We start from the raw sequence: 71782 nt of genomic DNA on the forward strand, positions 1-71782 counted from the left end.
TCCCCTGCCACCACTCAATGCGTACACGCATATACACGCACACGCAGCCAGCCTCTCCCCCACTCCTACACATCCCCGCAGGCCCTTGACCCTTGCTGCTCCTGTGTCCGGACCGTGGCCCCCGCTGGGCTTCCAGATCCACAAAGGGAGCTGAGTCTCTTGGGCGGTGACTTTCAGCCCTAACAGCATCGCTGGCCTCACAGATGTCCTCATGTAGCCCTTTGGTGGCTGAGGGATTGCTGTATCTGTCCCCCTGCCCTAATCATTCCAGGAGCAAGTACCAGATAGCTAGGGACAGCCCCTGTGCCCCAGAGCCTGCTAGAATTATTCAAACAGGCCAGTCCTAAGCCTGCTTACCCTGCCTCACCCATCCTTCCCATGGAAACTGCAATAAAGGCTCTTGCCCAGTTTCCTCTGCTCTCTCTGTCCTGACTGGCCCTGGTGTTACCCAGTGTGGCCCTGCGAGGTGTGGGGTGCCTCCTGTTTCTAGGGATCTGTGAGTATAACACTCTTCTTCCTTTGTGACAGTTGTCTCTATGTCTGCATGTCTTACCTTACCTGACAAAACAAATATCAGGTAGCTTTATCATGGTCAGGCACACACCTAAGCACTCACTGTACATGGATCATCTCATTAAATCTCAGCACAGTCTGTGAGGCGGGTGCTATTATATTTTGCAGATGAGGAAACGGAGACCTGAGTACACGCAATTAAAATAACAGAGGCAGGATTAAGAATTCAGGCATGCCAATCTGAAAGGCTGCACTCCCAACCTCCACTCTGATCTGCCTCAATTATTATTGAGTAGTTGCCTTATTATTTTTATTACATTAGCAGGCAGGGGCAGGGCAGTCTGGTGTCCCCATAAGCTCCCATGTGAGGGCAGAGGTCAGGTGGGAGAGCTGAGCCGTGTCTCTGGTCCTGGTCCTAAGCAGCCCCACTTGAGAGCTATAAAGGGCTCACGGAAGAGCTGGATCCTAGGTGGGAGGCAACCTTCTGGAGCAACCTGTCTTGATGGATTTGAAGGGCCCTGGGGCAACCCCTGTTTAGAACTCTCTGTCCAGTGATCTGTTTACAATCACCCTCTACCCCCACCATCTGTCAGTCAAGGTTTTAGGTTATGAGCAACAGATACCAGCTCTGGGTAACTTAAGCAACACTGATTAGAAGACTACTGGTACATTAACAGAACTGATAGAGAATTTAGAAAGCCAGCGTAAGAATCATTACACACCAAGAGGAAACTAGTGGCTAGGAACACAGCAAATTCACCTTCAGGAACAGTGTGATCAGGATGCAACCTGGCACCCCGTCCCTGGACTCTCACTGTTGATACTCTCACGTTGCTGTGTCTTTCTGACACTGACTCAGTGTCAAAGCCAGTGGGGACTTTTGGGGGTGATGGATATGTTCACTGTCTTCATTGTGGTGACAGTTTCATGGATCTCTACATATGTCAAAGCATATCAAATTGTACATTTGAAATATTTGTAGTTCATTATATGTATTCTTACCTTAATAGCACTATTTAAATAATATAGTCTGGAGAGATCCCTGTGCCTAAAGCTGGGGGGCGGCAGGGAGGGGAGTGGAAGATGAAACAGAGAGTGGGGGGCAAAGGTCAACAGGCCAGCTTCATGTAGAGGCCAGACTGGCCATGAGAGGCGAACCGAGGCTCCTCTCCCCAGCTCTTCTGGAGGGTCCTAGACCTCTTGCTGGGTCGTGGCTTGTCAATAGCAAGTTAAACTTGTAGCTGATGTTAGCTTTGATGGAGAAACTACTTCTTCTTCCTCTTTAGGCCTAGCTCTCTGCTCCTCTAACCATCTTGCTCACTGAGCCTCGGTCTGGGAGGGGCAAACTCCCTTCCTTTAGGAGTGGCATTGAGAAAAGTCTCAATGGCTAGAACTGTTGAGGGATAGCATTGCTCAAATGGGTTGCCCTGAAGCAGATAGAGAGGCATGAATTTGTAGCAAGCCATTTATTAAGCTCTTAGGGGACATAGGTAAGGGGATGGGGAAGCAGGACAAAGCCTGGGGCCCCTCAGACAAAGGCCTATGAGGGCAGCTTCTGCCCATCCCGCAGGGAAGTCTGGAGTGGGAAGAACACCTCAGATGTCCCAAGCTGAGCTGGGCTTGCATGCTGTGGCCCACGACCCGCTGGGAGAGGAGAAGGATGCCTACTTCCAGGCACGCCCTGCATTCTTCACTCCAGCAGCCGAGGGCAGCTCCCCCAGAAGAGGTGGGAGTGCTGCTGTGGGAGGTGAACAGGGGCCCAGAAATGATGAAAGGTGCTCTGGATGCAGCACCAACACTGTCCATGACAAGCCAGTGTCTCCTTCAAGTCCCAGCAAGTCCAGGGCTTGGCCGACAGAGGTAATGGAAAGGCAGCCTTGTTTGGAGGAAGGTGAGCCTTGGCGTCCAGAGACCCCAGACTTAATTATCACATGATTCTTTTACTTGGCTGTGTGCTTTCAGCCTGTAGGACAAACCAGGCTTAGTTACACACATCTGACACATTCTTCCACTGCTCACGTCAGAGGTATGCAGAAAGATCAGTTTTCAAAAAGTGCTGCACCTTCGATTTTAGTTTGACTACTCATTTTGTCACACTGCTATTATATTCTGCTGGAGACGTGGGGTATCCGCCTATGGGGCCTGTGGGTTGGGAGGGAGAGCAGGGAGAGTGTGAGGAGTCAGTGCTCAGAGAGTCAGCTGACTGGTTTCACAGGCAGGACCACATGCCACTGCACAGAACAGAACGTGGGGACTGGAAATGTGAAGACTGTTTAGTCCACAGGCCTCATTGTACAGATGGGGAAACTGAGGCCCAGAAAGGAGAGACTCTCCACTCCTTTAGCTTATATTTACCCAGCACCTCTCTGTGCCAGGGCTTGCACCAGAGCCTGGGAACAGAATACCAGGATGCCACAGACTCCGACCTTTTAGCTTTTCACCTTTAAATAATTATAGATTCACAAGAAGTTGTAAATGTGGTACAGAAAGGTCCCAAGTGCCCTTCACACAGTTTTCCCCAGTGGCAACATCTGGAATAAAATTACAGTGTAATAGTAAAACCAGGAAACTGACACTGGTACAAGCACACAGTGTTTACATGTACTAATTAATGTGTGTACAGGGGTATGTGTGTGTGTGTGTGTGTGTGTGTGTGTGTGTAGTTCTATGTACTGCTATCACAAGTATAGATTTGTGTGCCCATCATACAATCGAGACATGGAGCTTTTCTGTCACTGCAAAGGACCTCCCTCTGTGTCCCCTTCATAGTTGTCCACACCCCACCCCCCCATTCCTCAGCCACTGCTAAACTACTTTCCATCTCAGACCTTGCTTTCAGGGGGCTCACCTCTTCGGAGGGAGAGAGATGCAGATACAAATCTTGGCAATATGAGGAATAGTAAATACCTATGTAAGTATAGGAATGAAATAATACCATGACATTTGGGTGCAGTTAACGTCACACTCCTGAGGGTGTCTAAGTCAGATTGAATCCATTGAAAGGGGACCAGAAATGGGGTGGTTTCAGCCATTAAAAAGAATGAGGTTGCACTGAGGTAGCTGACGTAGAACAACCTTCAAAGCAGATGACGGAAGGCAAAGGACTGAACGGTACATTCTGGCTTGTGTGTGTGTATGTGTGTGTGTGTGTGTGTGTGTGTGTGGCAGCTCTGTAATCAGATGTCATGTGTACATACACAAACAAACACCACTAATGGTATCACCTGTGGAAAGTGAGACCAGCAGCTGAGGAGGGAGGGATACTCGTCTCCTTGTCTACTCTCTTGTGCTATTTCAGTTTTCACTGCGTGCGTGACTTGCTTTTATTAAAAGGAAATGGAATCATTTTGGACGCTCCTTAAGCAAGAAGGAACGTATCCTGTATATTTGTATCCTCATATCGCCATATCCTTGCTTTCTCCTCTCCCTTGGGTTTGCAAAAGGCCCTCTAGGGACTTAGCAGTCTAAAAAGGGGGTTGTGCAGCCTCTAGTTGCCATGGTAGCTGTTGCTCCTGGTGACACAAGATGCAGGCCTGGCCCTCCCAGCCCTGTGAGCAGGGGGCTTGGAACCCGCACACCACCCTGGGTACCAGATGTTAAAAAAGACGTCTCTATCAGTGCTAGCATGGGATGAGTCAGCTGTGTGATTTCAGGAAGACACTGCGTTCAGTGGTCTGCACTGCATGGTGTACGCTTTCTAAAGACAAATGTTCTTTACCTAACAACATCTTAACCTCTACCTCGGAGCACCAAGCCCCATTCTCCTCCCCGCTGGGATAATCTGGTTTAACTGCCTCTACTGGTTTCTAAACACAGAGTCTGGTTTAGCGGTTGTCTTGGGGGCAGCCCATTCTCACACCAGGGTCCCCTCCCAGCCCATTCATCTTCCTCTCTCAGACCCAGAAACAGGGAGAATTGTTTAGTGCTTCTTAAGGGGTGGAGAACCCTTATTGACCACAAGAGGAAAATCGAGCTACCGTCCAGTGTATGGGGCTCATGTCAAGACAGCTTTTGTTCTTTTCTGGTGAGTCAACAAGGGCAATAAATGATATAAATTAATTTCTTAATAAACTATTGTGATACATTAAATTCCCAATAGGTTCTTCTGCTTCAACTCAAGTGTGTGTTGATAGAATAAAAGTAAAATGCAGTGAGAACTAGAGGAGAGAACTAAATTAGCTCTCTTGGGGAGGAGTGGGCTGGGGAAGGGAATTTTTGTGGTGGTCCTTGAAGGTTGGGTAGGAGTTCACCAGGTGAAGAAATGAGAAGGCGAGCTATCCTATGCTTGGTGCTAAAACCAGGGACCTGACTCTGACCAGAGATTTTCCGAACTATTACATGCTGCCATGGCCCCGACCCCTCTCTGTCTCCAGGACTGAAGGCATATGTTCAGGTGAACTTAGAGCCTGGAGAGAGGCGATGCTGTCTTGTCAGCTGGCCAGGACATGTTCAGTCCAGATGGAGCCTGTAATACGCCGATGTGGACCGAATTGCCAGATACTCCACTTCTCTTGTGGAACCAGTGTCCTGGGAACAGGCCGGGACTGCTGCCCTAAAGTAAGGCCTTACCATTCATGCTGTGATTTCTGTGGGTGCAAACTAGACAGGGTTAAAAGACTGGGGAGAAAAGAAAGGCAAGGCACGGTGGAGAAAGCAGGAAAGGCCAGGCAAGTTTGCTTTGGGGAAGGTCTCAGGCCACGACTCACAGTGGGAACATGATTCACAGACATCCTCCGAGGCCTGATTATTCGAGGCTCACGTTTCCTTCCTCTGGGACTCCCAAAGCCTGATGGTTCTTGGCACTTCTCAAAAGCTAAAGGCAAAAATAATATTTTAATTTTCTCCAACAGAAAGTCTGCGTTATAGCTACTAGCCTTATTCCAAGAACCAATTCTTAGGAAATTGGATTAGGACATAAATTTACAGAGTTCCTGGATCGGCCCAGGATTCTTTTTCCACTTACGCCACATGTGCTCCACCCTGCCTTCTTCTTTGCATCTGAGATGCAGAGCCCAGCCTCGGGTTTTGCAGTCACCACCTCAGGATGGAGGCTGGTGGAAAGAGCCGCATTAGGGGACCAGGGCTCTAGTCCCAACTCCACCAACTCCTGAGATACCACCAGGAGACCACATCCACTCCATGGGCCTCAGTTTCCCCATCTAGAAAGGAAGGTTGCACTAGATGTTTCATAGAAAAAAATCTGCATACCCATTTTTTAGGGAGGGGAGTCAGTTAAAATTTTACCCACATAACTGAAAATTAATTTAAAGTGTTTGGAAGCCACTGGAATAAATCATCTTCAAGGCTGTACCCAGACCTAATTTCTGTAAGTCTCTAGACTTCTCCATGCTCAAAAGTGGAGGCAGAGTGGGGAGGAGGGAGGTGGTTTGGCTTCAGCCAGGTGCCCGCAGCAACCCTCCCACCGTTGCCCTCTTTTAATAAAGGAGTGTGTCTCACACATGTCACCTGTCTCCTGGGCTGAATGGTGGTGGCACTGGCAGCTGGCTCTTGCTGCACATGTTTCTGATGGCTGGAGCAGTGAGGGGGTCTCCTGTGCTAAGGATGCAGAAGCAGGTGGGAGGGAAGTGGGGTGGCTGAGGAGGAGAGGTTCTTGCCCAGGCTCCAAGCCCTGCCCCACACTTTCTGGAGAACAGACCACTCCAGGAAGGAGAAGGCAAGGGGCACAAGATCACGTATCCAGTGCGACCCACTGGAGTGTGTACTTGCGGTGTCTCAGTGGAGTCACACAGCCTCATGGGGCTAAGTCTGAGTGTTACTGAGTCCGAGCTCATACTGCTCGCTGCACGACAGGCCAGTCAATTGAGAGGCGAGGTGTTGGGGCAAGGAACAGCGATTTTATTCAGAAAGCCAGCAGACGAGAAGATGGTGGACTCGTGTCCCAAAGAACCATCTGCCCAGGTTTGGACGCTAGTTCCTTTTATAGAACAAAGAGGGGGAGGTGAGGAGGTAAAGTAAAAAGAAGGCGATCAGTTGTTGGAAGTATTTCCTGGTTCCGGCCAGACTCCAGAGGGGATGTGATAATTTCTTCCTTCCTGCAGCCATTCACAGGTGGGCCTGGTGTGTGTGTGTTGGGGGGTTCCTGTGAGCTAAACAAAGGTATTTTAACTTAACAGTCAGGCATGGGAGGCAGGGTTCCTGGAGAATGGGCCATTATGTATACTTTAAGCTCTAGGCAATATCCCTTGAGTGATTAACTTGTAGCAGAAGGAATACAATACAAAGGTTAAAGTGAAGCACCATCCCAACATGGAGTCAGATTTGTTCTTCCCTGTTTCAGGAGCAGTCCCTTTCTACAGGTAAGAAAGGTGGGGAACAGGGAGAGGAAGCACACTGGCCTCAGGCAACAAGTGGTGAGCCCAAGTGCTGATTCTGGGGGCGGTGGGGTGAGCGGGAGTATCGGGACCATGACCCCTGGGTAGGCAGTTGGGGCCACATGAACTCACCTATTTCTGCTTCAAGAAGACTAGTCAGGATTCTTTTTCTGGGACTTGGGAAACAAAGCAGGTGGTTGAGAATAATCAAAACGGCCTTCTGAATGAGTGAAAATGAACTGAGTGTCTCTTCTGGGTCAGGTGCTTCCTTGTGGTGTTTCATTGAATCCTCACAACCATGTGCTTTGGTATTCGGGGAAGACCCCCCTCACCCCCCACAGAGAACTCAGAGAGGGAGAGGGGGCTGCCAGGGAGGGCAGAGCTCCAGCCAAGGCCAGCCCCTCTCACTCACAGGTCTTGTTCCCATCAGGGGGCCCGCTGGCCACACTTGCCAAACAGCTGATTGTCCCACGTGAGTTCCATGAGTACAGTCAGCCCCTCCCTCCTGTCCCTGACCCAGTGCTGGGTACGGAGGAGATGCTCAGAACCAGAGCATGAGTGTCTTCCAGCCTATTTTAAAGTATTTGAAGCCACTGTTGTGAACTGCTCTCCCCCACCCCTCTTTCCACCTGTGTGCTCCTGTGTGCCAGAAAGCCTTCCAACAGCTAAAGGGAAAACAAGTCTTTCCCTTTAGCAGAAAACTATACCTCAGTGGGCTCCTAGGAAAGGAGCGCTGTGCTGGGAGTCTAGTACTGGAGCAAGCACAAGCCCACTGCAAGCTTCAGTTTCCCCATCTATGCCATGAGGGTGCCTTTGGTGAGCCTTAAGCCCTCTTCAGGGCCCATGGCCCCTGACCCTTTATGGGTGGAGCTTCCAATCTCTCCCAGGAGCAGGGCCCAAAAGGAATCCCTTTCTAGGTTTGCCATCCAGAGGCAGCCACACAGAGACCCCACCTCTGTGGTCCTTGCTGCTTTTCTACTTAAAAATAGTCCTCACTCAGCTTTGACTAGATCAAAGGGACACACTGCTGGAACTTGCTGGCCAGAGGCTGTCACTGTTAACTCTTGCCCGCTGGTTACAGGTGGATTATAGCAAGTCCTGTGGGGACATAAGGCATATAAGTTCTGTGAGGGCAGGAACCGTTGGTCATCTATTTATCTCTTGGATGGCATAGAATATTTCTTGAAGGAATGTTTGAATGAAATAGGGAATGAGCAGAGGTGATTCCTACCTAGAGCTGATAGGCTCATTGCGGAGGGAAGAGATATATACACAAAAAGTTAAATAATGATCCAAGGACCAAGTTACCATGCAAAGCAACGGTATGACATGTTGCAAGACAGCATTTGTGGTGCAGGAACACAGTGCAACTAATTCTGGGCTGAGGAGAGCAGGAAGAGCCTCTAGAAGAAGTTGGACTTTGGGCTGGACCTTGAGGGGTGAGTCCGGTTTGAGGGGTGTGGAGCCCCCAGATGCTTGCTCTGAAGAGGCAGTTCCTGCAAAGTTTCCGTGTTGGAAACAAGCAAAACACGCTCAAGCTCGCCAACAGAGGATGTGTCTCTGCTCTGGAGAGAAGGGAGACTGGACATGACTGGCGGGGCTCAGAGTGTTCTGGCCCAGGCTCTGCCCCTCAGTTTGTCTGCCTGACAGATGGAGGTCAGAATGTCTACCCCACTGGGATCTTGTTGGGATTTCCTGGGATGTGTTTGCACAAGCATTTTGCGGTCTGCGAAATGTTTTGCAAATATTCACTGTAATCCCAAGATGAAACCTGTTGCTCAAGGCAGGCACAGTGTTTGTTCTCTCTGTGTTTTCCTCAAGCTGAGGGATGGCGACTCAAGGCCCAGGAAACAAACACTGACCAAATCAGTAATCGTTTATGGAGCTGCTACTGTGGGTGGAGCCCCACAGGGGATACAAGAGGAGGAAGACGGGTCCCAGCCATCCAGGGCTTAAAAAGGAGATAAGAAAAGTGGGTGAAAACTTAATATCCCCTGAGATTTTGTATATCAGCTGAAAATGATAATAGAACTTGCTGGAATGATATTAGGTCAACTTAACTGCCCTGTTTTCCATGAGAAGGTCATTTCAACCCCAAAGGTGTGAGACTGGGGTGGGGTGATAGGCCATATTCCATCTCATTAGCATGAACCCTAGTGACATCAGCAGGAAAATAGAGCCTCTGCTTACTGTTCTTGGCCCCAGGGAACAGTTTCTTGTGAGCCTCTCTCCCAGACACAAGGTGCATAATGTGGGTGAGGTCAACTTTGATGGTTCTAAAAATGTATACCCCTGTGTCTGCTCTTACACTGTGTGCCAAGGCAGGGAGAACAGGAGAAAATCTCCATTGAGCAGAGGAGGGACTGGATCCTGAACAGGGGAGGTGACTTTCCCAGGCCAGACAGTGAGTTAGCCTGGGCATAGAAGCCCCCTCTCCTGATTAATGCCTGGAGCTGTTTCGGTTCCTGCTGACCCTGCTTAGAACTGGAGTTGGGCATCGGGAACGGTTGACTGGAGTGGGGAGATTCCTCTGCAGGTTGCTGATGTGGCTGGTCTACTACAGTCATTCACTAAATATCAATTGAGTAACTATTATAATCCAGGCACTGCTCTAGTGTTGAGATTCATTCGAGAATAAAACAGACTCAAGTCCCCGCCCTTATGGAGCTTACTTTCTAGTGGGGGAGGAGGCAGACAAAAAACAATAAGGAAGCACATTATATAGCACATTAGAAGATGGAACGTGCTGTGGAAAGAAGGGAGTAGAGCAGGATAATGGGGATCAGTAGTTTGGGGTGGGTGAGAACCACCTTTAAGACAGGGTGCTCAGGGTAGACTTCATTAAGAAGGTGTGAGATGAGCAAAAGCTTGAAGGAGGGGAGGGAGTTAGCCAGGTAGATCTCTGGAAGAAGAATGTTCCAGGCAGAGGGAATGGTCAGTGCAAAGGCCCTGGGGCAGAAGTGTGCCTGGTATGTTCAAGAAGTACTGAGGAGGCCAGTGTGGCTGGAGCTGAGTGAGCAAGGGGAGAGCCCAAGATGAGGGCACAGAGGTCATGGGGCCATGTCATGGGGGGAATACGGAGGGCTTTGTGGTTATTCTAAGTGGGATGAGAAACCATCTAAAGGTTTTAAGCTGGGGAGTGGCTCATTAATTTACATTTGAAAAGGATCTCCAGGGCCCTGAATAGAGAACAGACTATAAAGGGATGAGGGTGGAACAGAGGGTGAGTTAGGAGGCTGTCCAGGTGAGCAGTGATGGTCCCTCTGGCTAGGGTGGGACCTAAGGAGGGGCAGTCAGATTCTATATCTATTTGTAATGTAGAAGTAGAAGCAGCAAGATTTGCTTGTGGGTTGGATGTCAGACATGTGGGAAAGAAAGGAATAGATGAGTACTCCATAGTTCTGAGGTGAATGGGGAAGGGGTCGTTTACTGAGATGGGAACAGTGGGTGGCTCAGAGTTAGGGATACCGTGAGTCCAGTTTTGGACGTGTTAAGTTTGAGATGCATATTGACATCCAAGTGGAGATGTTAACTGGCCATTGGAATTACTGGACCACAGTTCAGGGCCAAGGTTGGGAATGGAGACATGCACTTGTTGATGAGCTAGTTGACAAGGAATTTAGTTTAGATAGAAAAGATAGGCTGAGCCCAACTTATAAAGGCCAGATAAAAGAACAGGATCTATCCATAAGTCAGGACACTGAGAAGGAGACAGTGAGTTAGAAGGAAACCAGGAAAGGGTGGGATTCTCGAAGTCAAGAGAAGACAGAGGTTCAAGAAGGAAAAAGAATTCACCTTTGTCAAACTGCTAAGGGCTGAGAATGACCCCTTGGCTTGGCCATGAGGACATTGTTGTTCATCTTATTAAGAAAGGTTTCCTTGGGCAATAGAAATCTGATTGGAGTGGGTTCCAAAAATAAAAGGGAAATGACGAAGTGGAGACTGAATATAAGCAACTCTTTCAGGAGGTTTTGCTATTAAGGAGAAACTGGGCAATAGCTAGAGGAAAACGAAGAGGAAAATGATGCAGAAAGCAAGGAGATAATTGCAGGTCACAATCCTCAAGTGGGTGAGAGGATGAGGACTTCAGGGCACAGGGGGCGAGGCAGCTGCAGAGAGGAGCACATGCAGGTGAGCCATCATTTTCCCTATGGCTTGTCCACATCTCAGCTGCCTTTCTGGACTCATCCTGGCAGAGGAAAGCGGCCGTAGCAGTGTTCCCACCCTACAGCAAGCAGAGCAAATCCATGGGCTACAGACTCAGGTCTTAAAATCAGCCCAAAGAATCAACAAATAATATGTTGTAGGGCTGGAGTGAAGATACCATGCTTTTGACAAAAAAAAATGTAGAAGAAAAGTGTTCTAAGCCAAAAAACAACCAGTTGGGAGTATGTCATGTAACGAAGCTCTGTGTCCCCTCTACAGTAAAATATGTCCTACTTTACCCAAGAAATGAGGAAAAGAGGTTTTCACTATTTTTCCTTCCATGATGATGTTTCACTTTGTTACTAATCAGACTAAGGCAAATAAAAATTGAAAATATTGGGCTTCCCTGGTGGCACAGTGGTTGAGAGTCCGCCTGCCGATGCAGGGGACACGGGTTCATGCCCCGGTCCGGGAAGATCCCATGTGGAGCGGAGTGGCTGCGCCCGTGAGCCATGGTCACTGAGCCTGCGCGTCCGGAGCCTGTGCTCTGCAACGGGAGAGACCACAACAGTGAGAGGCCACAACAATGAGACGCCCGTGTACCACAAAAAAAAAATCGAAAATATCATTTTTGCCAAATGGACAAATATTTTTTTTGTCTTGTTATCTCATTTTTTTTAACATCTTTATTGGAGTATAATTGCTTTACAATGCTATGTTAGTTTCTGCTTTATAACAAAGTGAATCAGTTATACATATACATATGTTCCCATATCTCTTCCCTCTTGCATCTCGGTGCTTTGTGACCACCTAGAGGGGTGGGATAGGGAGGGTGGGAGGGAGGGAAACACAAGTGGACAAATATTTTAAGGGATCATTCTTAGTATTCAAAAATGTTCTGTTAAACAGGCATTTCTTAAAACATGGGTGGGAGTGAAAAATTGGTTCAAGATCTTTGAGAAGCAGTTTGGCTATTGGCTGTAACCAAAAGACTTAGGAAATTTCATACTTCTTGGGCGCAGTAATTCCTCTTTTGGGAATCCAGCCTAGAGAAACCATTGGAAACTTGGACAAAGATTTAATAACAAGATTTCTCAAAAACTTGTTTATGGTAATGGAATAAATATAAGAAAGTTAACTGTCCAAACATAGAAGACTAGTTTACAACATTTTTGACACATTCATATTTAATAATATGGAGAAATGTTTAACATATGTTGGTAAGTGAAAAAAAGTTACAAAATTATTCCAAGTGAATTATTCAATTCCATCTTAGGGATTGTACATCCACTCTTCAATTAGGTCTAGACTAAAAATTATGTATTGAATTATTTAAAATTTTAATAACCATATGTGTCTCCATATTTCTAGTTGCATTTTCTTCATACCAGCTGGGCTGGTTTCATTTCTGCCCATTTTTATTTAAGTTCTTATTCTTTTTTTTATGAATGTTTTTCTTTCCTTTCCTTCTTTGAGAATTCTAAATATGCTTAATGTCTATTATTTTCACTTCTTACAAAATGAATTCCCCCTATTATTGGTTTGATTGGCTGTCTTCTTTGCAGTCATTCTTTTGAGGTCTTTTGGAATACCAGCTTGTTGACTCATCTTGAATGGTGTGTGTGTGTGTGTGTGTGTGTGTGTGTGTGTGTGTGTGTGTTGTGTTGTGTTGTGTTTGTGTTCAGGCCTTCTCTAGAAGTTCTGCATTGCTTCCACCCAGCTTCCTGGTCCCCTCAGTTCAACATTAGCCTTACCTTGGTGGCCTCAGGCTCCCATCCAGGGAGAGCTGAGGATACCATGGGTCCAGTCACCAAGCAGCAGTTGTTGTGGTCCAGCTCTTGGCTAGGAGGCTAAGTACAAAATATAAATCACAGTCCCAGGCAATGGTCAGACACAGCTTTTTCCAGCCCTCTCCCATAAGCAGGGGCATGGCATGTTTCTGCTTCATCTCTGGTCAACAGAGATGTTTATCTTATTTGAGATCAGTTGGTCTTTTAAACTAAAAAAAATTTTTTTATCTATCATTGCTTTGTATGTGGTACAGATGAGGGGGCCTCAAAGAGTGAATGTAATACCATCTTAACCAGAAGTCCCAAGTCTCAGCTTCTTACTTTTCTGACTCTGGCTTGTGGCTATGAAGAAGTGTCATTAGCATTTATGCCCACCTTTTGCTAACTGCTTTGCTTACTCCACTCCCAATTTTCCCCAGGTACTTGGGTGTCTCACATGTGCTCACGAGCCAGCCTGCTCAAATCCCACCAATCTCGTGCTCCTGGAGCTGTCTACTACCTGGCAGCCCTCCTACTGGCTGTACTGTCCTAGCACCTCCCAGTAGAGGGGTGATCTCCTGGACTTCCAAACATTCAAGACCCCCGAGTCCAAACAGTACCGGAGTCTCCTGCAGTCCCTGCAAAGAACTCCCTGCCTTCCCTATCTCTTCAGAGAACTCAGACCAGAGTTCAAGGGCAGAGCTGAAGAACAGACCCGTGCTTCCCTCTCCTTCTTCCCAGGTTTCACCCCCAAGCCCTCCACTTACAGTGTTCTCCTCAGTGGCCCCTTTCACACAGGTGACACTGATTTCTAGGAGACAGCAGTGAGCAGTCCTGAGACAGATCTTAGTTCCCCTGTATAGGAATTGAACCTGGGTAGCCTGGATGAAAACCAGGAATCCAAGCCGTTAGTCCACCAGGGGCTAGAGGCTAGAAGCAAAGTGCCTCTAGCTCTTTCCCCCATTGAAAGCAAGAATGTTTCAAGGAGGCAAAAACTGCAAAATAGGTACAAAGTTTATTACTAGAGACACAACCCAATGTATGGGAGAGCACACAGAGAAAGAGTGTATTTATTTAAGTCAGAAGCAAGGCAGAAATACACACCCAGGGAGAAAGGGTATAGCCATCCTTCCTAATGAGGAGGAGTGCAGGAAAGAGGTGATTTAAATCACTTACATAGGACACTTCTTCCTGGTCTTTGTTTACCTTTGGCCAAATATCTGGTTTCTTTTTCCACACCTGACCTGCCCTAGGACCCTCCCCAACATGCCTGCCAACTTTTTGCTAAGATGGTTCCCACTGCAGAGGCCTGTGGCGGTATGTCCCACACCTATTATGGGATGGCGCCCCCTCCCTTTTTGACCCCCAAGGAGCCTTCCCGCCCATGTGCAGACAGGGAAGTTTTCCTTGACCTCCGGAGCGGTCATCTTATCTCTTTACTTCAGCAGAGCTCATCTTCTGCCACTAGCTTTGTCCTTGGAGCATCTGGGTGAGAGCAAAGCTTCAGTTTTCCTCCACTTGACACGTACCAGCTGTCCAGCCCAGGGGCCCATTTATCTCCTACCTCAAAACCAGTTCATGTGAATGAGTCCATCACACACAACCCCCCTCTGAATCCCAGGCTGGGCTACCTTCTGCATGTGACTAGAAATAGATGCTCAACATTAGCAGTGATTTTATTTGGGTAGGTAGATTATAGTGATTTTTTAAAAAATCTTTTTTAAAGTGTGTGTGTGCTTTTAGGTATTTTTCTAATTCTCTACAGTTAATGTTTATAATTTTGTAATCATGCAACAATATTATTGGGGACATTTCGGTTTCTTCCATGTCCTGGCGATTGTAAATAGTGCTGCAATGAATATTGTGGTATGTGTATCTTTTTGAATTATGGTTTTCTCAGGGTATATGCCCGATAGTGGGATTGCTGGGTCATATGGTAGTTCTATTTTTAGTTTTTTAAGGAATCTCCATATTGTTCTCCATAGTGGCTGTATCAATTTACATTCCCACCAACAGTGCAGGAGGGTTCCCTTTTCTCCACATCCTCTCCAGCAAGTATTGTCTGTAGATTTTTTGATGATGGCCACTCTGACCTGTGTGAGGTGATATCTCATTGTAGTTTTGATTTGCACTTCTCTAATAATTAGTGATGTTGAGCAGCTTTTCATGTGCTTCTTGGCCATCTGTATGTCTTCTATGGAGAAATGTCTATTTAGGTCTTCTGCCCATTTTTGGATTGGGTGGTTTGTTTTTTAAATATTGAGCTGCATGAGCTGTTTATATATTTTGGAGATTAATCCTTTGTCCGATTATTCATTTGCAAATATATTCTCCCATTCTGAGGGTTGTCTTTTCCTCTCGTTTAGGGTTTCCTTTGCTGTGCAAAAGCTTTGAAGTTTCATTAGGTCCCATTTGTTTATTTTTATTTCCATTACTCTAGGAGGTGGATCAAAAAAGATCTTGCTGTGAGTTATGTCAAAGAGTGTTCATCCTATGTTTTCCTCTAAGAGTTTTATAGTGTCCAGTCTTACATTTAGGTCTCTAATCCATTTTGAGTTAATTTTTGTGTATGGTGTTAGCAAGTGTTCTACTTTCATTCTTTTACATGTAGCTGTCCAGTTTTTCCAGCACCACTTATTGAAGAGACTGTCTTTTCTCCATTGTATATCCTTGCCTCCTTTGTCATAGATTAGTTGACCATAAGTGCGTGGGTTTATCTCTGGGCCTTCTATCCTGTTCAATTGATCTATATTTCTGTTTTTGTGCCAGTACCATATTGTCTTGATGACTGTAGCTTTGTAGTATAGTCTGAAGTCAGGGAATCTGATTCCTCCAGCTCAGTTTTTTTCCCTCAAGACTGCTTTGGCTATTCGGGGTCTTTTATGTCTCCATACAAATTTTAAGATTTTTTGTTCTAGTTCTGTAAAAAATGCCATTGGTAATTTGATAGGGATTGCATTGAATCTGTAGATTGCTTTGGGTAGTATAGTCACTTTCACAATATTGATTCTTCCCATCCAAGAACATGGTATATCTCTCCATCTGTTGGTATCATCTTTAATTTCTTTCATCAGTGTCTTATAGTTTAATGCATACAGGTCTTTTGTCTCCCTAGGTAGGTTTATTCCTAGGTATTTTTTTTCTTTTTGTTGCGATGATAAATGGGAGTGTTTCCTTAATTTCTCTTTCAGATTTTTCATCATTAGTGTGTAGGAATGCAAGAGATTTCTGTGCATTAATTTTGTATCCTGCAACTTTACCAAATTCATTGATTAGCTCTAGTAGTTTTCTGGTGGCATCTTTAGGATTTTCTATGTATAGTATCATGTCATCTGTGAACAGTAAGAGTTTTACTTCTTCTTTTCCAATTTGTATTTCTTTTCCTTCTCTGATTGCAATGGCTAGGACTTCCAAAACTATGTTGAATAATAGTGACGAGAGTGGACATCCTTGTCTTGTTCCTGATCTTAGAGAAAATGCTGTCAGTTTTTCACCATGGAGAATGATGTTTGCTGTGGGTTTGTCATATGGCCTTTATTATGTTGAAGTAGGTTCCCTCTATGCCCACTTTCTGGAGAGCTTTTATCATAAATGGGTGTTGAATTTTGTCAAAAGCTTTTTCTGCATCTATTGAGATGATCATATGGTTTTTATTCTTCAATTTGTTAATATGGTGTATCACATTGATTGATTTGTGTATATTGATGAATCCTTGCATCTCTGGGATAAATCCCACTTGATCATGGTGTATGATCCTTTTAATATGTTGTTGGATTCTGTTTGCTAGTATTTTGTTGAGGATTTTTGCATCTATATTCACCAGTGATATTGGTCTGTAATTTCCTTTTTTTGTGGTATCTTTGTCTGGTTTTTGTATCAGGGTGATGGTGGCCTCATAGTATGAGTTTGGGAGTTTTCCTTCCTCAGCAATTTTTGGAAGAGTTTGAGAAGGATGGATGTTAGCTCTTCTCTAAATGTTTGATAGAATTCACCTGTGAAGCCATCTAGTCCTGGACTTTTGTTTGTTGGAAGATTTTTAATCACAGTTTCAATTTCATTACTTGTGATTGGTCTGTTCATATTTTCTATTTCTTCCTGGTTCAGTCTTGGAAGCTTATACCTTTCTTAGAATTTGTCCATTTCTTCCAGGTTGTCCATTTTATTGGCATAGAGTGGCTTGTAGTAGTCTCTTAGGATGCTTTGTATTTCTGCGGTGTCTGTTGTAACTTCTTTTTCATTTCGAATTTTATTGATTTGAGTCCTCTCCCTCTTTTTCTTGATGAGTCTGGCTAATGGTTTATCAATTTTGTTTATCTTCTCAAAGAACCATCTTTTAGTTTTATTGATCTTTGCTATTGTTTTCTTTGTTTCTATTTCATTTATTTCTGCTCTGATCTTTAGATTTCTTTCCTTCTGCTAACTTTGGGGTTTGTTTGTTCTTCTCCTTTAGGTGTAACGTTAGATTGTTTATTTGAGATTTTTCTTCTTTCTTGAGGTAGGCTTGTATAGCTATAAACTTCCCTCTTAGAACTGCTTTTGATGCATCCCATAGGTTTTGGATCATCGTGTTTTTCATTGTCATTTATCTCTAGGTATTTTTTATTTCCTCTTTGATTTCTTTAGTGATCTCTTGGGTATTTAATAACGTATTGTTTAGCCTCCATGTGTTTGTTTTTTCCTTTTTTCCCCTGTAATTGATTTCTAATTTCATAGCGTTGTGGTCAGAAAAGATGCTTGGTATGATTTCAATTTTCTTAAATTTACTGAGGCTTGATTTGTGACCCAAGATGTGATCTATCCTGTAGAATGTTCCGTGCACACTTGAGAAGAAAGTGTAATCTGCTGTTTTTGGATGGAATGTCCTATAAATATCAATTAAATCTATCTGGTCTATTGTGTCATTTAAAGCTTGTGTTTCCTTATTAATTTTCTGTCTGGATGATCTATACATTGGTGTAAGTGAGGTGTTAAAGTCCCCCACTATTACTGTGTTACTGTCAATTTCCTCTTTTAGAGCTGTTAGCAGTTGCCTTATATATTGAGGTGCTCCTATGTTGGGTGCATATATATTTATAATTGTTATATCTTCTTCTCGGATTGATCCCTTGATCATTATGTAGTGTCCTTCCTTGTCTCTTGTAACATTCTTTATTTTTTATTTTTTTTTTTATTTTTTGCGGTATGCAGGCCTTTCACTGTTGTGGTCTCTCCAGTTGCAGAGCACAGTCATCCAGACGCGCAGGCTCAGCGGCCATGGCTCAGGGGCCCAGCCACTCCACGGCATGTGGGATCTTCCCAGACCGGGGCACGAACCCGTGTCCCCTGCGTCAGCAGGCGGACTCCCAACCACTGCGCCACCAGGGAAGCCCTACTGCTGCTTCTCATGTCCGCCTGCTCCAGCTCCTGTGTCCGCAGGAGCGGCCACTTTGAGGCGCCCCAGCCCTTGCCCCTTTGCCTGTCCCATCCTGGGCTCCCAACTTCATTTCATGCTGCGTTCCCTCTAAATTACTCCAGAGCCCAGGAAGCTCCAGGCGGTCTGCGTACTATGGACGTGTGATTTGGGGTTCTGCCATTGGGCAGTAGTTTTATGTCTGCTGAGTGAAAATGTTCTGCTCTAGAAGATTCTTCTGGCTTTTTTGCTGGCTTATCCCCTTGCTCTAATTGGATTAAACTGAGCACAGGGAGGGGAAGGAACACAGGCTTTCAGGATTCTAATCCCCACCCCACTACTTACGGGTCACTCATTGTCGTCATCTGTAAAACGGAGCTATAATTCTCTACCTTTGGAGTTATTAATATTTTAGGAATTAAATGAGATAATACATGTGAAGCCAATAACTACACACACCTGGCACATGGTCAGTCCAAAAGTATTAGGTCTAGTTTTGCTTTCCTCTCTCTAGCCTCCTCGAGATACAAGAGGTCACAGAGGATTTGGTTGGGAGACAGGAACTGTCCCTTGGACTGATCTGGTCACATCAGAAGTAGACATATATATGTATACATATACACAGCACCTACTTGGGGCCAGCAATGATCCTTTGAAGTCAGAATCAGCATCCTCATTTGACCCATGAGGAATCTGACTCTCAGAAAAGTAACTTACCAGGCCAAGGTCCCACAGCTAGTAGCAGAGCAGGTATTAAAACTCAGGGCTGGCTTCCCTGGTGGCGCAGTGGTTGAGAGTCCACCTGCCGATGCAGGGGACGCGGGTTCGTGCCCCGGTCTGGGAAGATCCCACATGCCGCAGAGCAGCTGGGCCTGTGAGCCATGGCCGCTGAGCCTGTGAGTCCGGAGCCTGTGCTCCGCAACGGGAGAGGCCACAACTGTGAGAGGCTCGCGTACTGCAAAAAAAAAAACAACCAAAAAAAACCCTCAGGGCTTTGCTCTTTCTCCTCCACTCCCAGGACACCATTGCTGTCTTTCCTTCCTTCCTGCTGACCCTTTCTCAGCAGGAAGGAAGGAAAGACAGCAATGGTGAGTAACTGGGGCCATTTTTGGAGAAAGGGAAGGCAGTTCTGGGTGGGTTTGACTCTGGACAGCTTGAGAGTGAGGACACAGAAGTTGACTAAGAGGCTGAGGTTTCTGTCTAGACCCTGGCATCAGACAGAGTGGTTGGATTCAAATCCCGTGGTTTCTTAGCTGGTGGCCTTGAGCAAGTCATTTAACCTCTCTGAGCCTCAGCCTCTCCTGCGTAAAGTGGAGAAAGAATGACATTCATCTCAGAGAGTCGCTCTGAGGACTAGAGATAGCACTAGAAGAGCTCCACACAGCTCTGGCACCCAGTAAGTGCTCAATAAACGGAAGCTACTAGCCGGGAGGCAGTTGTATCCTGGGGAGATGCCCGTTCAGGTGCCACAGAAGTTCCAAGAAAGGGGATGGAGCAGTCAGGGGCTTCACAGAGTGGGAGGGCCACTGAGAAGCAGTATTTACACCACAAGAAGTGGGATCACACCATGAGCCCCACTTCAGACACAGCCTGACTTCCCTTCTCTGATCACTGCCCACCCCCTGGTTGGCAGATGTGCTGCAGGGGCGAGACCCCACTCACAGGCACAGAAGAGTCTCATGTCTGGGGCCGGCCTGGCTTATGGTGGAGAAAGACGGCCCAGCCTCCATCCTCTGGCCTTGGGGCCCCTGGCAGCTCTGGGCCTGCACAGATGACCCTGGTCTCTTTCTTCTCTCCCCAGGTCACTCATCTCGTCATCAAGAAGCCCCCTCCTTTACACTACAGGCCTGGCGACTACTTGTAACTGAACATCCCCACCATCGCACACCACAAGTGGCACCCCTTCACCATCCGCAGCGCTCCCGAGCAGAAAGGTAGGCCTGCGCCAGCCCCACTGGCCACTCAGCAGGTATTACTGAGTCCTTGCCGTGTGCCAAGCAAGGCTGGGAACCAGGAACACAGAGGTGAACAAGACCACACACACAAAGTCGACCTCCCAAAGCTCCCTCTGGAACACAGAGGCAGCCGTGCAGATGCTGACCGAATGGGGTGTTTGGCGCTGTACTGGCTGCCGTGAGGGTCACAGGGGAGGGCCTGGCCTGGTGGGGGAAGTGGGCAGGGTGGCATTTCAGCTGAACTTTGAAAGGTTCGTAGGAGTTTCCTAGGTAGGGAAGGACGAGGGGGTGGAGGCGGAGGGAGAAGCATGAAAACATGGAAACGTAGGAGGGTCTGATGTAGTTTGGGCTGAGAGTTGGGTGGAGTAGGGAGGAAGGAAGTAGGGGCAGTGGGGGCGGGAAAGAGGGTCAGAGAAGGGACCAAAGGCAGACAAGAGTGGCTGGCAAAGTCGATGAGAACCAGGGTGGGACTGTGAAAGACTTCGAACGCAGAGTGGAACGCAGGATGGCACAGGCGGTTGGGAGCCCGCAGGGGTCTTAAGCGGAGGAACAGCGGCTCAGAGGAGAGGGGACCATGTCGTTTCCAAAGGGGCTGTGACAGGAAGCCAGGCTTCCGCACTCCATGTGGGCATGAGCCCTGTGGGGCGTCAAGGCAGCAGAAGCCCTCGCACCCTTCTCCCCCATCCCTGGACCACCCCTATTCCCTCTGGATACCCAGCGCCCATAGAACCGCTCAGCGGACCCTCCCTTTGCCCAGCTGTCCTCTGACTCGCAGCCATGCGTGGGCCTGCCTTCTGGTCCTGAGCTGTTGGTCGGGCCACAAGCTGGACCTCTGACCTCCTGGCCAGGCATTGGCCCTCCCACCTCAAGCGGTGCTTCTGACAGAGGAGGCCTTGCGTGGCCTGTTACAGCGAGACCCTTGCTCGGCTTCATGAGGAGTAAAGGCTTCTGGTTGCCAGGGTTCTCTGACCCACCCCCATTAAAAGCTGTAGCTTCACTCAGGATGCCTCCCACCCCCTGGCCCAGCTCCCTCAGCTCAGGGCGCAGACCCAAGTCCAGGGTTCCCCACCCGGAGCTGCACAACACCCACCCTGGAATCATGTGAGTGGTGGCCTGGAGGTACAATGGGGTGAGGGTGTGGGTTAGAGAGGGTGGGTTACCTTCTTCCTATTTTTCTTTCCTTTGCTGTTTTGTAAAGAACAGATATGCTTCCAGAAAATTCAGACAGTATAGAAACATGTCCTGAAGAAAATTAAAATCCCTCAAGTAATTCCACCCAAAGAAATCCATTGTCCGAAGCGGGAAAGGGACGATGGGATGAATTGGGAGATTGGGATTGACATATATACACTCTTGATACTATGTATAAAATAGATTCCATAATGAGAACCTACTGTATAGCACAGGGAACTCAATGCTCTGTGGTGACCTAAATGGGAAGGAAATCCAAAAAAGAGGGGATATATGTATACATATAGTGATTCACTTTGCTGTACGGTAGAAGCTAACACAGCATTGTAAAGCAACTATACTCCAATAAAATTTTTAAAAGAAAAAAAAATAAAACCATTGCCTTCCAGATCTCGATACATCTCCATGGATAATCAGAAGCAGAGATAATTCTGCATGCAAGGGATCACTGTTCACACTGTGAAGCCCACTTTTTCTCCATGAATAGTATGTCATGAAAGTCTTTGCATGTCAGTTCTTTTAAAAGAAGAACTTTTCCTTTTTATGGCTGCATACTATTCCAGTGCATCAATACTAATATGATTATAATGACCATGTTTATTTTATGGATGTATTATTTATTTGACCAATTCTTGAAGGGGTTTCTTAGGGTCTCAGCTTGGAATCTGCCCATATCTTGGGCCCGAGTCCCCTGCAGTGAGCTGAGTGAGTCTATATGGGGACTGGTAAATCCTCCAACTTTGTTTGCAGAGGTGGCTTACAGAATCAGGAGTGGAACTCAGGCTGGCAGGTGCGGCTGATTGAATTCAGCTGACATTTAAGAGTCCTTCTCCGTATGAGTCACTGTGTGAGGCAGTTCAGGGTGCATCTGTGCGACAGGGCATAGCCCAGCCCTCCTGCCTCTTTGCACCCTGCAGGGTGAGGAAGCGCCAGGAAGGCGCATGGGAGTAGGGATCCAAGCACGTGACTTTTCAGTCCCCTCCTCACAAAGCTGTGAGAGCATGCCTCACCTCTCTGTAAACACAGGGTCCAACCAGTCCATTCAGGAACTTAGGTGGACAAAAAAGTGTGACATCTTGGTTTCACTAACAGCTAACTAAAATTTAGCATTTTCTTCAGGTATGAATGCAGGTAACAATGCATAGTAGCATTACCAACCCGTGTGCCTTTTTCGAAATGAAAACCATGGGTTCTTCTTCATATCACATTACGGTTGCTGTCCATACTTTCGGATATCATTCATGCTTATTGCTAATTCACGTTTCCAGTGGCCATGTGACTCCTGCTGCATCTCAGTATTTCATGTATTAACAAAAATGCACATGTATTCTTAAATCAAAATTTTAAAAAATATATTTTGATAACTGTCTCATTATAATTGGTTTCATTTCTACATATGTTATTCAATGTATTTAAAAACATTCTGAGAAGGAGTCTATCCATTTCCTTCATACGACTGCTAAAAAGAGTCCGTGGTTTAAAATAAAAGAAAAAGGATGAGAACCCTAGACCAGGAGATCTCTTAGGGGCCTCCTTACTCTCATGTGGGTTCTTTCTGGTACCCCTCAACAGAGGGATAGCCCCCCCAGGCTTTTCCATCAGTCATCCACTCAACAAGGAACCTTAGTAAGCAACCCCTGCATCCCAGACACTGGGGGCAGTGCAAGCTGTGGTTCCCACCATTGACTGAGCACCTACTGTGTGCAGAGCCGTTGTCAGGCACCCGGTTGAATGTGGGAGGGAGAGGGTCCCCACCTTAGTGAGACCCTGGCTTGATGGAGGAGGCCTGGCCCCCACCCCTAGGGAGCTCCCAGTGTGCTTAGGGGCACTCTGACCCCTGCCTTGGCAAAGGAGACTGAACCCTTAGGTTGACCTCACCGAGCAAGATTGCCAGATCTGCACAGAGAGCTCGGCTCTCCAAGTCCCATGACTGTGGCTGCTAGTTTGGGCCTGAGGAAGGACATTCAAAGGAGGACTTAAGGACATTCAAAGGAGGACTTAAGGACAAAGGAGGACTCCCAATCCCTCCAAGTGAGACGGGCCTGTCCCTGCTGGAGAACAGTGCTGAACCCTTTCCTCCCTCCCTGTCTCTTGCTCAGACACCATCTGGCTACACACCCGGTCCCAGGGCCAGTGGATAAACAGGCTGTATGAGTCCTTCAAGAAATCAGACCCAGTGGGCTATGGTTCCGAGAGGCTCTCAAGGAGTTTGAAGATGAGAAGGAGTCAGAGGAAGCCGCAGAGAAGTGACTGCAGGGAAGTAAGGCTCCACCATGGTGACAAACCCATGGGGACCAAGTTGCCTTCTTAGCTGGCAACCACTGAGCAGCTGTCGTGTACACCGGCTGGACGGTGGCACACAGGGCGAGGCAACTACAGACTGTGGGGTCCAAGAGCCTCCTCGAAGCCTGACCACGCCAGATCCTCCCCGCTCCAGTGTGCTCCATTAGAAAGAAGGGGACAATGCAAAGAGGGGGAAATTGAGTTGAGAAAAACCCACCCCCACCTCTCTGCTCTAACGCTTTCTAACTGTATGGCCTTGGGCACATCTTTTAGCCTTGCTGAGCCTCAAAGTTGTTCATCTACAAACTGGACGTGCTTCCCACCGTTGGCTTTCCTTTTACACATGATTCTTTTAAGGACCAATGGAATGAATGCATGTCAAGTATTGAGTGAACTGAGCAACATGGTCCAGAGGGATCATTCATTATCACCATCACCATCATCACTGCCACCATCACCATCACCATCAGCATTGTTATCTTTTGAGCCCTGATGAACTGCACAAGATTGACAATCTGCCAGTGCCTGGAGTGAATACAGGTTCTGGGAGGTTTGTGAGGAATACAGAGAGATCAGAGCAGCACCTGAGGAAGCAGGGATAGATGTAGGAGGCTGAGGGTGCCTGAACACTTAGTAGGCTGTACCACTGAGCCGGGAGACAGGTTAATATGTGGAAACCCTGTTGAAGGTCAAAGGAAGAAAGCCCCCAGGCCTGGCCCAGCCCTGCCTTGCCCCTGTGGAATTTAAAGTCCAGGGGAGAAAACCATGTGGAATCCTGCCTGGTCAGACCAGAGGGACCTTCTAGGACAGTGCCAAGAGCAAAGCTCCGGGAAAGGGAGAGGTAGGTAGAAACAAGCAGAATGTTCTCTCCTGTTAATCAGGGGAAACCTCCCGAAGGAGAAAGCTGATTTTCAAACCCGGGCGAGTCTTGGCACACTGAGATTGGTGGCTAGATACACTAAAAGCAGTGTTTCCTTGGGGTCTTAAGCACCGCTGCCAAAGAATAAACTGGCACAATCTTTCTGGTGGGCAGTCTGGCTATATGTGTCAGCGTTTTAATATCTATACCCAATGGCCCAGCAATGCCATTTTTAGGGATTTAGCCTAACAAGCTGATTGGACACATACACAAGAAGTACATTAACCACCTTGTTCATTCATTCATTTAGCAAATATTTATTGAGCACAGGATCTACTGTTTTCCAGGTACTGTTTTAGATGCTGGAGATATGTCAATAAGCAAAATAGCCATTGGCACTGCTTCCCTTCCGGAGGGGAAGATAGACAGTAAATGCCCAAATAGATATAAAATGTGTCACGTGGTAATAAATGCTATGAAGAAAATCAGTTAGGGTAAAGGGAAAGAGCTAATTTATATAATATACCATGGTTGTTAACAAGAATGAGAAAATGAGATCAACCAAAATGCCCAACGGTAGGGAAGCAGTTAAAGAAATTACTGATTGCCCGTCTAATAGAATAGTAAGTTGCCTAAAAAAGACTATGTGAATGTATATGCATTAGCATGTAAGCTGGTCAAGATGTAGTAAGTGAAAAAGGCAAATTACAAAACAGTACGTTCCATTTATGTGAAACTGTGTGTGTGTGTGAAAAAGATCTGGAAGGACAGAGAAAATGTTTAGAGAAGTTGTGTCTTCCAATTCAGGGTACTTTTTTACATTATTCTTTAAAGTTCTGTAGTTTCTGAATCTTTTAAAAAAAACTAACACGTACTGATCTTGAGGTTTAAATCATAAAGCACTGGGTTTTTTGAAACCAAACAGGGTTTGCAGCCCCAGCCCATCCACTCTGGAGCCTCGGCACAAGGTGCAATGGACTCCAAAAAGGATGTCTCTGTGGAGGTGATGCCCTACAGACCCAAGGGAACTCCACAGCAGGGGGATGAAGGCCTGGTGTACGTGGGGACAAAGGACGGGGTTCAGGCACAGTGGGAAGCTGCAGCTGAAGACCTGGGCCAGGTAGGGCTGAGGAAGCTGGGGCTGGAGCATGGAGAGCCAATGATTTTTCTTCCCAGGAACGGTGGGTGGGTCCTTGGAACTTGGAAGAGAAGGCCTCAAGGGCAGGCCACATTCAGGAAGGACCACACGCCATGTGGTGTTTCTGTAGCCAGTCACCTGCATGGCACCTTCATAACTTTTGCCGTATTTACTTCCCACAGGTGATATTTCCTACTGAATCTTTCTCCTTACATCCCAACATTACTTTCAACTTAATCGTATTTTAAAAGGACTCTTTAGATTGCCATGTTTAATGAAGAACCAGTTATCACGTGCCGTAAACAGAAGATAACTCTGAAAGCAAAAACGATGTAATTAAATGCTTGCCAGATGTTGCTGCCTGCTAAGTGAGGCTCTGAGCCTGAGCTGCATCCACTGCTTGTTCCCTCTCTCCCTCTCTCTCTCTGTCATGCTCTCCATCTCTTTCTTTCTCAGATTGTTAAAAGAAAAAAAAAGGAGGAGGGATTAGTAAGTGTTAGAGAGATGTGAAAGATATAATAACCATGGTGTAAGGCTTTCTCCTTGCAATCAGAAGGATTTTAAAACATTGTAAGAGAAGTATCCCTCTCACAGTGTACTTCCTAAAATAATCCTCACAAGTAGTTCACATCCAGCACTGTGGAGGACACAGAATTCGGTTGCCGCCAAAGAAGCAACGTGGTGTGGCGTGGTGAGTGCAGGATGGGCAGCTGGAGACCCAGGCTCCACCCCGAGCTCTGTGGGAACTTGGGCGAGTCATTTCCACACTCTCGGGTTCGGCTTCTCTCTGTGAAATAAGGGATTTGCTTGGATGATTGTGAAGGTCACTCCTCACCAGAGAGAAACTGTCACAGGCCCCTGCAGCCCTTTGAGTGGGGGGAGGTTCTGTTTCCTTCATCTTCAGGAAGGAAGCACTTTGACCTCAGGGAATCTGGTCTGCCTGTCCTCGGGGCTGGAGGAGTTAGGCAGAGCAGAGGAGGCCTTTTCCCTGCCCTCAGACAGCTCCCTGTCAGCAAGCCCAGAGCAGGGTCCCAAGGGCAGGGGCGAACTCTGAACCAGGCCCATTCGTGGCTTTTCTGCCTGGAGCAGCTGGGCAAAGCTTCCAGGAGGAGCAGCCACTCCAAGTGAGCTGCACACTGAAGGATGCACAGGAATTTGCCAGCTGGGCAAGAGGAGAGCGTGCTCTAGGCACAGGGAAAGAACGTTCAAGGCCGGGGCTGTGTCTAGAAACATGAAAGCTATCGGGGAGTGGCTGAGCCCAAGAGGCGGCTGGGGTGAGTCTTCTCCCATCACACCCTGAAGCTGACTTGTGTTGGACCTCTAGAGCGATTGTTACATTTTCAGGAATTTTGAGAGCCAGTTATTAAGCACAGTCATTGGTGGGAGCCGTGATGGCAGTGTTTACACCGGAAATCTAGACACTAAAAATCAGGAGTTTGTCGTTGCCGGTGGTGGTGCTTTCTTTTTCTGAGGAGTCCGTGTACCAGCACACCACTGATGTTCTCCCTCAAAAGTGCCCCATGCTCCCTGGAATGGTTGGGGCAGAAAAGGCAATTCCCTTTCTGTAAGGTTGCTCAGACTGGCAAGGGTGAGGAAGCCTCTGAGAAATGCCTGGCCCGCCCACTCCCAGAGACCCACCTTCTCTGCTCTACTCCCTGCAGGTCTCCGAGGTGTCCTCTGAGAACCACCAGTTCTGTAACATCAAGGTGAGAGGCTCAAGGGGGTGACCCCAAGCAGAGGAATCGAAGCCTCTGCCCACGGGGAGGGCTTGCTGTGGCTCTTGGTACCCGGGTTCCACAGTCCCCACGGTCTGACTCCCAGGTCTCCAGATAACGGAACCAAACCCCTGCCCTCCCAGGGCACACGGGGAGTGCTGGCTGGGCCCTGCTCTCACCAGCTCTGCATGTGAACATTCTAGGGCTCTCCCAGACTCTGGCTCAGACCACAGCGTGTAGAATGTGCTCTGAGTGGGAGCCACTTACTCCTGGGTTCCAGCCCAGGAGATGACTGCCTGTATGTAAAGGGAGGTCCTGAAGCGTCGGGGTCCGCTTCTCCCTCACCCACCCATCCTGTCTTTCCTCTAACCCCTCCTGCATGCAGTGCTACATCGATGGCCCTTACAGGACCCCCAACCGCAGGATATTCGCCTCCGAGCATGCTGTGCTCATCGGGGCAGGCGTCGGCATCACCCCCTTTGCTTCCATCCTGCAGAGCATCTTGTACAGGTGGGTGGACAGGCTGTGGCCCTGCCTGCATCCCAGGGCAGAGTCCTGAGAGACGGCCTCCCCTCCCCGCCCTGCCTTCTCCCTCCTTTCACCTGGCTCCCTCTCCCCTTTTCTCTCTTTCCTCTCCTGCTCTTTTTCGGGTCTCACCCCTCCCCCTCCTCATGGGGTGGGCCCTGCCACTCCACCTCCCTCCCTGTGCCCTGCACTGTTCTCTGGGGTCCTGAGAAATCTCATACTCACCCCAAACTCAAGAGCCCCTCCTCTCTTCTCCCCTCAGGCACCAGAAGAGAACGCACATCTGCCCCCACTGCCAGCACTCCGGGAGGGAGGGTGTGTGTGCAGGATGCTGACGTGAAGCTCCACAAGGTGAGTGAGCACCGCCTCCTGCAGGAAGGACTGGGGAGCTCCCCAGACACCAGAGCTACATGCCCCCTGTGCAGAGGCAGGGGAGGGAGAGATGACCCCTCCCCGGCTTGGATCCATTGGTCTCTGTGTTCAGGGCTCCCCCAGAGAGACATTCTGGGCCCTAAAGGCAGGCATCTCGTTAAAGAACACGGAGCCTGAAAGTCAGGCAGCCGGGATTCAGTTACAGCCACGATGCTTGCTAGCCGTGACCTGACGGTGGTTTTAAAAATGAAAACGTTTGCCGTTTGAAAATTTATTATTCTGTGTAGGCCACTTCAAAGAGTTTCTAAAAAAAAAACAATGAAGTAATGTTTTTCTGGCTGTCCTAAACTTAAGATCTCAGAATACTGCTTGCTGTAAACAATAGATTATTAGAGAAAATCCTGACCTGGTTGTCAGGACCCCGAGTTCTGATCCCATGCTGCTCTGTGGCCTGGGCAATGTTCCTCACCTCTGCGAGCCTCGGTCTCCCCCTCCCTTAAATGGGGGCGATACTGTGTGCCCTGCTCACAGCAGGGTGGTTACACCAGGGCCCTGGGGATCACAGATATGAGTGAATGAGGTAGGCCCCCTCTGAACTGGACCCTTCTCCGTAGGTGGACTCCATCTGGATCAACCGAGACTAGCGGTCTTTCGAGTGGTTTGTGAGTCTGACCAGAATGGAGATGGACCAGGCCGAGGAGACTCAGGAGGGTAGGAGAGGGGCGGGGCCTGAGGATGATGGAGGTGGGGCAGCGGGTTTCGGGGTCTTTTTAAGAAAGTGTTTAGATTATTCTATCAAAAATGTGGGGGAGGGGATTCCCTGGTGGCGCAGTGGTTGAGAGTCCACCTGCCGATGCAGGGGACACGGGTTCGTGCCCCGGTCTGGGAAGATCCCACATGCCGCGGAGCGGCTAGGCCCGTGAGCCATTGGCCGCTGAGCCTGCGCGTCCGGAGCCTGTGCTCCACAACGAGAGAGGCCACAACAGTGAGAGGCCCACGTACCGAAAAAAAAAAAAAATGTGGGGGAGAGGGGCCTGCTTTTTTCCCCCAATAAAATGTAATATTTTGTGAAACTTAAAAGAGAGAAGAGAAAAAAAATTCATAATCCCATCTAGGTATCCAGGCATTTTAAAGGATTTCCTTCTGATATTTTTTCTTATTCACATTTTATAAAAATGTATAGCCTCCCCCACCCCATTTCTCTTTTTTATGGCATTTCTTTTTATTCAAAATGAGCACTTATTAAAAAGTTAGATAACCAGGCCTCATTCCAGACCTTCCAAGTCGGATTGTCTGGGAATAGGGCCCGGGAAGGTACATTTTAACACGATTCTCAGACGATTTGTATTCACACTTTTTTTTTTTAAAGTTTCCTTGAGGGATAATTTGCATACAATAAAATTCGTCAATTTAAGTGTCCAGTAAAGACAATGGGATTTTGACAAGTGTGTCCAGTTTTATAACCATCACCATAATCAAAACATGGGACATTTCTATTACCCCCGAAAGCTCCCTCATCTCACTTTGCATCAATGCCCTCTCTCCACTTGCAGCTCCTGGCAACCTCTGATCTGCTTTCGATCACTATCGTTTTTCCTTTTCTAGAATTTCATAAAAATGGAATCATATAATATGTATGTAGTCTTTTCTAACATCTTTCACTAAACATAATACCTTTGAGATTTATCCATGCTGTTGCATGTTAAATTAAAGTAAGTAGTTAATTCCTTTTTGTAGCTGAGAAGTGTTCCATTTTCTGGATATACCACAATCTTTTTCCACTCAGTTGCTGATGGATGTTAGAGTTATTTCCACTTTTTAGCCATTTTTGACTATGAAAGTCTCTGTGTGGGCATATGTTTCCTCTTCTCTTGGGTAAATACTTAGAATTGGGATTGCTGGGTAGTATGGTATGTGCTAAGTTTTATAAACTGCCAAATTATTTTTCCCAAATGACTGTACCACTTTGTATTTCCATCAGCAGTGGAGTTCCAGTTGCTCCACAACCTCATCAACATTTTTTTCTTTACATCTTTATTGGAGTATAATTGCTTTACAATGTTGTATTAGTTTCTGCTATACAACAAAGTGAATCAGCTATACATATACATATATCCCCATATTCCCTCCCTCTTGAGCCTCCCTCCCATCCTCCCTATCCCACCCCTCTAGGTGGTCACAAAGCACCAAGTCATCAACACTTGATGTTGGCAGTCTTTTTAATTTTAACTATTCTAGCGGTGTATAGGGATATCTCAATATGCTCTTAATTTGCAGTTCCCTAATTAATTATGATGCTGAAGATATTTTTATGGTCTTATTTGCTGTTTGTATGCCTTCTTTGTAAAGTGTCTGTTCAAATATTTTGTCTGCTCTTTAAATCCAGATATTTTTCTTCTTTTTATTAAATTGTAAGAGTTCTTCATATATTATGGAAACAGGTCCATTACCAGGTGTACATTTTATAAATATATTCTCCCAGTCTGTGGTTTGTCTTTTCATTTACTTAAACTGTCTTTTGAAGAACAAAATTTTGAAATTTTAATGATGTCCCATTTATCAGATTTCTTTCCCTTATTCTTCATGCTTTTTGTGTCCTAACTAAAACCTTTGCCTCACTCAAAGTCATGAGTATTTACTCTTAGGTTTTCTCCCAGAAGTTTTATAGTTTTAGCTCTTTATTTAGATCAGTCTCATAGTGAGTTCAACAAGGTCCAGGTTATAAGGTGAATATGCAAAAGTCAATTCTATTTCTATTTACAAACAACAAATAATTAGTATTTGAAAATCTTTAAATAGAATTTTAAGAACCATGAAATACTTAAGGATAAATTTAGCAAAATATGGGCAAGATCTGTATACTAAAAACTACAAAACATTTCTGAGAAACAGTTTCTTTGTATTTCTTGTACTTGAAGTTCATTGAACTTCTTGGACATCTGGGCTTATAGTTTCCATCAAATTTGGATAAATTTCAGCCATTCTTTCTTTACATGTTTTTTTTCTGTCTCCCCTTCTCCTTCCTGTCACTTCAATTACACAGATCTTAGACTGTTTGATATCTCACAGGTTATTGTGAGTATGGTTGTTGTTGTTTTTTCCTCTCAATCTGTGCCTCATATCAGATAGTTTCTATTGCTATGTCTTCAAGTTCACTCATCTTTTCTTCTGCAGCAACTTATCTATCCTTCCCATCCTAATAAATGTCCCAGCAGGTTTTGAAAAATAGATATCAAGAAGCTTATTCTAAAATTTATAGGGAAAAACCAAAGCACCTAGAATAGCTATTAATCCTATCCATTGTATTTTTCATTTCTCTTATTGTGTTGTTCTTCTCTAGAAGTTCCATTTGGGTATCTTTTATGTCTTCCATTCCTCTTCTCATCGTAGCTGCTTTGTTTTGTTTTTACATTCTCAAGGACATTTATAATATTTGCTCTAACATCTTTGTCTAAGTCCATCATCTCTGTCATTTCTGGGTCTGTTTCTAATGACTAATTTTCTCCTAGTTACGAATCATATGTTCCTGTTTCTTTACATGCTTGGTAATTGTTTACTGGATGGCAGGTACTGTGAATTGCATGTTGTGTTCTGGATTTTGTGGTATTTCTTTAAATAGCACTGTACTTTGCTCTGTTGCACAGTGACATTGTTTAGGATGGTTTGGATACTTTCAAGACTTGCTTTTAACTTTTGTTAGGGAGAGTCCAGAGCAGGCCTTATTGTGGGGCTAATTCAGCCTCAGGGCTAAGGTGCTGCACCTCTGAGGACTCATCCTACTGCCTTATATATTAGAAGGTCTCTGCACTCTTGATGGTGGAAGACAAACTATTGCCAGCTCTGTTTGAGCTCCAGGTACTGTGAAGCCTCATGTTTTCTGGTAATTTTCTTTCACAAGTGTACAGATTAACACTGAGCCAAAGACTGAGGGGGAACTTTATGCAGATTTCCAGAGCTAGTGAGCCCTCATCCTCCCTTCCTCTTTCTCTTCTTCCTTCGGTCTCTCTTCCTCTTTGCAGTTGCCCTTATTCTAGTTTTGTGCCTGGCACGTTCTAGCTGTCCTGGCTCCCTGATCTCCAATTTCTGTCTCCTCAATTCAGTGAGGCCAACACCAGGTAATTGTAAGGCTCACTTCAGTGTTTCCTCCCTCAGTAATGACAGTCCTACATGACCTGTTGACCAATGTCTGGAAACCACTGTTTTATATATCTTGCTTATTTTTCTAGTTGTTCAAGGTGAGAGAGTAATATGGTTCCTTTTACTCAAGCATAAATTTTTAATAGACGTAATCTGTAAGTAGAAATGAACATGTGAACAAACATATATATTTATTGGGGGTGTGTGCTCAATGTTTCCTGATGAGGTAGCAATCAAAAAGTTTAGAAAATGGTCTAAGATAAAAATTATACAGCTTGGCATGTACGAATTCTTTTGCTGATTTGTATGAATTCTTTTGGTCCCTTCTTTTATGCGTTCATTAAATTGGAATGTTTAAATGTCCTCTCCCCAGTCCCTGCAGTCTCCCCTCCCCGCCCAGCAAGTGTTGTATCCTACATTTTTTACTAAGCATTGCATGATAACATGTTTCTCTGGGTTATTTAATAGTCCTCATGGGACATCTTTGTGGAATACTGAGGTTTTGTACTATGTTTAAAGTTAATCTGTTAGTCATTATTTTGTTTTGTTATGTTTTACTTACGGAAGATCTTAGATAAGGAGGAATATCTCTAGATATGTTTCTAACTTCAAGAGAATTGGTGAGGTTTTTTTTACAGTGTTGAGTCCACTGGAACTAGATCTTATTTGGCTGGTTAATTATCACAAGGTTGCCATGAATAAATTCAAATTCCTATGCTAAACATAGTTTATAAGTTCAAGTAATCAGACACAGTTTTCTACAAAAAACATTCAAACACATATAGTTTACTGTAAGAAACATCCAAAGCCTTAAAGCACCAGTCAACAGTCTTTGGAAGAGAACAAATAAACCCTAGAATATTGTAGTAAAGCTTCTTGCCCTTTCTTGTAAATAACAATTAAAGCAAATATTTATATAGCATTGACTTTGTTCTAAATGCTTTTAAGTATATTAATTCATAAGAAACTTGCTTTTATGATGACAGCCTAAGGGAGAAGTTTAGATTTAATTAAAATTTTCTAGTTACTGGTGTATAAATATTTGCTGTTTGCTTCTTCCTAATCTGTGTAAGCAAAGGGTAACAGCTAACCCACTGCTTTGCATTCTCAAAGCCACGTGAGTCAACAACTTTGTTACCTCAAATTTCTTCCAAGGTTTCTCATTGCAGCTGAAGCACATGGCCTCTGATTTCAACTTTAATCATATACCGAGGTCTGAGTCAAAGAATTTGTGGTTTATAATTTTTAATTTCTATAGCTTAAGCTTCAATTGTGCTGTTTGAGTTGAGTCTTTTACTCTATCCCATAATAGCTATAGAACCTTGGGCACATTGCTTTGCCTCTATCTCCTCATCTGAAAAATATGGATACTACTAAGTACCTACCTCATGGGATTGTAGTGAGGATTGGGTGAGAGATCATCTGTACAGCACTTAGAATAAGGGCTGGAGTTTAATAACTGCTCAGTCAATTTACCATTAGTAGAAGTCCTAATAGTAGTAGAGGTGGTAGTAATGGTAGTAGTAGTAATTGCTCCATAAATTTAGTAGTAATAGTAGTACCAGTACTCGTAGTATTTAATGGCTATGTAATGAAGGATACGGTGGTTTGCCGTATATTATTTAACCATGCCCCTACTACTGGACATTTTATTTATTCCTAATTCTCCGCTATCATAAATAAAGCTGCAATTAATATGCATGAGCACATAGTTTTGTTTTCCCCTTCCTTTGGATGATTTCCTTAAGAGAGTGTCCCAGAAATGGGAGGACTGTCTGGAACACGCTGTCTTGGAGAGAGCGAAAACCTCCACAGCGCCTCCTTCTCCCTCCCGCTCTGATGTCTCATTCTCTCCTTTCTTACCCCTGTGTGGGGGAATGGGGGGGGGCAGTGACTCTGAGGAAGAAGGGCCAGGGCTGTCTCAGGTGGGCATCCCTTACGGTACGTCTTCTTCCCTCCTGCACCACCACACTACTCAAGTTCAGTGATGTGTGAAATGAAATGTGGTGTCCCTCCTAGGGCCATTTGCATTTTAACAATGGCTGAGATCTTGAGCCAAAGGAAAAGTGGGCTAATCGTGGCGTGGCGTATGAAACAATAGAGAACAAGCTGGGCTGGCCTGAATCCTTTAGGGAGAGAGAATCCTTTAAGGATAAAGGATTGTCAGCTCGTGAATCCAACGTGGTAGATCAGGCCCCGCCGTTTCTGGCCTGCATTGTGGCAGGGGTGTGGGGCAGCCCTGGCCAGTCTTCTCCCCATCATGGCACACTGGGAAAATGACAACATGTGTTTGCCACCTCTGGGAGAATGGAGGAAACTGCCTGAGCACAGAGGTGCCCACCTGGATGTACCGATTGCCCTAGAGCTGGCGGGATCAGTATCTCACAAACCTGTCCCATTGCAGACACAGAGCTGTGGACGCTCAGGCCTAATGGGTCTCCTAGATGCCAGTCTCTGCCCTGTCCCTTCAGTCCTCTGACTTCCTTCCCTGAAATGCTCTTTTCATCTCATCATGCCCTGCTCCAGTACCCTCTCCCTGCCCCCATTCCCTAGCTGGGTATTCCAGATTCTTCACATTCTGGCCTCACTGTGTATCCAGTCCTACCCGCTGTTGCACCCATTCAAGGATGCTCTGCTCCAGCCGGGCAGTCACATCATGCCCCACAAACTCCAGCCTCCCACCTTTGTCTCATGCTACTCCCTTCTTAGGGTGCTTCCTTCACCTCCCCTTTGAGTCTCAGCCCTCTTCCAAGACCTCGCCCAGTCCCCACCGTCCCAGGAAGCGGCTGCGTGTGCTTCAGCCTGCCCTGTATGTCAGTAGCATTTGCCATCTGATCCACTCACTCAACCCCTGACTCTCTGGTCTCAGCGGTCTTTCCATGTGTGCATAGCTTGTGTCCCCAGCTAGGCTGAGCAGACACCATGAGGCACAGAAGGGCATGAGTTCAGAGACCAAGGACAGCCACGCTGCCCTGGGATTCATTTACCTTCTGCAAATATAAGGTCCAGCTCCTGGGGTGGTTGTGAGACTTACATTAGACAATGGCTATATGATAACTCATCTGTGCCATGCACAGGGCCTACCCAGCTCGAGCAGCTCAAGAGAGCCATCTTTCCTCTCTACAGCACTGGTCAAATGGAGGTACTGGGTGAATATGGTTGGCCGACAGTGTGAGTCCTCCTTCAAGCCCCAGGACAAGGTGGCTGGCATCCTGCCCTGTCCCCATCATGGGTGCTGGCCCCTCAATCCTGCCCTCTCCTCCCCCACGTAGGCCGTTTCCTGGAGCTGCGCATGTATATGACCTCCGCGCTGGGCAAGAATGACATGAAGGCCATTGGTTTGCAGATGGTCCTCGATCTCCAGGCCAAGAAGGAGAAGAAGGATTCTATCACGGGCCTCCAGACACGCAGCCAGCCTGGGCGGCCAGATTGGAACGAGGTAAAGGCCACCTGGAGCCCTGAAGCCTGCAGGGACTAGTGGGTCTGAGAGTCTGAGGCAGTGCCTGGGGAGATTAGGGCCAAGCAAGCAGGGGCAAAGATTGAGGCCAGCATCCGAGTCCAGCCAGGATCTCAGGGCTGGAACGGGAGGCAGGGGACCTACATCCTGGCTCCATCACTAGCACCGTTTGTTCCACCCCTAGCCTCCGTTTCCCCATCTGATCACAGAGGAAGTTAGCCCATATAACCTCCAAGGTCTCTCCCAGCCCTGACCCTCTGCAAACCAGAGTCTGAAGGCCCCAGTGGACAGAGTCCCGGGGAGGCGTCGTCTTATCCCTTCCTGGTACAAAGAGGGAAACTGAGGCCCAGAGCCACAGAATAGTTTGCAGTCTTTCTATTTTATTCCTCAGATTGGTTTTATTATTATTTTTCCTCCCTGAGCACTTACCAGTTGGGGTGCAGAGTTTGCCTGAAGTGACTAGAAGGTATTTCTTTTCAAACTGCTATAGATGATCCATGTTTAGATAGTGAGAGCCTGGGGAGAACGGGATGCCGGCGGGGCTTCAGCACCAAGAGAACTTTAGGCAAAGGCAATTCTTAAGCAGAACTTGGGGTGGAAAAGGGTCCTCGCCGGAGGAGAAAGCCTGACTTCAAGAAAGCGGCATTTTGATGGAGGCCCGTGGGCTAGCATGAGGTTGGGGCTTTGGAGGTCAGTGTACCCTCTGGGCTCTGCCATCGGCCTACAGCACTGCAGCTGGTTTAGTGCACGTCTCCCCCATGGATGCAGCTCCTTGAACTGAGCTGGATCTTATTTCTTTCTGGTCCAGCCCCTCCCTGGGGTCGGAGTCAGGTTACTCACTGAGCAAATGGCTCCTAAACTAATGGCTGAAGCCAAGCAGCTGTGCCCTGGGGCTCCTCATGGGGAGGACAGCCATCCTGGCCCATTACGTCTTCGGCTCCACTGGGTGTGTCACTGGGCGGGTCCACGGTCCCCCCTCTTCTCCCTCTGCTCTCCCCCAGCCCTGTGCAGTCCAGGTGTTCCAGAAGTTAGCCACTGAGAAGAAGGGCAAGGTGCAGGTCTTCTTCTGTGGCTTCCCAGCTCTGGCCAAGGTGCTCAAGGACCGTTGTAAGCAGTTCGGCTTCAAGTTTTTCCAAGGGAACTTCTAGCCCTGCCTCTCCAAGCTCTGCCCAAACCCGCACTGCCCGCCAGCCGGATCGGATTGCTACCAGGGCCCTGCAGAGACCAGCCTCAGACGACTCAGAAAATCCTGCTCACCGTGCAGAACAGGAGGCCCTAGGGGACCGATGGACTTCCTTCAGAGCCCAGGGAGAAGGGCAGGGCCTTGTGCGGTGCTGCTGTGAGTTCCGGGATTGCTGTGGGACTGGTCAGACTGGGGGCGGGGGATGGAGGTGACATGGCTGGGGAGTGCAGGGGGCCTTCTCAGGGCAACAGCTTCTCTAGAAGTCCTCTGAGGATGCCTTCCCTCCTGCTACAGTGGTCCTAGACCTGCCTAATCATCAGGGTCATTCAGGAACTTCCACACACTCAGCATGTTCTTATGAAAGTTTTCAAACATACAGAAAGTTAAAACAATTGTGCAGTGGACAGTGTTACCCACTTTCTAGATTCCTCGGTTAACATTTTGCTGTATTTGCTTTACTGGGAATTTTCCATCTATCCCTCCCTCTAGCCGTCCACAAATCTATCCCATTTATCTGATGCATTTCAAAGCACACTTTGCTACTCCGAGGAGCTTTCTTTAAATGTAGATTCCTGGGTCCCACTCCCAGAAATTCTGATTCTGAAGATCAGGGGGTGAGACGCGGAATGTGTATTTTATCCCAAATCCATTCCCATAGGGAGAGAGAAGCAGCTACTTTTCCCTTCTCCTTATGTCATTGTCTTCCCGTCTCCCTATTTATCTGTGTCCCTTTTCTCTTTCTCCCTGTGTCTCCCCACTGTGTGTGTCCCTCCCTTGCTCTGCATGACGGTTTTCCCTCCTCTGCACACACTGAGTCATTAGAGAAGCAGTATGGAGACAGCGTCTCTGTGTGTGTCTCTCCATGGTGGTCACAGAAAGGCCTTGTGCCCAGGAATCTAGCAGGTTGTGACTTGACGCTCAGTGCAGCCATGCCCCAGTGACGTGGCCCTGGCAACCTCTCTGAGCCTGTTTCTTCATCTGGAGTATAGGCCCGGTGCCCCGTCCTCCCTGATCACAGTTGCTGAGGGTGAGATGATATACCACCATTCGTGCCCAGGACGTTCATCCTCCGTCCCTGGGTGGCTCTTTATTGCTCCAGGTATCTGAGTCTCTGCATCTTCTCTCTGCACCCTAGCTCCCTCTGGTCTGTGTTCCAGCCTCTGTCTGCATCTGTCACTGTCCGGGTAGGAGTGGATGGCAAGGACAGAAAATACAAAAGCCCCCCTAGGAGACTCTTGGGGGAGGAGAGGTCCTAGGTGGCAGGCAGGCGCAGGAGGGCTAGCCTCACCTGTCGGATCCGAGCTGGGCATCTTCTCTCTGCCCCAAACTGCAAGCCCCTGGTGACCCCACTGTTCCCGGGCATCCTCTGCCTTGCAGCTGGTTTAGGCCTTGCAGCCTAAACTCTCCTCCCCAAAGCTGCCTTCAGCGGGTTGGAATCAGGCACTTTTCAATGGGATTGTAGATTGTACCTTTCTTTTCTGTGGGTAGGAAGTACTTGGCGTAGAACAGGTAAAGAAGCTGGTGACAACCATGATGGTGACACCCGTTATAAAGTGCTGGGCATCAAAGGGGGAGGGCGGCTGGATGCAGCCGGTGAGGGGAGTGCAGAGGACGAGCAGAGAGGACCCTTGGAGTCATCTTGCGGATGACAATGAAACGAAGTCGGTGGGAGAAGTTCTTTTCAAAAAGCAGCAGCAAGAAAAGGGGATGGTGGATGAGGACGTTGATGTGCATCTTGGGGCAGAGGGTGCAACGCAGAGTGAGGACTGAGACAGAGAAAAGACGGGACACAGGACATCATATTCAAGATGTGGGAGGAGCTGGAGGAAGAATACAAGAGGAAGAGTGGGACCCAGCCGTCAGCTCTGTGGTGAAGGAGGCAACCACGTGCCGTATGGAGGGCAGGAAGACGGGGGACTGGGCTCAAGGAGCCTCTCCTGGGGCTGGGAGCCAGCATATCTGGGAGGCCTCGTGTTGGGGCACTTGTGCATGATCGTGTTTAATTTCCAACAAGCCTGGGATAGGCGCCCAACTCACGTGGAGAAACTCAGACCAAGAGAAGTTGTTACCAGCTTAACTGGCAACACTCTTGGAACCCATTTCCTCCTGCTGAGTCTGTGTTTTCCCCTTGTAATCAGACTTGGGAAGGCTTGGAAAAGCAAAAACAAAAACAAGAACAAGAACAAAAAACAACTGTCGGGCTTCCCTGGTGGCGCAGTGGTTGAGAGCCTGCCTGCTGATGTAGGGGACACGGGTTCGTGCCCCAGTCCGGGAAGATCCCACATGCCGCGGAGCGGCTGGGCCCGTGAGCCATGGCCGCTGAGCCTGCGCGTCCGGAGCCTGTGCTCCGCAACGGGAGAGGCCACAACAGTGAGAGGCCCGCGTACCGCAAAAAAAAACAAAAACAAGAAACAACTGTCACTCTACGGAGGGTAGAGAGAGGTAAGCTAGGAGGTCCTGATGCGCTGGGGTATCTAAAGAGGATATAGCAAGTCACGGGGGGAGTTGGCAGGGCAGAGTCTGTTTAGCACAGGACTTCACACACACACACACACACACACACACACACACACACACACACACACACGTCACCATTGTTTTACATTTCACCCAGTCTCTGTCCACAATGCCCTAAAACACTGGTGCCCCAGTCCTCAGTCCCTTGCTCTCTCTTTACAGACTTCTACCGGTCTCCCACTCCTCTATACAAACAGCCAACTGTTCATTTAGAACCTTATCTTCCAAAGGGCATGGAAGCAGGTGGAGGAACTTGAACCTCGATTCTAAAATGCCTGAAGGATCCACACGTGTGACTTGTGACCACGTGTGGCGAAGGCGTTCTCTCCAGACATATTCTGCTTGCCCACTGGAGGGCACTGTGGAACCAGCGATCTCGGGAGGTTTTGTTTTGCTGGGAGGGACACTGGTTGCTGAATGGTAGTGAATCAGGAAGAGCCAGGGAAGACCGTGCCCCACCTCAAAGCTCCCGGCCCTGGCCCACACCTGCAGCGCCAGACTCGAGCAGAACCGTGAAGTCCAGAGACTTCATTTTCTAGATCAGAGTTTCTCTAGCTGCCAGCCCCTTACCGCAACACATAAATGCATGCACAACCCTCCCCTCCCAACCCCCTGCCCCCATACACACACACACACACACACACACACACACACACACACACCTCCCATCCCTGTACCAGTGTCCGGGTTCTGGGCTTCCCTCTTTTCTGTCTGCAAGGTCAGAACAGGCTGGAGGGTTGGAGTTCGTTGGTCCAGGCTCTGCCACCTCACATTGTCATAGGTGGCAGGATCAAATATGTGGGTATACAGATTACTCGGGCTGTCCGTCTAGATGTTTCCTAGATGCCCAGATGGGGGCCATCCTGCCATCAACCAGAAACAAATACATCCCGATGGCTGGCTGACTTTTCTCCTTCCACCCAGATGTTGGCAATGCTGTAGGCACATCTGGGGCCAAGATGGCCAAGGTCGACACACACACACACACAACAGAGAGGGAACACAGGCGACCTGCAGATCAGCGGTGGGTGTATCAGGGTGTGTGCTGCCCTCCTCCACCAAGCTGTGAGCTCCTGGGGGGCAGGCCTGTGGCCCCATAGCCTCCTGTAGAGGGAGGGGCAAGAGCCCTAACCGGATACCAGCTCCCACCAGGGCAAGGGATTACTTAAATGGAATCATCCTCGGGAAGGGTCTTCTGCCTGTAACTGTCACTTGTAATCTGGGGAACAAAAGCGCAGGCACAAGCTCACTGAACGAATTGCTTTGCCAGGAGGCTCCACGACGCTATTCTGCCGTGACGACAGCTCTGGCAGAGACAGCAGTGTTAGTGAAACAAACCGTCAGGCCCCCGCCCCGAGCAAGCCGCACAAGTGCATTCCGTTAATACACTGCAAGGCAGCAGTGTTGGGGGAACGGGGCGGGGGGACGTGGGCCGTATGGAGAAGTGTCACCGCCTGGCAGACGAGGTGGAGGTTAGGATTAGCCACACCAGCTGAGACTGGCTCTGGGCAAACTCCCTGGAGATGTGCCGCGGAAAGGCCTTTGCCCTCTGAAGTTGGGGCGCCCGGCTCTGCATTTGCTTCTGCCCCAGTCAGCTGTGTGACCTTGGATCTGCCCTGTGACCTCTCCGAGCTCTCACTTCCTCAGTGAACAGATGGAGGATGTGAGTGTTTAAATGCCTGTACGTGCATAGTCATTTCCAAAAAGATACACAAAAATATATTTTATCTGTTTGCTCTGGGGAGTGGGAATGAAGAGAAACGAAGGAAAAGATTTTGTTTTTGGGGTTTTAGGGTTCTTTCTTACTTTGCATTTTCTACCCCTCTATCGATTTTGAAGTTTCTGTGATAAACATGTATTCGTTTTATAGCTTTATTTTTAAAAAGAAACCCAAAGTAGAATGTTAATTAAAAAAAAATTCCAGTACCAAGTTTTGATGTTTCTATTCCATCTCACAAAAACCAAACAGTGTATGTGTATCATGCAGGAGACAGATAGAAATGTATGGGAAGACGTTGAGAAAGATGCACACCAAACAGTCCACAGTGGTCAACTGTGCAAAAGGCAAACGCACTTTTGTGGTTTTCTCTGTTCTGTTTCGTGTGTTTATGTGTTACCCATGTAATGTTTCACAGCATAGAATTTTTATACCATGTACTTCATATACTACTCGTTTTTTATCTACATACTTATGTGATGGCCTATGTCATTTTTTCAAGAATGAAACAAAATGGAGAGATTGTCTGAGGTGTCTTCTAAAGATCCCTCATATCGATTAGTTCTCGAATGGAAGGGTTTGGGGCATGGCTGGGACTGAGGGAGCCGTCCCTCCAGCTGGGGGGCCTCTCCCGGCCTCTTCTGCAGAGTGTGGCTGCTACAGTGCCCGTATTCAGAATGCAAAGCTGCCAGCCCTAGATGCTCTAAGTCTGCAAATGAAAGGCCCCTTCCAGGCCCAGGGCTGGTCCAGAAAGGCTGCCTCGGGTGCACTGTCTCTGCTAAACAAATATTCATATTAACCAGTCTTCCTGACAGACTGACGCGTCTTTTTATGATCTGTCTTTACAATATGATGACTTTCTCCTTTTAAAAATCAGATTAATTCAGACAAGACATTTATTTTATGGGGAAATCCATCCCAGGGGGAAGGAGACTCCAGCTGAAAGGCAGAGATGGCTAGAGAAAGACTCGACTCTCAAGGAAGCTTCCCGCTCCCAACCTCAGCCACGTGGCAGTGGCCCCCAATGAGCTGCCCTGATCCTACCCCGGGACAAGTGGGGCCACCTGGAATCGTCCCAGCTGTGTGAGTGTCACCTCCTGGAGGAAACAAAATAAAATAGGAAGGGAGTTTCAGTGTGGTGGAGGGGAAAGGGTGCATTATTTTTCTGGTAAAAGGAAAAAGTTCTGAGATTCCCCCAAACTTGGTTGGATGTCTGTGTATACAGATTAAGCTTGTCTTAAAGAAACCGTGAAGTACGTCCAAGGGACATGAATTATTTGTCTCTGTGCCGGGAATAGCGCTACCATCTAATAGGTGCCTGGCAGTTGTTCGTGAATGTTTCTGTGCTATGATCCCTGTTTCAGCTGGTGGCCCATGAGGTACCCTTGACTCTTCTATCTCCCCATCCTCAGCCTTCAGCCAACCACCAAGCATGTCAACACGTTTGTCAAATCCATTCCCTCCTGCATCGGCCCGGCCTTGGTTCAGTCCTTCAATCGCCTCTTGCCTGGACTAATTACATCCACCTCCTGGCTGTCTTCCTTTCTCTAGTCTCTCCGGGTCTGATCCATCCTCCACACTGTTGCAGATCTGATTACACCCCTTCCTGTTGGATAACTGTCCTATCGCAGTCATCGAACTCCTGAGACCGGCACACAGGCCTCCCCACATGAGCACTCGATTAAGATCTGCAGCCGGTATCATTACTGGCCCTTCCTCCTGTGTCTTGCCAACATCAATCTCACCTTCATACTCTAAAAACACCATATAACTCAGAGTTTCCCCGACCACCATGAAATTTCACACCTTCCAGCCTTTGCTTCTGCGGTGCCTAACATTTGGAGCACGCTTCCCCGCCTTCAGATTGAGATCTCAGAACACCTTATCAGCTCATCTATGAAGACTTCCTTGCTGGTCCCTCTCAGCGCAGAAGAACAGCCTCCTCGGTGTGATTGCGTGGGACCTACTTCCACGAGAGCATCTGTCGCAGGCACTGGCTTTACCTATGCATGTCTGTGAACTCCTTGAGAGCAGGAACAGGGTTTATGCATCTTTGTCTCCCCCGTGCCTAGCACATAGTAGGTGATCAAGTGTTGGTGTTGATGAGCTGACATAACTCACTTGAACGAACCCCCGTGTCTCCTTCCTTTCCCTACCTGCTCTGCCTGTGACCCCTCAAGGATGAGCAAACTGCAATATCCCTGCAGGCAGACTGGACCAGCCTTACATGTGGATTGAGTGGGCAGCTGCCTTCAAGGTGCAACTTCAGGGGCCCTAGAAAGATCCCTGCCTCCCCCACCTCCCATCCTTCCCACACTTGCTTCTCTTCTACAAGCGGAGGTCAGGATTAATATAGAAATCCTAACGGCAGAGGTGGGCTCCACCTCCAGCTCCCCCTGTAGAATAAGGAGGTGGGGCTCAGGGTCCCTTGTACCTCTGGGACACGTCCTTCTCCTCTTCCTCATTCTTCTTTCTTCCTCTAACTCAAAAGAGATGAATGACTTAGAGCCAATGAATCAGAAAATAGGGAAAGAAAAAAAAAAAGAGAGAGTAATTTTGCCAAGTTATTATTCAAAGGAGCTCTCTGGGACCAGGAACAGAGTAGCCCCATCAATCACCCCGCAGAGCTCTGGGGGCCGGCGGGGGGAGATGGCCGCTCTCTGTGCGGATGGCTCAGTGCGTGAGTGAGTGGCTCAGCCGGGAGCCCGAGGCCCTCTGCCAGGCACCACAGGGAGGGAGGGAGGGAGGGAGGCCAGAGGGACACTGAAAGAGGACAGTCAGCCCAAAGCCTGGGGACAAGTCTTACTGACCTGCTTTTCTCGACAGGCCATAGCCCTGGAGCCTGCACTCTGGGCTGGGCCAGCTCTGGGGAAAGCGCCCCTTGGAGCAGAGCAGAGATAGATGGAGGGGGCAGACCTCAAGCCTGGAGCCTGCTCTCCCCAAGCCTTTGCTTCCCTGAGGGAGGCAGCCACGGCCTCACCCACCAGAAGGGGGACCTACATCCCATTCATCCCTGCATCCCAGGGCTTAGCTCAATGCATGCTCCTTGGATGAGTGAATGGATGGATGGATGGCAAACTTGTTACAGCACATGGTTTGCTTCTCTTTGTGTTTTTTATTACTTTACTGGAATTTTTCTGCATAGGTTACTGCTGCTTATTACACTGTAATTATAACCCACTTGGGGGCAGAAGGGAAATCTGATTCCTCTCTGTGCACAAGTTCTACATATAGGAAGCCCTTGAAAAATAAGTATGGAAGGAAAGAGGGCAGGAGGGAGGGGCAGAGCCTCTTGAATGGCATCAGAGCCTCTCTGCATCTCCAAGGTCCCACTACATCATCATCTGGGAGATTGTTGGCCCCCAGGCTCCACATTAGAGCAATTTTGGTGCTGTTCAGTGGATGAGTTTGTTGAATTCCTGCCATTTTGGGTGCTGGAGTTGAACAGTGGACAAAAGAGTCAAAGTCCCTGCTCTCAGTTTCCTCATCTGTAAAATGGGGACAACAAGAATAATGGTACCTATTAGAGAAATGGTAAAATGATTAAATAAATAAATGTGCATGAGGTGCTTAAGACAGTGCTCGGCAGGTAGTAAGTTTTAACAGGTGCTGGTTATTTCTGTCTTAGTCCGTTGGGACTACTATAGCATGATACCATAGAACGGGGGGCTCATAATCAACAGGATTCATTTCTCACAGTTCAGGAGGCTGCAGTCTGAGATCAGGGGGCCAGTGTGGTCGGGTTCTGGTGAGGAATCTCTTCCAAGTTGCCCCTCTGCCATCAGAAGGGGTCTGCAGCCTTCTGTCTTCAGGTCCTTTGTGACCAGACATATTTGGGGGCCTGATAAATGCCCTCCCCTCCCAGGAAGGACCACCTGGCTCCCAGGAGTCCCCAGACATCGCCCTCACACGTCCCCGGGGAAGCCCTGGCTAGCTGTGTGGGCATCACTGCGTCCTTTCCCAAACTGGCTAATCCTGGGCTGCAGGAGACACGGGAAGATGGGAAGATCCAATCACAGGCGCTCCAGCTTGTGAGGGCTGCATTGTGAATTCGGGGGATAATGTAGGTTCTTTTCTCCCCTGATTGCTTCTGGAATCTCCTGCCTGTTTCTCAAATCTGAGTGCTTCGTTGCCCTCCGCTCTGGCTCTGTCTGTGTGCCTCTTGTCCAGAAGAGGAAAACAGAGAAGTGCTCCTGGGGAATTTCTGTTCAGTGTTGAGGACAAGAAGGCCAGTTTCAGTGAGGCTGTCCCCACGTCACCAGGGGAGCAGGCAGGTGGGATGGTCTTTAAAGGCAGGAGGCAGGAGGGCCTCAAAAAACAACCTGACTCCCCCGTCCAAGCTAGACCGAGGCTAATCTCCCAGGAAGGAAAGCCCCCTCCTCACACCCAAATCTCCCAACAAAATCCTATCAAGTCAGCTGAGGTTTATTATTAGAGAATCACTCATTCATTCATTCATTCATCCACCCCACAAGCACAGTGCCAGGTGACAAGGACACAAAGCGTGGTGCTAACACAATGAAGTAGATGCCAGCACAGGGCCTCATGAACTGCTGTCATGGCCAAAGGAGAGGGGAACCAAGGTCAGGGTGGGGGTGAGATGTCCCCTGACCTTGATCTTGGAGGAGACTTGGGGAGCAGGGGTGGAGGGTGTATTTGTACGCACAAGTCTGGACATGTGCAAAGGCACAGAGGTGTGACTGTCTACTCTCAGGGTGGCTGGAGGGCAGGTCAGGAACCTAGCCAGGGAGGGAGTGCACGGTGGAGACAGGCCTGGAGGCTGAGCTATGAGGAGCCACAGACGTAAAGCAAGGGCGTGGCAGGGTCATGTTGGAAAGACCACTGTCCACAGTGTGGACAATGAAATGAAGGGGAGAGCAAATGCAGGGGGAGCAGCTGGTGGAAGAGCACCTGGATTAAGGCAGAGGCGGGGGATGGATTGGGGAATGGGTAAGAGGGGGATGCAGGGATGAGGGGTGAGGACAAAGCCTTCCCACACCGTACCATTCAAGCCGAGACACAAAACCTGTTCAAAGCAGCCCTGGTAAAAGGAATGTTGATGGTCAGGATGGAATGGGCAACACCAACTCCAGTTCAGGATGGACCCAAGTCAGGAGTGAGGCTGCCCTTTCCTGTTTTTTTTTTAACTTTTTTTGACGTGAAGCATTTTTTAAAAGTCTTTATTGAATTTGTTACAATATTGCTTCTGTTCTATGTTTTGGTCACGAGGCATGTGGGATCTTAGCCCCCCGACCAGGGATCAAACCCACACCCACTGCATTGGAAGGTGAAGTCTTAACCACTGGACCGCCAGGGAAGTCCCTGCCCTTCCCTTCTTGAGGTCCTTTGTGTTCTCTTGACATGTCCTGCAGGGTGTCAGGACTTCTCACCCTGGGCAGTAGTCTCTGCATGTCTTACTTCAGATTCTCAAGAGGGAACATCTGAGTGACTCAGCTCACGTGTCCCTGCTTCCAGGCAGTGGATTGGCTGCCTTGGGCTCAGGGTCCACGTCTGGTCCCATCAGCCATGGCTGGGATTGGGGAGGGGCCTGGACGTCATAGGACTACACGGTTAGGAGCTGTGACAGGTTCCCCAGAAGGGGTGTGGGCAGGGCAGGCAGTGATCCTGCTTCCTACCATGACGGCATTTACTTGTGCCTCTATTCGATACTGTGCATCCAGACCCAACCAAAGCCTTTTCACTCTCTCGCGGTCCCAGGTTGTTTCGTCTGTGTGGCTGTCATCTTCAGCTAGCCTGAAAGCTCCCTGAGGCTGGATCCTTTCTCTCCCACCCCTCACATTTCCTACAGAGCACTTGGAAAAGAGCTTAGTAAACAGCAGTAAGTAAAGACTTTTTGCCTGATCTTGGATTCCATCCAATGTCATTTTTAATTCTTTTACTATTTACTTAAGATTTGCAATAGGATATTTGTCCCTTTGTCAGGGCCTCGCCCTGTGAACAGCGAGGCCAGTGAACAACCTGACCGCGACATCCTTCCCTCGTCTCTGCAAACTGACCCCTGATGGTGTTCTGGGCAACCCCAGGTGAAAATAATGACCAGATTAATTAGTCCTGAGAATTCATGTAGCCATGTGCCTGTTCTCCCCAGTGATGGTGAGAATCTGCTGGGGGTTTTGGGAGAGTTTTCATTTTCCTGACAAAAGGAACAGGAGAGGCTGGTGCCCCCTCTATCTCCTGCTTCCTGTCTTGGCCGAGATTCCTGGACATCCGAGGGATCCTATGACCAGGAGGCAGAAACCAATACACAGGGTGAATGGAGGGCAAAGGTAGAGAGCCCTGGGCACTCCAGGCAGTGTCAAGCCTCTGCCCTCACCCGGTACCTTCTTGCTCTAGGACAGGAAGTTTGCTTTTCTCTGCTGTGTCCCCAACTCCTAGAACAGTGCTGGGCATGAGGTCACCTCTCAATAGTTCTCTGTGGATTGAGGGAATGCCTTTATTTTTAAGGCCACTGTTAGGGGTTGTGTTACTTACAACTAAACATATTCCTAACTGATTCAGTATCTATAAAAATCTGTGTATGCTAAGATTAATGGAGTAGGCTGGGTGGACCCACAATCTCAGGTGGCACCCTAAAATTTGAAAAAAGATGCTGTGATGAGCCAGCTGGCTCCCTGGCCCTCAACCTTTCTCTGCCTAGAGTGGGGACCACTTACCCCTCTCCCCCCTCCAACCTGCACTTGCACCCCTCCTTTTCTTCAAGGGAAGGGCAGTCACTCATTTTTTTGTGGGTCAGTGTTTTGGTGCTACACATCACCTTCTGGCCTTGTCCTGACCCCCAGAGCCGAGGAGGCAAACAGGACCCAGCCCTTCCCAGGTAGGAGACCCCAAAGCCCCACCAAACATTAGAGGGGAGGGGAGCAAAGCCGGGGCTGGGGGGAGACTTTAAAGTCATTTCCTGCCCCATGGCTCTAGCCTTGCATTATCCCCCACGTGAGCCATTAACCTGCTAATTACCAACCAATTAGCTCTGGTGAGGTTGCTGCTTCCACAGTCTTTTAAGCCTTGCTCCTCCTCAGTACACAAAGGGCCCTGACAACCTCAATTCCCACCCCCCATAAGCTGTCCTTGGGGGGCACCTAAAAGTGCCCTCGGCGGACAGGTTCTGAACATCCTCCTGCACCCACTCCAATGGGTGCTGAAGAGAACTTCCCCCAGGAGACTCCACAATCACGAGCATTTATAAGTCAGCAGGTAAGCGAGTTGTATTTCTACCAAATGGGTAGGAAAAAGTAAAGATCATGAGATGACCAGCTTTTCTGAGGTCCTCACTGCAGACCTAAAACCTGACTTTGTAATAGCCCCATTATTTTTATACCCAGCTGAAACAGGAGGGAAGGGGGCAGGGCACAACCTTTAAAGGACTGACACAGGCATAGGACACAACAAAAACTGGTTCGAGCCAACTAGGTCGAAGATGGCAGAATATTCGACTTCCAGTAGACCTTGAGCCTCATTATACCCTCATTGTAATACATCAGCATATGCTAAACAACACACCCACCAGCGCCGTGACAGTTCTGAGGCCAACCATAAAAGGTCAAAAGGTGGGCAGTGGCCCAATTCTTGGAAATCCACCCCCCCCAAAAAAAATAGTTGGAATAATCCTCCCACTCGTTAGCCTAAGAAATTACCCCGCCCATAAATACTAACCACCCCTTATTTCAGGGCATCTTGCCACACTCTGTCGGTGGAGTGTGTTTCTCTCTAAATAAATCCACTTCTTACCTTTTGCTTTGTCTCTCACTGAATTCTTTCTGAGATGAGACATCAGGAAGCTGAGCTTCATTAAGTCCTGAGACCAGGTGTGTGATCTCAATTAAAAGACGGTGAGTTCAAGTCGCAATCTGAGTCATGCAGTTTCACAGCTAATATCAAACTTTAAGCTTTTCTACTTCTCCTCCTGGGGCTCCCAATTTATTTTCTTGCCACGTTGCTATCAGTGCCCCGCTCTCCCCCCATTCTCTGTAATGTCATCTAATGTCATCTGCCCTTTCTTGCAAAATCCAGCTCAAATATTTTTCTCTCAGAAATATTACCTTCCTCGGCCTCCCAACCCTATCACCAAATAGTCTGCATCATGTTTCTAAGCACACATTTGAGTGTGGATTAGTAAATGCTTCAAATCTTTATACTCGCCTATGCACCATCTTCTTGCCCAAACGAAGTTCCTGAGGGTGATTTCTCTGTATCTCTCATAGTGAGACACCATGGCGTAGTACATAGTGAAAGTTCAAAAATACCGCTGATTGCTTCAATTATCTATTGCTGTGTAATTCGCCGCTCCAGAAGTTAATGGCTTAGACAACCATTTTATTGTCTCATGAGTTTGTAGGCTGATTGGGATGGCAGGGTAGTTCTGTTGCATATGATATCGGCTGGGACTGCAGCCATCTGGGGGCTGGACTGGGCTGGGGCATCCAAGATGGGTCACTCACGTGGCTGGTGCCTTGGAGGTCAGAAATGGAATATTGCCTGCCGCATCAGTAAAAAAAGGATGTCACAGTCATCAGAGATTGCATGAGCTTGTGAGCCCTGAGGGAACTCAGGAAGGAAACAAAGGATACCTGCCCTCTCGCAGCCATCAAACTGCAGTCACTCCCCATGGGGAGCCTTGAGGAAACTCAGGATATGAAAACACAGGACACTGGCCCCAGAGAGCTGAGGTGCATATCAAAGGAATGATTTCAGTGAGCCCAGACTCTTGCATTTTCCCATGCATAGAAAAGTGCTGAATTTCTTAACTTGAGATATCTGGTTTTCTTTAATTAACAATAATCTTTTGATATTCAGACTACCTGCCTTTTGTTGCAAAACTCCTATATAACTTTGTTCCCCCCTCACCTCAGTTCTCTCAGGGTTACTGCAGATGCTGCCTACGTGGCTCGAAGGCCTAAGGATTTCCTCCAAGTAAAACATAACTCTCAACTTTTAGGTTGTGCCTATGTTTTAAGTCGACAGAGGGGTGGCTGGAAGGCTGGCCTCAGTTGGGACAGCTGGGCCCCTCTCTCTCTCTCTCTCTCTCTCTCTCTCTCTCTCTCTCTTCCTCTCTTTCTTTCTCTCCTCCCATAGATTCTCAGGGTCTCTCCTTTTCCACCAGCTCTCTATACTGTCTCTGTAATGGAGCAGGACCCTATGGGGCCTTCCCGGGACCGGCCTTCCCGCATATCCTCTGCTTTAGCTCCTCTCCAGGTACCTAGATAACAGTGTTTAATGTACATTTCCTGAGTGGTTTTACAGATGTGAAAAACGCCCACTAAATGGAAGATGTTAACTACTTGATGGCCCAGACCTCCTGGAACCTAAGGATTGATGATGTTAACCCCTGTGACAGCGCCCTGTTACCTCACCATCAACCAATCAGAGAACTGTGCATGAGCTGATCGCATACCTTGCAACGCCCTTCCCTCACCTGGCCTTTAAAAATGCTTTGCCCCTTAGGGGAGCCTCTTTGGGGAGCTCGGGGGTTTTGGGGGGCCTGAGCTGCCCAGAGCATGAGCCACCCATCTCCTTGCGTGGCCCTACAATAAACCTTTCTCTGCTCCAAACTGCCACATTTCGGTTTGTTTGGCCTAACATCTCTACAGTGCAGAGAGACCAAATTTCTTATACATTGGCTCAAGGCCTCCCCCAGAGCACAAAGGTGGAAGCTCCCAGTGCTTCTTAAGGCTTAGGCCCAGTGTCACTTCCACCATATTTTATTGTTCAAAGCAAGTCACAGACCAGCCCAGACCCAATGTGGAAGGACACCATGCAGGGCGTGACCATGGGGAGGTGTCTTGGACACTCTGCCTGCTGACGGAATGCCCAATGGCATTTCATCGAGGCGGGGGTCTGGTTTTCTAAAGCACCAAGATTGCTACAAAAGACTCAGCTCTCTCTCCCTCAGACTGTCTTTTTATCAAGAATAAGAAACATACGCACACGCACAGAGCTCTGGGAACATTGCCACCCTAACCTGAAAAAATAAAAATCTCGAAGAGGATGAAGTTGTATGTTATGAGGAGAGATTAAACACTATCATTTTTAGCTGCCTATTTATGAGGTGTCTTAAATATTATTTCATTCAATCCTGATCTTCATCCCCATTTTAGAGATGAAGAAACTGAGGCTCAGAAGTGTTAGGTCATCTGCTCACAGTGGTGGAGCTATGTCTGTCTAACCCCAAGACCCTTCCATCATACCAAACAGGATCATTAGAGAATGATGTAATGTTTCTAGTCTGCAGAAACAAGACCCTGAAAGCTGAAATTGGCCAGGGTCCCTCAACCAGGATCCTAATCCTCCCTTGGAAGAAAACAGATGCAAAAGCAAGCACAGGGCCTGGTACGTAGTAGGTGTCCAGTAAACACAGGGCCTGGCACACGGTAGGTTTTCAGTAACATATGAGCACCACCTCTCCACCCCAAACCTATTTCTTCCACAGCTCGCTGTCATGGGTCTCCAGCAGCAGCCATGATGCTGAGTTGTTGGCATAATTGCAGGCATAACTGATTGACTCTCTGATTAGATGTGAAGTCGGATGGCCAGCTTGGAAGGGCTCTGTCCACTCCACCTCACTCCTTTCCCCACTCGCATTTCACCCAACAGTCCTGTGCTTTTTGAGCAGTCTGTTCCTGGAAAGCAGAGAAAAGTAACAGATTGACTGAGTGTGGCCAAGTGATTTATTTTTAATGTGACTAAACAAGACACACACCTGCCTATGGAAACGCAATCACGCTGAATCATCAGAGACTCAGATGGCCATTTAGGCAAGAAAAAGACAGGAGACAGGGGAGAGAAGGAGAGAGGGGAGCAGAAGAGAGAGGAGGAGAGGAGAGGAGAGGAGAGGAGGTCGGGGCCATCTCCTAAAAGTTATGATTTCAACAGCATCAGTGAAGCACCTCCAATTGGGCCAGGTGTCCCCATTTAGCTTGACTGATGCCAAAAATTTCATAATTAGACTTTCATTCCTCTGGTTTAATCAAACACAGGATGTCCCCCACTGAAGTGTAAATATAACAGGATCAGTGCATAAAACCACACCAACTATTTCTCAGTGAGAAAGATCTTTTACGGAAGCAGGGTTGTTGTGTTTTTTCTTTTTCCTAGGCGGGGATGGGCATTAATGCAAAGTTTACGGGAGTCACCTGTGAGGGAATGAAAGGTCACAGAGAGGAAATTTGGGGGTCCTGGAGACTTCATGGAAGGGTTCTCTCCTTCATGGCTTTAAAAAAAAATTGAAGTATAGTTGATTTACAATGTTGTGTTAGCTTCAGGTGTACAGCAAAGTGATTCAGACATATATCTATACATATATATGTATAGATATATATCCTTTTGCAGATTCTTTTCCCTTATAGGTTACTACAAAATATTGAGTATAGTTCCCTGTGCTATACAGTAGGTCCTTGCTGGTTATCTATTTTATGTATAATAGTGTGTATATATTAATCCCAAACTCCTAATTTATCCCTCCCCCTGCTTCCCCCTTTGGTAAGCATAAGTTTGTTTTCTATGTCTGTGAGTCTATTTCTGTTTTGTAAATAAGTTCATTTGTATAATTTTTTTAGATTCAACATATAAGTGATATCATGATATTTCACGGCTTTTCTTAATTATAGCAGCTGCCCGTACTGAGCCTTTGCTACGCAGGTGCTGTGGGCACAATCTCACACACGTGTTCTTTCATTCAGTCTTCCCAGCAGCCCTCTCACTCTGCAGGTGAGGGAGCCTTGGCGCAGCCTGGCTTGTCCGTCTCAGCACTCTAAAGGTAAGCTCTGGATACGGCAGGATTTCTCATGGGACTCCCAGCACCGCCAACAGTGCCTGGGTCTCAGGAGGCACTCAGGGCATCCCTGTCCACAGAGTGAAGGGCCAGGCATGGGACGTGATGCAGGCGCTCTAAATCCAGAGCCCGTGCTCTTCGCCATTTGCCATAACTTTCCCCCAGGTAACCCACTCCCTCCTCCCCTCTTCTGGCCAGAGTAGCATGAGAAATTCGTGAACCACGGCCCGGGGGGGGGGGGGGGGGGGGGAGGCTAATGTCCTCCATCATAGCTCCCTCCCCGAGGTCCCTGGGTCAACCCCATAACTGGACAGCCAGACCCTTCCACTTTGCACAGCCAGTTGTCTCTTTCCAGGTGCTTCCTCTCCCCAGTACGGCTGTAATGCCTTTGAGGGCAGGCACAGCATCTCCGCGGAGACATTTTTGGGTGATGAATGTGTACTTTTAGAGTTGTACGAGGATCATTTTCGAGAGCAACATTGTATCTTCGTGTTTTCTATTAGTCCAGATTGTGGTGGGCTTTCTGATCAGTATCCCTCCTCCTGTTCCTAGTATTTGGTCCAGCAGCAAAGGAGGGAGCTGATAAAGTCGTAAGAAAAGGGGGGAGTCCATCAGATTGGTAAAATTTTAAAGATTGATAATACTGTGTGTGGGCAAGGATGGTGGAATGGATACTCATATACTGTTGGTGAGGCCTTTTTAGAAGGCAAATCATCAGTAAACAACAGTGGCTTAAACAAGACAGAAGTTTTATTTTTCTCTCAAAAAGCTAAGCTGGTAGGAAGTCCTGAGAAGAAGCGTGGCTTGGCTGCATGGGGTTATCCAGACGCCCAGGTTCTTTCTATACATCACCCCACCATCCCCAAAAGTACTGTCTTCATCACCTGGTGGAAGCTCGTTCTCACTGCCACCACATCTGATCTCCAAACAGCCTTCTCCATGGAGAAAGAGGAAGTAGGCCGACAGCGTCTTTTACGAGCATGACCCAGAAATTTCACACAATACTTCCCATTGGCCAGAACTTAGTTACCTGTCCCCATGCAACAAGGGAGCCTGGGAAATCCATTCTCAAGCTGTGCCCAGCTAAAACTCAGGAGATTCGTTGCTAAAGGAAAAAGCGAGAAAATATTTACTGGGGGAAAATAAGCAGTTTTGACACATACAGGAATTACCCAAATTAAAAGTCTACATATCACCTGATCTGGCAATTCTAGTTCAAAAAAATCTATTCTAAGGAAATATTCACACAAGTACATAAAGATTATGTATAAGGATAGTACTGAGGGCTTTCAAATATGTTTGCAAACTCTGATACTCCTCCCTTCAAAGGGGCTGGACTTGGTGACTCACTTCTGATGAACAGAATGTGGCAGAGGTAACAGTGTGTGACTTCTGAGGCTAGGTCATAACGGGCATTTCTGCTTCTGCTTGCTCTCTCTTGAATAACTCACTCTGGGGGAATCCTGCCACCATGTTGTGAGGACACTCAATCAGCCTCATGGAGAGGGCTACATGGGGAACTAGGAACGAGGGCTCTGCACCATCAGCTATCATCCACTTGCCAGCCCTGGAGCAAGTACACCCTCCAGCCTAGTCAAACCTCAGTGATTGTAGCCCTAGCCAACCTTCTGACTGCAACCCAATGAAAAACACTGAGCTGGAAGCCATCTAGCCAAGCAGCTCCCAAATTCCTGTCTGGCAAAAACTGTGAGCCATATTAAATATTTATTATAGTTTTAACCCACAAAGTTTTGGGATAATGTGTTAGGCAGCAGTAAATAACTAATACAATAGACATTGTTTCCTTGCTTGTAATAGCAAAAAAAGTTAGAAATACCAGAAATGTCTATGACGAGAGGTCAGGGAGGGTGCTTGGAGGCCCCACACGCACTCCCTGTGGTACACAGTTGTGTATATGTATTGTGTACCCAAAGTGCCTTTTGTGGACACTTAGTATATACACAGTTGTATATATGCATTGAGTACCCAAAGTTCCTTTGTGGACACATATTATACACACAGTTGTGTACATAGGTGCTGTCCTCCTTGGGAGGGTGCTTGGACTGATTCAATCAGCCCCTTGGATCATGTGACTCCTATTGTTAAATCAGTCCCCGTAAATCAGGTGACTCCCATTGATTCAATCAGCATGCTTGTATCACATGACACCCATATATTAAACCGGCCCCCTAAATCACATGACTCCCCTTGATTAAATCAGCCCTGTTAAATATCCTGACCCCCATTAAATCAACCATCCTTCTTAAATCTCCTGACACCCATTATACCAATCAAACCCCTTACTTTTCCTGACCCCCATTAAATCAATCTGCCTTCTTAACTCTCCAGACACCCATTAAGTCATTCTACGTTCTTTTTTTTTTGGCTGCATTGGGTCTTTGTTGCTGCACGCAGGCTTTCTTCTGGTTGCAGCTGTGGGGGGGCGGGGGCTACTCTTCCTCGCGGTGCACAGGCTTCTCATTGCAGTGGCTTCTCTTATTGTGGAGCATGGGCTCTAGGTTCGTGGGCTTCAGTAGTTGTGGCATGCGGGCTCAGTAGTTGTGGCTCGTGGGCTTAGTTGCTCTGCGGCATGTGGGATCTTCCCAGACCAGAGCTCCAACCCGTGTCCCCTGCATTGGCAGGGAGATTCTTAACCACTGAGCCACCAGGGAAGTCCCCATTCTGCCTTCTTAATTCTCCTGTACCCCATTAAATCAATGGGCCTTCTTAATCTCCTGACCACCCTTAAAACAATAAGCCCCCTTAAATCACATGATTGCCTTTGATTCAATCAGTCCCCTTAAATCAGCCCAGGAAGGGTGCTGTCTGGGGTGCTTCGGTGGAGTATAGTTGATTAACAATGTCGTGTTAGTTTCAGCTGTACAGCAAAGTGATTCAGTGAGACATATACATGTATCTATTCTTTTTCAAATTCTTTTCCCATTTAGGTTATTACAGAATAGTGAGCAGAGTTCCCTGTGCTGTACAGTAGGTCCTTGTTGGTTATCTGTTTTAAATATTGTAGTGTGTATATGTCAATCCCAAACTCCCAATTTATCTTTCCCTTTGGTTAACCTTTGGTAACCATAAGTTTGTTTTTGGAGTCTGTGGGTCTGAGTCTGTTTCTGTTTTGTAAGTAAGTTCACTTGTATCATTTTTTTTTTGATTCCCCATGTAAGCGCTATCATATGATATTTGTCTTTCTCTGTCTGACTTACTTCATTTAGTATGCTAATTTCCAAGTCCATCCATGTTGCTGCAAATGGCATTATTTCATTCTTTTTAATGGCTGAGTAATATTACATTTTATGTATGTACCACATCTTCTTTATCCATTCACCTGTCAGTGGACATTTAGGTTGCTTCCATGTCTTGGCTATTGTAAACAGCACTGCAATGAACATTGGGGTGCATGTATCCTATCAAACCATGGTTTTCTCTGGATATATGCCCAGGCATGGGATTGCTGCATCCTATGGTAGCTCTATTTTTAGTTTTTTAAGGAACCTCCATACTGTTTTCCATAGTGGCTGTACCAATTAACATTCCCACCAACAGTGTAGGAGGGTTCCCTTTTCTCCACACCCTCTCCAGCATTTATTGTTTGTAGACTGTTTGATGAGGGCTATTCTGACCAGTGCAAAGTTATATCTCATTGTAATTTTGATTTGCATTTCTCTAATAACTAACAATGTTAAGAATCTTTTCATGTGCCTCTTGGCCATTTGTATGCCTTCTTTGGAGACGTATTTATGCCTTCTGCCCATGTTTTTTTTTTTAATAAATTTATTTTATTTATTTATTTTTGGCTGCACTGGGTCTTCATTGCTGCTCGCAGGCTTTCTCTAGTTGCAGCAAGTGGGGGCCACTCTTTGTTATGGTGCGGGGGCTTCTCTTGTTGCGGAGCACGGGCTCTAGGCACACGGGCTTCCATAGTTGTGGCATGTGGGCTCAGTAGTTGTGGCTCTCAGGCTCCAGAGCGCAGGCTCAGCAGCTGTGGCGCACGGGCCCAGCTTCTCCACGGCATGTGGGATCTTCCCGGACCAGGGCTCAAACCCACGTCCCCTGCATTGGCAGGCGGGCTCTCAATCACTGTGCCACCAGGGAAGCCCCTGCCCATTTTTTGATTGGGTTGTTTTTTGTTGTTGAGTTGTATGAGCTGTTTTTATATTTTGGAAATTAAGCCCTTGTTGGTCACATCATTTGCAAATATTTCCCCCCATTCTGTGGGTTGTCTTTTCATTTTGTTTATGGTTTCCTTTGATGTGCAAAAGCTTTTCAGTTTAATTAGGTCCCATTTGTTTATCTTTATTGTTTTTTCCATTACTATAGGAGAGTAAAGATATTGCTGCAATTTATGTCAAAGAGTGCTCTGCTTATGTTTTCCTCTAAGAGTTTTATAGTATCAGGTCTTACATGTAGGTCTTTAATCCATTTTGAGTTTGTTTTTGTGAGTGGTGTAAGATAGGAGTCCAATTTCATTCCTCTACATGTGTTTATCCAGTTTTTCCCAACACCATTTATTGAAGAAACTATCTTTTCCACATTGAGTGCTCTTGGCTCTCTTGTTGAATATAAGTTGACAGTATAAGCTGGGGTTAATTCTGGGCTCTTTATTCTGTTCTTGGTCTATGCGTCTATTTTTGTGCCAGTACCGTACTGTTTTTATTACTGTAGGTTTGTAGTACAGTTTGAAATCAGGAAGTGTGTGACACCTCCAGCTTTGTTCTTTTTCCTCAGGATTACTTTGGCTATTTGGGAGTCTTCTGTGATTCCTTATAAACTTTAGGATTTTTTCTCTATTTCTGTGAAGAATACTATTGATATTTTGATGGTGATCGCATTGAATCTGTAGATGGTCTTGAGTATTACAGACATTTTAGCAATATTAATTCTTCTGATCCATGAGCACAGATATTTTTCCATTTGTTTTGTCTTGTTTGATTTCTTTCAGAAGTCTTATAGTTTTTGTTGTACAGATCTTTCACTTCCTTGGTTAAATTTATTCCTAAGCATTTTATTGTTTTGATGCTGTTGTGAATGGGATATTTATATTTCTTTTTCATATGCTTTATCCTTAGTGTATAGATACGCAACTAATTTCTGTATGTTCATATTGTACTGACATCCCTGATTAGTTTCAACAGTTTTTTGGTAGAGTCTTTGGGGTGTTCTATATACAGGATCATATCACCTGCATTTCTATATACAGGAAGAATAAGTTTTACTGTTCCCCAATTTGGATGCCTATTATTTCTTTGTCTTGCCTAATTACTCTAACTAGGGCTTCCAATACTATATTGAATACAAATGGTGAGAGTGGAAATCCTTGTCTTATTTCTGATCTTAGAAGAAAAGCTTTCAATCTTTCTCCGTTGAGTATAATGTTAGCTGTGCCTTTGTTATACATGATGTTTATCATGTTTAGGTGTGTTCCTTCTATACCCAATCTGCTAAGGGTTTTTATCATGAAAGGATGTTGTATTTTGTCAAATTGTTTTTCTGTATCTATTGAGATGATCATGTGATTTTTATCTTTCATTTTATTAATATGTACTGCATTTATTGATTTGCATATGTTGAACCATCCTTGCATACAAGGTATAAATTCCACTTGGTCGTGGTGTATAATCCTTCTTAAGAGTTCTTGAATTCAGTTTGCTGCTACCTTGTTGAGACTTTTTGTTCCTATATTCACGGGGCTATTGATCTATAGTTTTCATTTCTTGTGGTGTCCTTACGTGGCTTTGGTTTCAGGGTAACGCTGGCCTCCTAGAATGAGTTTGGAAGTATTCCCTTCTCAAATTTTTGTGAGAGTTTGAGGAGGAGTGATGTTGAGACATCAGAGAACTCTCTCTCTTGCACACATTGAGGAAAGGCCATATGAGGACATAGCGACAAGGCAGCCGTCTGCAAGCCAGGAAGAGAATGCTCACTAGAAACCAAACTGGCTGAACCTTGATCTTAGACTTTCAGCTTCCATAACTACAGGAAAACAAATGTCTGTTGTTCAAGTTGCCTAGTCTATGGTATTTTGTTATGGCAGCCCCAGAAGACTAATATAGGTAATACTCCCATTTCTTCTCTGTCACCCTCTCTGCACTGAGAGGTCTCAGAAGGCAGAGAGACTTGGTTTTGCTTATAGTTATGTCCCCAGAACCTAGAGCAGGGCCCGACACACCACTGTGCCCAAATAAATATATAAACATTTGAAATTAGCCATTCATACCTAGCAAAACATACAGCACAAAGTAAAACTGCATAGTTTTTTCTGGCATGTGCAATTAATTCATTTATTGCTTCACATTCTTCAGCTTGTCAGTGTTTACTGAACTCCTCCCATGTGCCAGACAGGTAACGGTCAATATATGTTGTTTCCTCATGCCAAAATGGACTTGGTGTCCACCTAACTTTGTTGGGACCCTAAAGGAAACCAATTATCCTGCCCTCTCCCCAGGTGTCTGACTGAACTCAGCGTGTCCATCATAGCCATAGAAATATCACTAGCAGGCAATGCCAGTGGGATTGGATCTGCAAAGTGTTTAAAGTTTAGCAAGAAAGCTTTCCGCAAATGTCAACAGTACCACTCTGTTCCCGGCAAACCAGCATCCCAGTCAGCAGGGCTGCCATTTCCGGCTCATTGAGCAATGCTGTAGAAAAGTCCCAACACAATCAAGTTCTCGAGACAAGAAAGCAGAAGGGAGGGAATAGCCATCACAGCGCCTACTACGTGCAATGTGCGGGACGTGTGGCTTCAGTTATGTCGCCTCTGATCCTCACGAAATCACTGACGGATGGAGAGCGGAGGCTCACAGGGGTCACACAGCTCCAGCTGAGGCAGTTGGGGGTCTTCCCTTCAACTTGTTTGAGCAGGAGAGGCTTCAGAGGCCAGTCACAGGAAAAGAGGAGAGCTGTGCTCCTCATGCCCGGGTGTCCTTGGACCCTAATCTTTCCTTCTCCCTCTTCAATTCTCCTGAGTCCACATATAGGGATGTAACGATTTTGGAAATTTTGAGCTGAAGGAGGACAATCTTTGCTTTTAAAGGGGGAGCTGTTAGGGTGTTTGCCTATTGGGATGCTGGGATAGCACCTGGTAACTTGATGGGATTTCAAAATGAAGTTACTAATAGAAATTACACACTGGGAATTACACAGTTTCCAGAGAAATTGCTAATAGAGAGTGGCTTGTGCTGGGAGGTTGGAAATGTTGCTCCAGGCTCTCACAGCTGTGCGCAGAAGGTATTGAGGCCAGGCACGGCGGAAATGGTATAGGAGGGGTCCCCTTGCAGACTTGGCTCTGCACAGGAAGTAGAGCAAGCAGGAGCCAATGTAAAAGTATAAAACCAGATGCAAAAGACACCGTCCCGGGGCTTCCCTGGTGGCGCAGTGGTTGAGAGTCCGCCTGCCGATGCAGGGGACACGGGTTCGTGCCCCGGTCCGGGAAGATCCCACATGCCGCGGAGCGGCTGGTCCCGTGAGCCATGGCCACTGAGCCTGCGCGTCCGGAGCCTGTGCTCTGCAACGGGAGAGGCCACAGCAGTGAGAGGCCCGCGTACCGCAAAAAAAAAAAGACACCGTCCCCACGCTAGCTATCAGTCTGTCCCTGGGTGGAGATCTGAAGACATTTCATCTTGGACACAGGCAGGCAGCCGTAGGCTAGAGCCCAATTCCTGATTCCTGGGCAGGGGAGGATAGCCTGAGGGCAGCAAGTTCCTAACTTTGATCTCCACACATCCCTCCCTGAGAGAGTGTGGAGGAATGCAGGAGAGACACTATCGCAGAGGGAGCAGCATGTGCGGGGAGGTCAGGAGTATGGCTGGGGTGAGAGCCCATGAGCTGGAAAGTGGGAGGTGAGGCTAGAGCAGGCAGCAAGCACCACGTTGCGATCCGCCGCATAAGTGACCTTAGTCTCGGGTTACATCTGTCTCACCTCCTTTCAACCTCAGAAGTGCCCTGTTGGGCAGTAGGTTCTATTGTCGCCCTACTAATAAGCCATTTTGAGACGCTCTTTATCCTGACAGTGATGAGAAAGATTGCAGGGTTTTAAATGAGGAGAGCTACACAATCAGGTTTGTGAATGTGTGTGTGTGTGTGTGTGTGTGTGTGTGTGTGTGTGTCGGGGGGTTGTGAGGATTGCTTAATGATAATTTTTTTGAAGAGCTAACATGTTCATACAGGTCAAAATGTTAAAAGACTGAGAATTCTCCCTTCCACCCCTGTCCTCCTCCCATCCACCCACCCACTGGCCCCTATGACCTAATTTCCCTCCCTAGAAGCAAACCATGTTACCAATTTCTTGTGTGTCTTTGCAGAGATATTTAACGCACATACAAACAGATTTTCTTTGTCTTTTGTTTCTATCATTTTCTCTCTAATCCTTTTTTAATTTTCATTTAATTTTCTGACTTCCCTTATTTCTCTTGCTTTCTCCCTCTGAATTTCTATTTCTTCTCCTTCAGATTTTAGACTTCATTTTAAGAATGAAGGTTAAACAGTTCTCTTTTTTTCTTCCACGTCTTCCCTGAGCCCTGCTGGCTCAGGATTCATTTCCTCCTATTATTTCATGACCTCTTCCCTGAGGTCTCTTCACTATGTTTTCTTAATTTTCTGGTTAGAATTTTCATGTGTTCCGTGGCAACATTTTTTTGGTGCGCCTTTGCCTGCTGTTGCTTTTTTTTTTTTCCCTCCTTTTTTCTTGTCAAATCTCTGTATAGATGATTCATCATTGAAGCTGGTGATTTATTTTTTTCCTTGCCCGTGGACCTCCTGTATGAGAGTGGCCGAGGTTGCCTTCCAGGTGGTCTAAATTTTCCTTATGACCCAGGGTTAATATAAGTGCACTTAGCCTTGATTTATCTCCAGCCAACGGTGATGCTTTTTCCAGTGTAAAGCCTCTCCTCCCCTGTTGCCACAGAGACAGACCACTTCCTACAAATATGGCTTGTCTGGGTGATGCCTCATTTAGTCCTGGTCCAGCAGAGCTCATGCCACCAGCATCTGTGCCTGCTTCCTGCTGTTGTAAACAAGGGCTTTCTGTATTGCACCTCCAGGTGTGCCCCTCACCCTGTGGTGAGCGTTTTGCAGGTTGTCCCCGAGACTCTGCAGTGAACTGTCCTCACTCCACCTTCCTCCTGTGAGTGCCTCTGCTGCTTTTTTTTTTTTCTCCCTGCTTTCAGGATCCAAGTTCCCCAACCAGAGATTGAATCCACTGAAAGCATAGAGTCCTAACCGCTGGGATGCCAGGGAATTCCCTGAGTGCCTCTGCTTTGGAGGCAACTCTTCTACCTATTTTGTGTTTTAAGCATCTCCTACTTTCCCTAAAAATGGAGTTTGTAATTACTCAATTCCTTTTCAGTTTTAGATTATTTCCAGTAAAAGAAAAGGGGATTGCTAACTTTACATCATCTTCAAATGAGAAGTTCTCAGCTTAGAAAGACTATGTTGGCTGTGGCAGTGAGAGACTGAGGCAGAAAGATGGCAGGCTGTTAGACCAGAGAGGAGCTTGCTCCTGCATTGGGAGTTGATGTTGGGGAGGAAGAGAAGTGGACCCAAGACAGACTTAGGAGGTGCGTTGATAACTTTGGCTGATTAGATGTTTGAGTGAGGGTAGGGGGTGTGGACCAGAAGGGGGTGGACAATTTTAGGGCAGGCTACTGGAAGCTGCTTGTGATGTGACATGGAGCTGGGCTTCCTCTTCTGCAGCTTCCTGCCAAGTTCCAAGCCAACTCTGTTTAGGCTGGGCCCTCTGGGAAGAGTGTAGGAGAGTCCTAATGGGACAGTGAGCTTCCCACCCGTTCCTTGGGAGGTCCCCTGCAGATATCTGTATGAAACTCTGATGGAGACCTCCGAGAAGACCTGAGGCAATCAGAGTTCCTTGCCATTCCAAAATTTCTGTCCTATTAACCCAGTCTCCCTGATGATGAGACCTGAAAATAGGGTTTGCAAGATTAAAAAAAAAAAACTGGGCATAAAATGCTCTGTAAAATGATTGATATCCCAGTGTTTCCTGCCAAGCTCTGACTAAGGAACATAGATTCCTAACTTCCGGTGGGTGAGGGTGGGAGCCAATTAGAGGTCCTATAGCCCACCCCATCTCCTGCCTCCAGAAATGCTTTCTCGGTTATCGAACCTGGAAAAATGAACAGAGAGCATTGTCTTTCTCTAGGATTCTCCAGAGCAAAAAGATCAGATTTTTTTCTTTAATCAGAATGTGATAAGTCCTGGGAATTTCCTTTGTTTTTTTCCCTTAATGTGGTCAGGGTTGAGAACCAAGGGCTACACAGTCTCAGAGATGGTCAGAGTTCATTCAAAGTTAGGAATTTGCTGGCCTCAGGCCTGTCCACTCCTATCCAGTAACACAGCTGTCTGCCTGCGTCCAAGATGAAATGTCTCCAGTTCTACTCCCTGGGGACAGATTGATGGCTGTTGACACAATCACCCAGGTAATGTGTCTTTTGTATCTGTTTTGGTTTTTGTGTTTTACACTTTTACCTTGGCTGTACCTATGGTATGTTTCTTGACCTGGCTCACGTGTTACAGCAGGGCTGGCATCAACACCTTCTGCACACAGTTCAATAACTTACGGCCTCATTCCCAACCTAAAAAGGCTGTTGCCTGTTAGCAATTTCTTTGGCAAGTCTGCAGCAGTTCCTAAGCTAGTTATTAAGCCTCATAAGGATTTACTTTAGCAAGAATAATCCTGGAACATTGACTTTCTGCCCCTAAAAATCCCAGGCTGTGCTCTGCTCTACAATGGAATGTTATACAATCATTTAAAATGGGGCTTATATAAGACACGGTGTTTAGGGAGGGTTTTAAAACTTGAGAGAATGCTTACCATATTGCAAAAAAAGCAGGCTACAAAATTGTATAATTTCAAGTACGTTAAAAACTATGTGTGGGGCTTCCCTGGTGGTGCAGTGGTCGAGAGTCCGCCTGCCGATGCAGGGGACACGGGTTCGTGCCCCGGTCCGGGAAGATCCCACGTGCCGCGGAGCGTCTGGGCCCGTGAGCCATGGCCGCTGAGTCTGCGCGTCCGGAGCCTGTGCTCCGCAAGCAACGGGAGAGGTCACAACAGTGAGAGGCCCACGTACTGCAAAAACAAACAAACAAACAAAACTATGTGTGATAGAGTGAAAAGAGGCTTCTCACCCTGCCCTCCCTGCTACCCCACACCCACCCCTATTTCCCTTCCAAGCAATTAAAGCCATATGCTTTTTTGTCAAGTTAATGGAGGATATCTTGGCATCTAACCTTGGCAGAGAGGAGGTAAATGTTCTTTCCACCAATAAGGTCAGGGTGTTTGCTCACAGGAAATAGAGTTACAAGTACAGTAGTAGGAAGAATATTAATTTCTTATGCGGGTCAAATATTATTTGTATGGTTGTGGGGTTTTTTTTTCCCCTGGAAGAAATTAATCTTGGGGTAGCAAGGTAGGTTCTGTTTTAGATGCACTGTTGGGTGAAACAGCTGCCATTTACGTGGCAGACACCCCCCATTCTCTGCCTCCCACATTTGTACCCCAGAGCACCATGCTTCCCCTTCCTCCCCTGCACCCTACCTCCCCAGCAAACCTGCTTCTCCTCTGCTGTAGCAGCAGCAGCTGGCGGCATAGGAAAAAGACATGGCCGTTCAAAGCCAGAGGCTGGGAATGCGGGAGGCATAGGAGTCGTTTCAAGAATTCCTCATTTGTTTGAGGGAGAGAGGTCGTTCCCAGAAGGGGATGAGCTGGATTTCTGAGCAGAAAGAGGTGAAGAGTCAGAGGGACAACTGGAAGAGAGGAGAGGGGGCAAGAGATCCCAGTAGGAGACCTTGGGGAGGTTCATGCAGCAACCTACTCCACCTTCCCTCCCATCCCCGCCAAATAGGACCCCAGATCTGTTCTCATTCAGTGCAGAACTGAAATCTTTCTTAAGGTCCCAGGGGCACCTCAGAGAAAGGCTGGGCTTGGACAAAGCCCTGGGCCGAAGCAGCATGGGTCATGCCCAGTATGCGCCCACGGGGGACACGCAGAGGTAGCAAGTTGATCTCTTGACACCCTCTCCCCAGAAGACCCTAGAAAGAAGGCTTTCACAGGAGTCACAATTACACAAATGGAAATAGGCTTAAACGCTAACCATGGTTCCCTCTGAATATCTGGATTATGGCTATCATATCTTCCTGTTTATTTAAGCTTTTCTGAACTTGTCTTTTTTGGGGGGGGGGTAATAAGAGATAAGTGCTATTTTTACAATCAGGAGGGAAAAAATGTCATGGCCACTTGCCCAGGGAGGTCTCAAGGATGGAGGTTTCAGAGTAAGTGGCCTGAGGCAGCTTTGCAGGGATGGGGATATGGCGGTTATGACCATGTCAGGCTGGAAAGAATATTGAGAAGTCATCCAGTCCATTCCCCTGCCTCTGAGATGAAGTACCTGAACAAGACACAATAGCTGAACCTCTTCCCCATGTCAGAAGCTGCCCCTTGTCCCCTTCATCCTTCCGCTCCAGCAGAACCCACAAAGAGGTTCAACTTCCTGGTAAATGTCTTTATCACGCTCATGTCTCCAGCGTTCTCCTAAATAGAAAATAGGGCATGATCTTCCTGCAGAGTCTTTGCTCCCAGGTGGCTCTAGGACCTGCCTGTGGGCAGTGTCCTCTGCGAAGACCCAGTCACCCGAGGGGCAAGTGGAGTCAAGCTGGGCCCCAGGGCAGGGGGAGCCCAGGTGAGGAGGGAGGGAGCACGGTTTGCCCAGGACTCAGCCAGGAGAGTTGCTTCCCTCGCTTCCTTTTTTCCTTCCTTCCTTTTCTCTGCAATCGCATGAGGTGCCGTGCCAGGCATGTTGTGGACTACAACAACAATGGAAGCCGAGGTCTTGGCCCCTGGCTTCCAGGAGGTTATAACCTGGTGAGGAGGGAAGACCCACGCGGAGTGTTAATTTCCTAGCACAGGTGCCTGGTTTCCATAAGCTGTTCCTGTGCCCCATGGCGGGGAGGCGAATACGAGACACACACGGCGATGTGACAGGCCTTGAAGAACAAGGATGTTGCCTTTTAGGTGGGGTTGCAAGAAGAGGTCTGTGATGAGGCTTAGGTCACACGAAGTGTAGAGCGTTCCAGAGTTCCAGAGATGGAGGGATGGCTATGCTTTTCCTTTGGAGCCATACTATTGCCCCTCCCTCCCACCCCTTCCTCCGATTCTTCCCTGAATAATGCCCCCCCACACACACACACACAGATTCCCTGTCCTAATGCCTGGAATTTGTGAATATGTGATTAAATTAAAGATTTTGAGGTGGAGAGATTATCCTGGGTGATCCGGATAGGCCCAATGCAAGGATAGGGATCCTTATAAGAGGGAATCGGGAGGCTCAGACAGAGAGAAAAGATGTGAGGGTGGAAGCAGAGGCCAGAGAGGGAAGAAGATGCTGCACTGTTGGGTTTGAAGGTGGAGGAAGGGACCATGAGCCAAGGTGATCCCTGGAAGCTGGAAGAGGTGAGGGAATGGATTCTCTGCACCACCCCCAAAGCCTCAGGGAGGAATGCAGCCCCGCCAACCCGCCTTAGACGGCCAACCTCCTGAACTGTAAGATAGTACATTTGATTTGTTTTAAGCCGCTAAGTTTGTGGAAGTTTGTTACTGCAGCAATAGAAAACCAATACAGCCCCTGCAGTCCCTGTGAGGCAATCGTTTGACCTCTAGAAACAAGAAATGCCAACATGTATTTGAAATTAAACAGTAAAAAACAAGGAAAACATATTTGGAACCCATAAAGTTGACCAAGAACTGATGAATATATAAAGAGTTTGATAAGAAAAAGATCCTACGGCAGATTTCTCAATGAGCAAAGAATATGATGAATGCTATGTGTTCAAGGAAAAGAAAGGTAGATGGCTTTGTGCTGAAATGGAAAGATTCTCTCAAATGGGTTATTGGGTGAAAAGGAATAAGCTGCAGGAGTATCACACGATCCCATTTGTGTGAAAAACAAAACTGAGTCATCCATATCGTATTACATATGTTCTTTTTTACTGGAAGGAATCTCAAGAAAATGTTAGAAAGATTGCCTTTAGGAGAGGAATAGAGGGGAGTGGCATTGAATTTTTTAAATTTCCTGCTGTTTGAATTTTCTAAATTTAAATTATTTTCCAGTTTTATTGAGATATAATTGACATGTAACATTGTATTAGTTTTAGGTATATAACATAATGATTTGATACATGTATAGATTATAAAATGATGAAATAAGTATAGTTAATAATTTTTTTAATGTTAACAAAGGCTAATTTGACCAAGGAGGTTATAACTCATGTTTGGTTTGTTTCTTGGTATCTCTTTGCATTAAAAAAAAAAAACAAAACCCAGCATAGGAGAGGGTGTGGAGAAAATGGAACCCTCTTGCACTGTTGGTGGGAATGTAAATTGATACAGCCACTATGGACAACAGTATGGAGGTTCCTTAAAAAACTAAAAATAGAACTACCATACGACCCAGCAATCCCACTAGTGGGCATATACCCTGAGAAAACCATAATTCAAAAAGTGTCATGTACCAAAATGTTCATTGAAGCACTATTTACAATAGCCAGGACTTGGAAGCAACCGAAGTGTCCATCAACAGATGAATGGATAAAGAAGACATGGCACATATATACAGTGGAATATTACTCAGCCAGAAAAAGAAATGAAATTGAATTATTTGTAGTGAGGTGGATGGACCTAGAGTCTGTCATACAGAGTGAAGTAAGTCAGAAAGAGAAAAACAAATACCGCATGCTAATACTGCATATATATGGAATCTAAAAAAATAAAATGGTTCTGAAGAACCTAGGGGCAGGATAGGAATAAAGATGCAGACATAGAGAATGGACTTGAGGACATGGGGCAGGGGAGGGTAAACTGGGACAACGTGAGAGAGTGGCATTGACTTATATACACTACCAAATGTAAAACAGATAGCTAGTGGGAAGCAGCCGCATAGCACAGGGAGATCAGCTTGGTGCTTTGTGACCACCTAGAGGGGGGGGATAGGGACGGTGGGAGGGAGACGCAAGAGGGAGGGGATATGGTGATATATGTATAAGTATAGTTGCTTCACTTTGTTATACAGCAGAAACTAACACAACATTGTAAAGCAATTATACCCCAGTAAAGATGTTAAAAAAAAAAAAAAACCCAACGCAATAAAAGGTGGACCACATAGGGAGAAATCTGACAGAGAATCTAGTATGGTATATACTGGGTTGTCCAAAATGTTTGTTCGAGTTTTTCTATAACAGCTTACAGAAAAACCCGAACGAACTTTTTGGCCAACCCAATATGTATTATTTTCTTGCAAACAGGAAGCACTGGGCTGTTCTATAAGGTTTGCTACTCAGGCTTTTCCTTGGGCAACAGTCAAAAGAAGTGTGATAAATCCCCAGGACATGGGTTACCAAGGCCCTCAGATCTAAACATGATTGTGTTGTCAGCCTGGTGCCTCTAGAGCTGTGGGGAAAACAGATTTGCATTCAGGTCCCAGTGTTGCCATTCCTTAATCGTTCAACCTCTGGGCAAGTCAGAGGACTTCTCTGGACCTTTGTCTCTTCATCTGTAAAATCAGGATGACGAGGATGTTCGTTTTCGGGGTTTCTATGAGGCTTAAATAAGACAATGTTTGGGAGAGCCCAGTGCAGCGACCAGCCCAGGCAGGAACAGAAGAAAACCAAGTTTTCTTCTCCTTCCTTACCTTTCTTTCCAAACCTGTCAAGGGCTGAAGGATGCCTTGTTTAACGAGAGGTAAGAGCAAGTCTCTGCCTATAAAAGTACAGCAACCTCATAGAGAAAACCGTCACGAAGCCACATACCTGTTTCCACATTTGTGTGTCTGCCACCAGCTTGCCGTCTTTGCCAAGTCACAGAAGGTTAATAAACTCTGTGAGTTGTTTAGAGCCAAGCAGGCACGTTTTGCCTTCTCCCTGACACAACTTTAATGTTGCTGCAGCAGCTGAAATCCCAGGTGTCGTTGGCCCACATGCCCACCACCCATGACTAGGGTGGGACAGAAATAAGCACACTTAGTTCCCAGGGCCCCTGTAGAGATGGTAGTTTTCTGGTGAATTTGAACAAGAAATGGAGAAATTCAGCTTACAGCTGCTCCAAGAGGTAACTGAGACCAACTGTACTGAGCTGACGGGAGAAGCTGAACTCTTGGAATCCCAGAATCTGGAGATTTGAAGGGTCTTCAGGAATCCCCTGCTTGGGTGGCCACCTCTCACCAGAAGCCTCTCTGCAACACCCTGCCCATGGTGAGCAGCCCTTAGCATGATGAGCATGGGTAAGGGGGTGTCCAAACGCTGGAAACTGCACAGGTGGTCGGTCAGAGTCCCCTCCTGTTGTCCAGGCCTACAGGGAGGTTGACTCTTTTTCCTAAGAAGAGTTCCCTCACCTTTTTCTCTATCATTCACCCATTTATTTGTTCTCTCCACACATTTTGGTGGAAATCTTTTAAGTCCTGGGCTCTGGTCAGTGCAGCAGTGACCATGACACAGACCCTGCCCTCACGACAAAGTCACAAGGTGTCAACTGAAAACAAATGCACAACCTAAGAGTTGCGAGTTCTGTTTTATTCAGTAGACAAAACTGAGGACTTAAGCCTGGGACACAGCATCTCAGCTAATTCTGAGGGACGGCTCTGAAGAGGCAAGCGGGGAGCCAGGATACATAGGAGGTTTTGCAACAGGGACCAAGTAGTCAGAACATCAAAAAATTACTGTTAATTAAGAGAAACCAGACATCTCAAGTTAAGGAATTTAGCGCTTTTCTATGTATGGGAAGATGCAAGAGTCTGGGCTCACTGACGTCATCCCTTTGATATGCATCTCAGCTCTCTGGGGCCAGTGTCCTGTGCTTTCTCATCCTGAGTCTCCTCAGGGTGCACCGTCAGGGCAGCTGTAATGTGATGGCCTGATGGCTGCAACATCCTTTGTTTACTGATATGATAGACAATATTTTTCATTCACAGAGAGGACGGAGGGAGCAGTGAGAAGGTCCTGCAGCATGGGGGATGGCACCTTGGCTAAAGTAGAGACCAGTGGTCACCCAGGACTTCCTGAGCACCTAGCACGAGCAAGGCGGTAGGGCCGGAAGGAAGGAGATGGAGTCCAGAGAGGTTTATGGCCTGGGGCTTGATTAAATTTGGGGCATGAGGGAGGGAAGGAGTCAGGGATGATCCAGCTCAGTGGAGATGTTGAGAATGAGGCAGGAGATAGATGGGCCCCAGGCTGAACAGCTGGAGTCTGTCCCCTGTGGGCAGATACTCCAAGACAAAGAGGAGGAAGGGCTAAGCTCTGCCCAGATAAGAGACCACATATTTTTTATTCTCAAGGTCAAGGAGACCCTCCCGACTACACATGCACAGAAAGGCTCCTTGGAGGTCAAAAGGGAGGGGGCATCACCGCCTAGTAAGTGATGTCAACCTACCCATAGGCCTCTTCGCTGGAATCCATCTTGGCTAAGATTTGCGTGCGCACACATGGGAGGACCCCGAGATATACCAAATACAGACTCAGAACCAGGCAAAGCAAGATGATTGGCCAAAGGAAACCCAGAAGAAATGCCCCATATACATGATTCAAACTACCATGAGGCCGAGACTCTCTGAGCCTGCCCGTGTGTCTATCCACATGTACTCTTTTTCCTCCTAATGAACACTTCGCTTGTTTCACTACTTTCCATCTTTGTGGGAATTCATTTCTACAGAGCTGACGGGCCAGGGCCTTGTCACTGGCCACTGGTCTAGTGACTAGGACTCAGTGCTCTCATTGCTGCAGCCTGACTTCAATCCCTGGCTGGGAACCGAAATCCTGCTTCAAGCCACTGCAGGCAGAGGCCACCCGAGATGAAGAATACAAACACGGAATCAGGTTGGGGGCCGCGGGGCTGGGGGAAGTGAGAATGAGTTGGGTTTTAGACATGTGGGGCTCTGGGCCACCTCCAAGTGGACAGGCCCAGAAGCAGCTGGAGCTACGGTTTCATGGTACAGGAGTGACATCTGGACTGGCCATGGGGATTCAGTAGTCATCAATAAATGGTTGGTCAGGGAAGGCGGAAGAGACAGCTTGGGAGACAGGATACCTAAGACAGCACTCTGAGGCCCCTATACTTAAAGGATGGGAGCCCCAGAGTCTGAGAGGAGGGGGCGTGGAAAGTAAGGAGGACACATGGAGGAGGTGATATCATGGTGGCCCCATGTCCATACCCCACTTCTTGAGGACAGTTTCCTTTGAGAAGCCGCCCTTCCTCCTTTGTCTTTCATGTGGTTTGAGTGATTGGGGAGGGAGGGGCTCAGTCCTTAGGCAACTTTGTATCCCAGCCCCCCCTCCTTTGATTGGCTTAGGGACGGTGTATAAGCTCTCAGTGCCAACAGCAAGGAGGCATGGGGGAAAGGCAGGCTTTGGGGGAAAGAGGAATTCTTCTACCAGAAGAGAGACTCCTCCTTGGCTTGGAAAGAGTAGGATAAGGATGTGAAGTCAGGCCTCAATGCAGCCATTTAAAATTGTGAGGGGAAAGCCTGGAGCTGCTGGAGGTCCTCAAAGTGAGGCCTGAGTTTGAAGCCTAAATGGTAGGTGTCAGGACAGAGAGAGACCAGGTCTCAGATGACATTGTTTGAGCCACTAGATCGAGCTTCACCTGAAGCTAGCCTACTTCTAGGCTTTCCAGTTATGCAAGTCAGTCACTTCCCTTTACTGTTTAAGTCAGTTTGAGCAGAGTTTTATTTGTTTTGCTGCTTGCAAAACAGAGTCCTAATTAACACACAGGCTGAGGAATAGACCTCGTCAGGTC

At 47.2% G+C, this 71782-nt stretch overlaps 1 protein-coding gene across 1 annotated transcript; it reads left to right on the top strand.

The window, feature by feature from the left end:
• The first annotated feature begins 2055 nt into the window (after positions 1-2055).
• Positions 2056-36929, top strand: NOX5 (NADPH oxidase 5). Its single transcript, XM_067728052.1, is given in 12 exon segments — positions 2056-2404; positions 6812-6830; positions 18122-18311; positions 19951-20083; positions 23395-23555; positions 27237-27281; positions 27676-27800; positions 28078-28132; positions 28134-28166; positions 28802-28898; positions 35597-35763; positions 36798-36929. Coding segments are annotated over 12 exon segments (1506 nt in total).
• Positions 36930-71782: the final 34853 nt, after the last annotated feature.

Source organism: Pseudorca crassidens, chromosome 1, assembly GCF_039906515.1.
Source record: "Pseudorca crassidens isolate mPseCra1 chromosome 1, mPseCra1.hap1, whole genome shotgun sequence".
Lineage (NCBI taxonomy): Eukaryota > Metazoa > Chordata > Mammalia > Artiodactyla > Delphinidae > Pseudorca > Pseudorca crassidens.